Source organism: Chaetodon trifascialis, chromosome 13, assembly GCF_039877785.1.
Source record: "Chaetodon trifascialis isolate fChaTrf1 chromosome 13, fChaTrf1.hap1, whole genome shotgun sequence".
Taxonomy (NCBI): Eukaryota; Metazoa; Chordata; class Actinopteri; order Chaetodontiformes; family Chaetodontidae; genus Chaetodon; species Chaetodon trifascialis.
In genome coordinates this window covers 8,944,643-9,016,731 of record NC_092068.1, presented here as the reverse complement: position 1 = coordinate 9,016,731, position 72,089 = coordinate 8,944,643, and the positions used below count along the sequence as shown (strand labels likewise).

At 43.6% G+C, this 72,089-nt stretch overlaps 1 protein-coding gene across 1 annotated transcript; it reads right to left on the bottom strand.

The window, feature by feature from the left end:
• Positions 1–20,674: 20,674 nt before the first annotated feature.
• On the bottom strand, positions 20,675–71,545 carry wdr11 (WD repeat domain 11). Its single transcript, XM_070977531.1, has 29 exons — positions 71,342–71,545; positions 69,958–70,069; positions 67,289–67,442; positions 66,856–67,029; positions 66,450–66,651; positions 62,952–63,117; positions 60,504–60,606; positions 59,651–59,849; positions 58,445–58,545; positions 55,747–55,923; positions 46,568–46,652; positions 43,279–43,385; positions 40,447–40,522; positions 37,874–37,982; positions 37,007–37,128; positions 35,843–35,990; positions 33,724–33,830; positions 33,356–33,470; positions 31,876–32,047; positions 31,549–31,657; positions 30,150–30,212; positions 29,737–29,802; positions 28,300–28,489; positions 26,252–26,347; positions 25,394–25,559; positions 24,898–24,995; positions 24,419–24,564; positions 23,809–23,888; positions 20,675–22,700 (listed from the first exon to the last, which is right to left on the bottom strand). Exons 1-29 carry the CDS (start codon positions 71,425–71,427, stop codon positions 22,498–22,500), a joined length of 3,732 nt encoding a protein of 1,243 aa, XP_070833632.1. The 5' UTR covers positions 71,428–71,545; the 3' UTR covers positions 20,675–22,497.
• Between the last annotated feature and the right edge of the window lie 544 nt (positions 71,546–72,089).

The following is a 72,089-nucleotide window of genomic DNA, read 5'->3' as shown; positions in this document are numbered from 1 at the left end:
CTAGAAATCAATCATTAATACGCACAGCATTAAAATGACGAACAGCAAACGCATTGACTTATGGAAAAGATTTCACATGCTTAAGCAAACATAAAAATAAAGCCGAAAAGGAAAACCAGAGAAGAATTGTTTGTTTTGATATTACTGCTTATTCTTTTTCCTATTTCTCTTCCTTTGTTTACAATACTAAATGTGAATTTGTTAACATTCCTTCATTGGTCCGCTGCCGTCTGGAAGCCATTAATGTCAGGAGGTTGCTCAGCCAAGAGGGTTATAGGCATATTTATACACTTATGGCTCCTAATCAAAACAAAGACTGGCCATATGAGCCAAACATTTACAGTATATATTGTTTGTGAAATAGAAATACTTTGTATTTGTAATTAGTATTCAGAGCAGTCACAGGAAAGAAGAAAATACTATTCACCAGCTGGCGCTTCGCAATCCATAAAAAAATGAAGCAGTAATAGATTACACTGCGCTCGGTTCAACCCGCCAACACCCGTCTAACCAGGCCCCTATCACTAAATACAAAATCTCAGTACAGCTCGATTAGGCGTGAAGGAAGCAGGTTAAGAATGCCTTTGTTCAGATATTTCTGAAAACATTTCTCCAGACTGTAAAGATGGATTTTCTCCTAAAAGCATATAGTGTAGAGCAATCCAAGCGTTCAGTGTGTTTGCTCAGGGTGTGTGAAGCCCGCTGTAGCGGAGCTCGTTCAGAGTTGCTGGGAAGGCCACCTGAATGGCAGAGAGCTTGCACACCTGTTCTCTGTTTGGTCAACAGCGCAATCGTAGCCCGGTCACACAGCACAATGCTATCGCTGCTGATCTGGAGAGCAATCCACCGCTTATCTCTTATTGGCTCTGATTGCAGCCATTCAGGCCAATTAGGAGCTCTCCCTCCTGTTCAGTGGGTTCCTGCCCTCCAGCGGCGTGGCCCCGCTGCACGGCTGCTGCAGTTCCTGGACCGCGCCAGGCCAGCCGGGGCACTGAGGGAATTAAGATTTAGACAAACATCACGGGACGTCAGTTCCCACATATGGATGTGTTTGCAGAAAGGGAAAAGAAGGCGGAGCAGTGGCTGTTGTGACAGTGCAAACCCTGTCACAGCAATTACCTAAAACTGTTTTCACAAAAATAAAGCTCCTGCTGAGTGGTTTGGACTTTTTCATGCATGGTTGGTTGCAGTTCACTGTAGGGCTCAGAGGCCAAAAAAAAAAAAAAAAAAAAAAGGATTCTGGGTTTTGTTTGGACTGAACTTGCAACCTTTCAGTCACAAAATCATGCAGCAGGCCAACAACATTACACTGTCTGTGAAACCTGTGCTGTGCTGTACCCACACAGCACCAGTCACACAATGATTAAATTAAGATCTCCCTTTGCCCTGGTGAGGATCAGCCTTGCTAAATGTGGAGATTCTGCCAGTCAGATTGAGAGAAGGCAGGGCACTGCATCTACAAGAGCTGGAAGATGCCAAAGCTTACCGCACCAAAGCCCTCCGGTGTGGATGAAGAAAGCTGAATCTGGCATTGACCCTCTGTTCACACTGCTGCCCGCTCCTCAGGAACCAGAAAGAAGGGAGTGGAGAGCGGACTTTGAACACACCTCAAAATACACGCACATACACTTGCTATTTCTCTTGGATGGACTCACCAGCGTACGTCACCCACCTGGCGACGTTTGACAATTGCCATGGAGACGATTCACAGTCCAGCCATTAACACCACGGGGGCACTGGAAATCTTAACACAAGCCTGGCAACATATACATATTGTCCACGCACATATCCTGCATAAAAACCCTAAATTAGACGTAGAAGATAGAATCGATCTTTTCATGCCTGAGAGCTGAGACTGCGCCAGTGTGTGACACCAGCATCGTGGCTGCTCACTGTGAGCGTGTGTGAGTACAGGTGAGAATGTGCGAATTACACAAAAATAGCCAAGTGGGCATGGTTCGTGGAATCTGGTTAATGATTATTTTCTTTAAAGGTGCAGTGTATATGTATGTAATAATTTTAGTTAAAAACATTCAACAATTTCAAAACAAAACTTACCAATAGAATGTGATAAAATAACAGTTTTAACATGTCAAACATGTCTATGCATTGTGTTGCAGATATCTACTAAGGTTAGCATGCTAACCAGTGTAGTACTACTTTGTACCTCAAGAGGCGATAGTCCTGTAGTTTTAACTGGGAGATGTAAGCACCAACTTTACTGCATTTCACGAGCTGTATCAGCTTTTTTAGTCTAATAAATAAACAAAATATTTTCACAAAATGTCAAGAAAGGAAATATTTTTACACACTCTTTTCCTTATTATGGCTGCACAAACCAAAAGGACTGAAGAGAAAAATACAGGCTTACACCTTCTGAATTCAGGTTTCTCTTTGAGATGAGCTTAAATGCCAGGCCAACTCATCGTAAAACATAGCTCATTCAAACTCGGCAGAAACAAGCAAAACTCACCAAGCCATCTTGGTTTGTCTTTCAACTGTTCCAACAATCACCAACTCTGGTTTGACTGAGATAAACCCTCCTTGAACGAGTTCGATGTGAAAATTTTTTGTCTCTACACACCACTGATGCCCAACCTTCCTGTCAGTCGTCTCCCAATTCACGCCTCTCCTATCCCTGCCGTGTCTTTGTCATCTCCGGAATCAGACTCCTGGGTGGAAAATTGTAAATCAACTCAGTACTGTATTCCCTGTCATCAAACACCAGCATCCGAGCTCTCAGTTGGGGCAGACCCCAGTCAGCCAATAGGGCCACTAGTTGCATGGCTAACTGAGCTAACTGGCTAATGGCGGCCAGTAGCTACAGCTGCTACTATGCTGCCCACTGTTTGTGTGGAGGTGGCCAAGTCTTACACCTTAAACCTCGACACTCGCAATACTCTGCCAGCACATCCAGCCACAGGATACTGTACATGAATGGCCGATACACAAGGTGGAGATGGAGAACCACTTATATCACAGAGGTGTTGACGAAGAGGAAGAAGATTCATCTCACCTCTTGATCTTCACCTCTGCTTGGCAGAGCTGTGCAGCATCATTCCCTGACAGCACAGAGTGCTAACGGAGAGCTCTGGAAAAACACGACACTAGCCAGAGACAGAGATGACACTGGATATAAAGAGGGGATTTAGAGAGAGCGGAGACAGAACTCTGTCCAACTCCTCAACTCTTAATAATGACTGTGTGTGCGAAGGGTATGTGTATACGAGAAGACGCTCAGTGGACAGAAATCCTGCCTAATACTGGGTGCTTTCAGAGCATTTGTGTCATATCATTTTCAACATGCAACAGCCCTAAAACAGTAAATTCCCTTGCCATGATTGTTCCACTTTCCAGGAGGCGATTAGCATAGCTTAGCATAAAGACTGGAGGCAGGGGGAAACTAGCCTGGCTCTGTTCAAAGTTCCAAAATATGCTACCAGCTTCTCTAATTAACATGTTAAACAGTGTTATACAGTGGTTTTCAAAGTGGGGGCCAGGGCCCCCTGGGGGGCTAGGGGGGCTCAGAAAATTGGAGGGATGTTAAGAAAAAAAAGTAAAAAAGCAAAACATGTTAGTTAATAATATTCTTATGCTAAACAAATGTAATAATTATTGAATAGTGAATAAAAGTAAGGAAATCATTCTAAAAGTTGATGTTTCTTGACATATTTTGTAGCAATGTCGTGGGTTTGCAAAGGGGGTCCCCAACTACAAGCTAATGCTATTTGGGGGGCCATGGCATGGAAAGGTTTGGGAACCCCTGTTATACTTTCTTTCAGCACATAACTCCCCAAAGAACACAACTTGTAATGACTTGTAGATTAAACAAACAAGATTCATATAAGGACAAAGATAAAGTGAGTGAGACTGACAAAAAAAAGCTAAAAGCTTGTGACATTTGATTTTATTGGCAATAACAGATATCTTGATCAACAGTTTGTTTCAGCTGATGCCAATGCTGTCTTCATATATTTAACCAATCATGACAGGTTGACCTTATCGGCACACCTGCCTGTAATAAAGCACTAATTAAAAGCCCCATTAGGACCTGAGAGTTTGCCAATTAACAGGTCATTAAAGACAGAGATTAATGGCTTTGTTGGACCACATTATGGCACTATGTAATTATCACGGTGGTAAATGTCATCACAGAGAAAAGAAAAGCTATTATCTCTGTGAGGAATCAAATATTGCCCTGGAGAGAAATTGTGAAAAAAAAGAGGAAAGTGTCAGCTTACAGGATCAAAAGGCAGCTAGACGGTAGAAGTGTGCAGAGCAAGAACTTTGAGTGAAAAAGATCTGACAGACCTGTTTGTATGTTAAAATCATGGATTTAAGCAATGGTAAGACAAAAAACATTGTACAGTATTTTGGCTGCTTCAGGCACCGAGTTAGGTGATCTACCAGAAAAATCTAAGATGGTTTAACATCATTGAAAAGCTTAAATGACAGGGTAGAAAAATCTGAATCAATGAGACACATATGACTAACAGAGTGTTACGATCTGTACAGTCATAGATCTACTCATGGAAATTATTCTTGGATTGCCTTGAGAGGCAGCCAAGCCATTCCACAGTCACTGAAAGTCAAACATGCAGGGCACGGTACATATGAAAGTCTTTATGGGACCCTATAGTGTGCCTCAATCTTTGTTTCACTCACCCCTTCCCTTCCTTCTCCCTGTCTTGTCATCCTCGGGGGTTGTGTAAGCTCTGTGGTTTTGGCAAGCTGGTGCAGAGATCCCAGTAGTTCCTGTTGTGGGGAGAGCCATTATTACAACCCCACTCTGCTATAGGTCACAGAACAATTATCATAATTATCATTTCAGCAAATAGAGTTATGATATCCTGTGATGCAGCGGCCATGGTTTTGAATGTCAGCTTGATATGCCTGATTCTGTTTTGCAGTCTGTCTTTAATTTAGTCTCTTTTGTGCGTTCAGTTGCTCACAGAAAGAAAACTGTGTGTCACTGGACGAGTGGGGGCTGTGAGAAATTTATGAACCGACCGCTTTCTGAAGTGATATACAGAAAGATATCATGAGAAACACTTTATAAAAATAACGAATGCTTTTGAGCTGCCAATTCTTTTTTCTTCCCTTTCCCTCTACACATGTGGCACGTGCACAGGCGGACCGAAGCCAGGCCATGCAAAGAGAAAATAAAGAACAGGAGAGTAACAAGCGGGAGAGGAGAGCAGGAAGAGATGAGGCGTCAACTTGTCTCCCAGGCAGAGGAAGGACGGGCGAAATGTGAAGTCAATAATGGTTTATATTGGGTCGAGACAATGCGTGCGTCCGTCCTCCATCTCCGTCCAACCAGACCCTCTTTTCATTCAGCCACAGCGACTGACGGATATGACCATGACTTAACCGATATGTGGAGCGCTGAGCATTAGACACCAGCATGTCTGCCATCAAGAGTCAGTATGCCGCCAGGGGTGAAAGGTGACATCTGAGCATGGTGATGGGAAACCGCTACAGCCAAAGGATGGGGGATAAAGGAAGGACCAATGCAGGGTGGTTATGTGTTCACTGGCAAAATGAAACGAGAAGCAGTGGTTAGAGAGAGAAAAGAGGGATGAGATTATAAGTAGAGGTTTAGACTGTGTGTATGTTCATATTTCCTCTATGATCTTTGGCCTGCCACCCGAGCTAGATCACACTTTGGAGGGATCGGCCTTCCTGTTTAGATATCAGTTCAAAAACCTCAAAGTGACTTTTTATGGGATTTCTCCATGATGGTGAGTGTCACAGGGTGACATGATATCTGCGTCAAGCAGGAAAAATGACTCAACAAGAAAAAATAAACTTGTAAGCTACAGTCAGTCATGTAATCAGTTATCATCTAATTATTGTATGAAACAACAGATTTGCATTCTCTGATCTTTTAGTGGCTTTCACATGCTTTCTTTTTTTTTTCACTGCTCAGCCTGTTGTGATGTGGGGGTGGGCTTCTTGCCCAAGGGCCATTGACAAGTGATTGACAGCTGATTGACCCTTCTCTATATAGGCTAAATGAGTTTTATAATGAGCCAAACATGATGACATGTTGCTGTGCTGTTATATGGCTCTTCAAACAAACAGGACTTACTGTCGTTTTCACAACATCCCACCTGGTGAGGGGCTGCCAGCTCTGTAAAACTGGCAACATCGGAAGGAATGTTTTAAGTGAGCTGAAATGCTAACACAAGCTAGCATGAGCTAACAGATGGAGCAGCATTGCCTAGTGTTACTTCAACAGTAAGTAATCACTGATCCACTAAATAGTCTGTGTGTTACTAACATTATCACAGTATATCCTCATCTTCTGTATTTTATTGTTAGGAGTTAGCATTAGGGCTGCACGGTGGTACAGCAGGTAGTGCGCGTGCCTCACAGCAACAAGGTTGCCAGTTCGATTCCCGGGTCAGGCCTTTCTGTGCGAAGTTTGCATGTTCTTCCCGTGCATGCATGGGTTCTCTCCAGGCACTCCGGCTTCCTCCCACAGACCAAAAACATGCTCATTAGGTTAATTGGTGACTGTAAAATTGCCCCTAGGTATGAGTGTGAATGGTTGTGTGTTTGTGCCCTGCGATCGACTGGCGACCGGTCCAGGGTGTAGCCTGCCTCTTGCCCGCTCCAGCACCCCCTGCAACTCTGAAAGGGATACACGGTATAGAAAATGGATGGATGGAGTTAGCATTAGCCTCTAGCCGGTTTCTGGAAACAGATGTGTTTCAATATTAGAGCCTGCGTGAAACAATCACACTATTATTAACAGACTGCGCAGGTTTTTATATTCGGGACAGCCTCATCCTCACTGACTGCATGCTGTGACAGTATAACTTTAAAGTGAACACATCAGCTGTATGATGCTGGGAAAAGAACACCAGAGTGTGCCTTCTGTGGGAACAGATGTCTTGACCTGCTGCAGTGAGCCCCAGAAAAATTCGTTTATAATGTGTAATAATTACAGGACCTTAGTGTTATTTTAAGATCAGCCAGGTGTTCATCAGGCGGTCACTACTTAACACAGCATAAAGCATGTTCATGTTCAGAGTTTGGATATCATCTGTATTGTTGTCATGTATGAAATGTTTTCTTTTTTTTTTACATTTACATTCCTGTGACGCCACAGCATACTCTTTAGGAAAGTTAAAAAGCACAGGAGCATACCACAGCCAAGGAAGTTTTCTACATAGACACACCCACACACACTCCTTATTTAACATTAACACAAATCTAACGTTACGCTCGCGACCCTCTCCAAACTCCTCCACTCACTCACACTACATTTAACAGTGTACTCTCGCATACTTGTGGCAGCTGTAAGTCCCAGTGAAGCCACATTTCCTTCATTAAGATATATTTCACTGGCTCAGAGTTCTGGGTGCAGCCTGTTTCAGTAAGACCCCAACAGACTCAGCATGGCTCATTTATCACCATTAAGGAAGTGCAAGGAGCCTAGGACAGGTGCTGTAACATGCTCACAGAAAATCCCCCTTATTTTGTCACAAAACACCATCACTCTCTGTATTTTTGCTCTATGGCTAAAGTATTTACAGTGTTTGAAGGAACTAATAATGAAATGGACAGCAGCACCACAGAGCAGGCCAGTTTCACTCTGTTACAGATCTCTAAACTGCAATTGTGCCCACCAAAAAAACAGTGGAAAATATTTTAATATCAGCCTAAAGTAGCCTACATAACTACTGCAATTATGCTGCTGAATTTAATTCCGCAAATCTAATACTCTAAACATTATGAATTATGTGTAAACATTATTTGACCGAGGTCTTCACTCGCGCTGTTACCCGATCCTGCCCTCAAATCTTAAACAACCTGGTTTCCATTTAAACACTTAATTTAACTACATAATGGGCCCTCAATGCCTTAATCACTGCAGCTCAAGATACGTTTCTCAGAAAACAAACCTCTGACATTGTTGCCAGGCGTTAAACTCAAACCCAACTGCAGAACAATCGGCCCCGGCTTTTCAAGCATCAGCGACTGACAGGATTCAGAGGTGTGGTACAGTTCAAGGAGGAGCAGCCTGAAGCCTCTAATGTGAAGAGCTCATGTCACAACTTGTGTCTTGTCCTAATTCTCATTATTCAAGCTTGGAGAAGTAATTTCACTGTTTGCTCTGTATTCCTTTAGCTGAGCAGACCTGGTGAAAAGTCTAAACTTGCTGTAATACCCTTGGCAGACAGTGTGTGTGTGTGTGTGTGTATGTGTGAATATGTATGTGCATGTCAGGGTCTTGTGTGTGTGTGTATGAAGTGCCTTGGGGTTACCTCCAAGGGTGAATGTGAGGAATCCACCCCCACTTTCTCAGTAAATGTGCACCCAGTGCCCTTCCTCATGGCAAACCTCACCTGGCCCAGGTGTGCTGTCTCCCCCAGGGGCCACCAGTGAAGCTGAAGCAGTGGGCCTGCTGGGGTCGCCCAGCCGGCCAGGCCTGCTTCGTAGCTCATCTCGTGGGCCTCTCTCCTCCTCCTGTCCAAGCAGCCATGTAATGAAGCTCTAATGAGCCTGTCACTCCAACTGTCACTTAATCTCACCTGAGAGACACGGTGATAGATGGGGAGAATCAGGGTGAGGAGGCGAGACATGCTGAAAGGGGCAGGAAATTAAAGAAAGAGAAATTCATCAGGGAAATGTAAGGATTAAAGTCAGCACACACAGAAAGTTAAATTGAAGAGCAAGTCAAGTTAGTTAAAGATGAAATTTGTAATATCACATAAAGGATTATTACAAATGGATCACTTTTTTCACACATTATTTTTTCAGGTGATGTAGGAAGTCATCCATTAAATGTGGTGGAGGAAATACCTTTTACTTAAGTAAAAGTACCCATACCATAATGCATTCCATTTCACTCCATTACAAGTAAAGATGCTGTGTAATATCACGACCTTAAAGGTACATATATATGATCAGATAATTATACTAAAAGTGTTAAAAGTAATGTACAAAAAGTATTACTTGTGCTGAAAAATGGCCATTTTATCATGTATGACATTATTAGGTTGTTGATTCTTATGAATAAGCAGCATTTTATTAGTGTAGCTGGTTAATGGCTAGCTAGTTTTAACTACTTTATATAGTAGTTAATTATAGTGTAGTGGTGCCCAACCAGTCACAATGTGAATATGGAGAGGTCATGAGGTGACTGATTGAGTTGGAAAGGTGAAAAGTCCAGGGCACAAATGTGAATTCATTCATTTGAATGTTGTCAAATGTTGGCTTTTAATGTAAAATATTAGTTATAGAGCCTCAAAAATAAAACATTTAAATAAAACAAAAAGTTTGGGAACCACTGGTTTAATCTGCATTCATCTGAAAAGTAATGAGTAACTCCACCTGCCAAATAAATGTTTTGCAGTAAAAAGTTCCCCATGTATTGTAGTGTAGCAGAAATATTAAGTAGCATGAAACAGAAATAGTCAAGCAAAATAAAATTACCTCAAACTTGAGTAAATGTACTTACTTTCCAGTGATGTGTATGACAATACAGTAAGTTCTAAGACTCGTGTGAGCTTCATCTCGACCACTACGTGGAGCCAGTGAGTCATTTCTCCTGCAGCAGGGAGAGAGAACGCTACAGAGAAGGGGAGGGAAAGAACGAGGAGGAGAGAGAGGAAGGGGAGCAGTGTACAGTCGTCTGGCAAAGCCAGAGATTGCCTGATTAAAAGCATGTGCTGATCCCCCGATTCCCAAACTACGACAGACAGACAGACAGACAGACAGACAGACAGACAGACAGACAGACAGACAGACAGACAGACAGACAGACAGACTGCAGCAGATACAGATACACAGACATGAACAAAGGAGTAAAGACCTCCAGGTATGAACATGCTATGGATGCACATGTTTGGCAGCACACATATTCACATGCTTGCAGAGGCATGTTTGGAAGTGATGTAGGTGGTGCTGGGGTGCATTCACAGGTGAGATATGAAAAGTGACTGTAAAAAGTTCACACCTCCATCTTTTTCTTTTCCATACAAGTTACACATGAACTGCACGTCTTCCTTTTTGGAGGGTTCCTTAACGACGACAAACACACTCTTGAGAATCAAGAGAGGAACTAAAAAGACGAAAGGTGGGTGTGTGTCTCATGTACGGGCATCACTGGCCCGTGACGCGAGGAAGTGAAGCGAGCTCGGGGAAAGCAAACAGAAGCAGAGAGCTGAAGAGGGGCTCAAGATCCAGAATGAACAGCACGGTTCAAACTCGGAGAGAAAATATACACTACACAGGCCTTCAAATAAAACATCTCTGAAAAAAACAGAGCTGGGCAGCAAATGCAGCTCAAAATGACAACATGCAGAGACTCTTTTGTTCTCCAAGTGGTTGGCTGAGATGCCAAGGCTTTGAAGCAGACAACTGACGAATCCATACAGAAGAAACAAATTGGGTTGAAAGAAATCATGACCTTAATAAAAAAATTCTCTTTTTTTTTTCTTTATTTAGACTTTGCGTGCATTTTCTGTCTCATTGTGATCTTTCACCATGCGTTTGGTGTGGCCTGGCTTTGGAATATTAAATATTTATCCAATCCTTGGAACACATCGCTCAGTCTTTTCTCACTAGTGTGGGTTTCAAAAACACACATGCTGACTAGTTTACCTCTAACAAAACATTTTCAGGGGAGGTTGGGGGGGGTGGTATACGAGTGTAAAAATACATCAATCTTTGTATGTCAGCACTGCTTTGGCACAATGGGGATTTCAAATGGCATGCAGCAAAAGCAAGAGCAGTGCTCATATACGAGATGGTGGATGGTCTGCATCCAGGAGAAGTGGCCACGTCTGGGGCTGCCTTGTCTGGTCCCCCCCTCTCCTTATCTTGTGTTTATCTGGCTCTCAGAAGCTGCTGCCAGCAGGACGGAGGCCATTACACTTCCCCCATCACAACTTATTTATGTTAGCTTTGATTAATGGCCTGTGCATTTGCAATGAGACACACATTGATTGAGATGTGGAAAAGGATGACTTGTTTCATTTGAAAAGGAGCTTAATCCATTCCCACTCCTCTCGTGACACGTCAGTCGTGTACCACATGAGCGGGAGAGGAGGCCAAGGAGTGCAGCCTGCATGCTTCATCTGTAAACAAGCACAACCAGCTGCGTAGCGTATAGATCCTTCAAACCGTACATCTCTGCTCATTTGTCAAAATTTACATGGAGACAGATCAGACGTGCATTTCTGAGAGCTGCTTTCAAAGATAAGGGAGGATGTTTTTCTTCCTCCAGATCTTAATTTTTCTGCGAGTGGAGCAAAATGCTACAGGTTATTTTGGGCAGACTGTAATTTTGGAAAAGTTTCTCAGAAATTAATTTGATGCATTAAGACGAATCAGTTTTCATTGCAAGGGAAATGCAGCATCTGTTTTAAGCACATAAAACATACTAAGTGTATTTATATCCATTTATTTTTTTCCTTTTTCCTGTCCAGTAAAGACTTAAAAACAAACCAGAAAGACATCTGTTAAAAGTGATTTTATTGGCATTGTGAAGCAAAGTGTGAAATCACAACAGCCCATTTCAACAACAGCCTCTCCTGTTCAGAAGCCTTGCTCAATCCTGCATGGAAAGCCAAAATTCCCACAATTATGTTGCACCGTGATGGCTGAGCTCACCTGTGCCAGCATGAATCGTGCTGACAACAGCGTGAGCTGGTAAACAATTGGCCGCTTTCATCTTGCTTTTGCGTCGCTATGAATATTTCACCAATACACTGTGTTACTATGCCTGTGAGCTAGTAAGTACTGGGAGCGTACAGTAAAATTAATTGCCAGGTAGAGATGATACTGTAGGGCGTAACGTGCTTCAGCATGCCAGGTAGAAGAGTAAAAGCTTCCAGCACACTGTTGCATAAGATAACTCTCAGAGTCAGAGCAGCAGTGGCTGTGTGTGTAACGCTGGGGCTGAACTGGTCAGTGCAGCTGCACACATATACCCCCCACCCCCCACCCCGACACACACACACACAAGGCTGCTTCACATTATGGTATTCCCTCATTCCCCGTTGTGAAATTTGTTATCTATCATGTGACTGCCTGGATTCCATTAAAGCTCACACTTCCACCCTCCATCCGTCCTTCTTTCCCTTCCTCTCCACCTCCTTCTCTGATGGGGGTGATGGTGACAGATGGTGTTTCTCTCCACATTTACAGATCTGGGCTGATGTTTATTTGTGCAGCAGTGGGCTCGGCGGGAGTCTACCCCTTTCCATGCAAGTGCCCCCCATGCATAAGAGTAGCCGCATGCATGTAAGCTATCTATAACTAAGTGACCCAAATTCCTGATATTTTCCCGTGTTTGCACTGCGTGTCATATCTATCAGCAGTGAGTGAAAAGCTGATCAAATACATTAAAAAGACATAGCCCAGACTTATCTGTGGAGCTCAGTGCAGTCATACAGTAGGTATGTAGTAATGCACATTCATGATAACCCAAATGTGCACAAACCTATTGGCCTCTGTGGACGTGATAACAAGTTGGCGCCATAGCAGAACTGATACCACACGACAGGGTGAGTGATTGTGAGACAGAGAGAGTCTGTCAAACATACGACCAAGTAGATAACTCTCAGCTATACCTCCATCATTCACTCTCTTTATCAACCGCCATCCCATCCCCGCTCTGCCCCCATTTTCCTGCCCTCGCTTCCTGTCTCTTTCCTCCTCCAAGTCCAAGCCAGGGCAGACCACTGCTGCTGGGCCACAGCTCTTTCCCGGGTTCCACAGTGTTCCCAGAGTCAGGGTGATGGAGAGGAGTTATCAACCCAAACACCTCCCTTTTCTTGACCTCCTCCAGAGAAAAGGCCTGGGAAAGGAGTGAGCCTGGAGGGATTGAGCTGTTACCCTGGTTTGAATAAAGTGGAGCTGTTAGCTTGATGGAGAACGGGCTGTTTCGCTGTGAATACGGCTGTCAAAATGTCAGACTGAGACAGGGTCAAACGTTGGTATCAGTCAGGCGAATACTGCGTGAGAGGCTCTTTCACAGTGACGTATTGTGCTTGTTCAATATGGTATTAGAAGACTTTAACAGTAGCTTTAAAGCACACGCATCCATCTGTTACAGCTCTCACAACTGCTTTGACAAATGTTGGGATTATAGCATTTCGAGATAAAATACGTATTCACACAGATTCTGATGCAAGACTCTCCCTTGGAGCATAAAAGAAGACAAATGGCTCGCTATGGAATGCTAGAGACCTCAGAGACAAAGTGAAACACTACATCACCGATACTTTAAAATGACAGCATATATGTCCTTTTCTGTTGCGGAAAAGATGAGAGGAACAGTGTTTCAGTGTTTCTGAACTTTAATGTCTGAGTAATTTGCTTTTTTTGTCAGATCGTTCAACACTTACTGGTCAGGGCTGTATCCTGGAAAAGCAAAAGCGAAGTCCAAAAACAACCACCTCTTCTTGTTCACACGCACACACACGCACGCACACAAAGGTCGCCCAGCTGTGAAAAGAAGCCAAAATACACTTAACTAATCTGCTTGATCTAGCAATTTATTGACGATGAAAATTTCAAAAGGGTTGAAACTTGAGCCGCATGCGTCTCCTAAACCATGGCCAATGCAATTTCCACTGGCAGGCGGGGGGTGAGGGGGGTTGGTGGTGGTGGGAAGGGCCTGAGCAGTGTATGGAGCTTTATTGGTTGCATTCGCCCTGACATAAAACTAATTCACCCTCGATGACAACCCACGGCGAAGGGCCGAAAGACGAGATGCATTCTTTTTACCCCCCTCAACTACCTACTTTATTAGCTGGCCTCTCTCTAACAGAGCTATTCATTCTCTGCCCTGCTCTACCCTTTCTCTCTGACACAATACGCAAATGTTCTCCTTCCACCTTTGCACACACACCAACCAACCAAAAAACATTATTTTACCGCCTGGGAATTCACTGTTAGAATGAAAAAGCAAGTTTGCCTCAGTCTGGGCGCAGGGCTCCATCGCTCATGTGCTCAAGCTGCCCTTTAAGGCTGCACAGTAGTGAGGCCCTTCATACAAACTGGGCTCAGAATTCACTCTAAGCTGTGACACACACAGGGAATTGCAACAGGGGACACATGAGAAAGAGGCCTCTTTGTTTGTTTTTCCTCTATATTAATGAACGAACAGACAGGAGAATGTGGATTCTGAGTTTGAAGACAGTCAGACATCTGTCTTGGTTAAGTAACTTATTCATCCCATCTGGAGCAATAACTTACCAGAGTTCAAAGTTAAACGGCCTGTCATTAGTTAGCTTTACCTCTACTTGCCATCACTTACACGCCTGATAGCACCATAAGTCTCGGTGGATGTCTGAAGAATGAAAATAAAGAGATAGCAGGAGCCACACCAAGAATTTCTCTCAGTAACACCTTGTCTAGTCCTGCCACTTAAGCTCCATCTCTTCCAGGGTCGCTCTGAAGGCCAGGAATGTGACCCACCTCACATCTCCCAGGGCTCCAATGAGCTCCACATTGTGTTGAGGTTAGGTACCCGCAGGTCCAGCTGGACTTTACTAGCTCGCCTGCCTCCAGCAGCTCTGCAGGCCTATCGAGTTACTCTGATTTTGGGTCAGCGAAGCCCTCCTGGTTCCACTTACAGCCCTGTTTCATTATTTCAGATTTATCACTGCCATGTTTGCCAGTTGCCATGTTTTCCCTCCATACGTCCCTAAGTGTAATTCATAGCATCTAATAATGCACAAAGCAAGACATTTTAAGGGACTGCAAGTTGGAGTTGTTCCCAGGCTGGAGGGATTAGGGGCTCTCTAGGGGCTGCTGGGTAAAGCGGTGAAGTGTTGCCCTAAGGAGAGACAGGCCAATCCCAGTGGAGTGAACATTACTGGATATGTACCGAGTCATTGCGTGGCCTGAGGGTCTGGCCTGACAGCCACCCACACCCTCTGTCCAGCATGGCATTGTGCAAGGGAGACCCAGACGTCCCAGAGGAAGGCACAACAGCAGAGTAGAGTCATGGATGATTTCCGAGTCTTTGCAAATCTCTCATGGTTTTCTTACTGAGGCAGAACTTTATTATTGTATCATTAGCTCATCTGATGTTGACTTGTAAACAACGGCCAAGTGATAAATGTGAGGAATGAGGCTGTCATGATAAACTGTTCGGGACACATTTATCAGCGACCACTTCCACCATTCACTATATCTATGCAACAGAAGGACTTTGCATCTACTCTCTCTGGGGGCTCTAGGGGCCATTTAACTGTTGTGTTCTTGTGCCGGAAGCTTTCTGGCGGGGGTGTGGGGACAGGAGACTTGGATGGAGCAAGAAGGGGGAGAAAGCTTCAATTCATCCCCCATTACCATAATAGAATTACCGTGGTGGACAAAGCAGGCATTAGTGCGCCCACGGTGGCATTTGGAGAAGATCCATCTCTCTTTCCTCTGCGGGCCGGCCCTCGCTGTTTAAAGGAAATCTACCCTTTGTTCTCCCTTTCATGAGCCCGGCCAGACTGCAACAAGGGGCTCAACGGACACACATGCGCACAGACCTGCACAAACACACGCGGCATGCTTGTCACACATACGTGTGTGTGTGTGTAACACGCACCTGCATGTGCGCACTCATGGCTGGCCGGTGCCTCAGCGTTCAGCAGGCAGCTTGACCTGCCCATCAGAAGGGATTACATCTACATAACTTCAACAAAACACTGTCAGCACCCTGCCCCTCCCTCACCCACCCTTCCTTCCACTTCTTCTGTCATCCTGCTTTTCTCCCCACTCCGTCTCCTCATCACTTTAACCTTTCAGTCCTTCCTCCCGCCTCTCTTTCTTCTGTCTGTCAGACTGTCTGGTCTGATGTAATACAGTTCCAGTATGCCAGCATTTCTCCCAGCTGCGTTGCATCAAATATCGCTCATGAAGTCCCCTCAGCAAGATCATGCAGGAAGAAAGAACGGTGACCTCCAAGTATTTACCATCAAGTGTCAGCTTGGCATACCTGAGCGGACGTTTCCCTGCACAGAGAGCTACAGTACGTGAGCAGCCGCTATAAGGAATAGCTGCTGATTCCGAGATTAGGCAACATGCTTAACAGCTGGTGTCAGATTGTCTCGGTGATAGGGGGAACATGGCGCCGTCATGCACAAACACAGTGAGCTGTTATGAAATGGACATGCAACTTCTGCTTGGCTCTGTCACTGCATGACCCACTAACACACACCTCGGCCAACGAGAGGCACGCAGCAGACGCACTGGAATGTGACTCTTTTCAAAAGGGATTCAGACAAAGATTCTGCGGCCTAGTTAGCATCCAGAAGGAAAAAACATGAACACGTTGAACTGAGTGAATTAAGGGGATGAATTACAGAGAGCTCACTGAAATGAATGCAGTATTTTTCATTAATGAGAATGATCCTGTGAAATAACTCGTTGCCACTGAGCTGCAGAACGGATAACAAGTAGTTTGAGTGGGATCATTATGTAGATACATTTCGCCATCTTAATTAGCTGCATCGACAGTACAAATTATTCTATTTTCTAATCCATATGCAGTACTGGTCCGGGGAATCTTGACTCCCCAAACCTTGAATTAGGAGTTGTGCTTTAGGAGGAAGCTACTCTCTACGGTCTGTTCTCCAGACCTCTGCTGCCCCCTAGTGGGGTCATGATAAAGATATCTGTCTTATACACTGGGTACTAACATTGATACTGCTCCACTTTGGCAGTTAAGTGGAGACAAATGCACTGCCAGTGTCAAATTTGCCAAAGAATTAGCTAGTAAATGTGTTTTCATGAGCATTTTCTACTTCATTTGTTTGTATCCTGTGCTGTCACTGAAACTGTGACACCTCTGTCCACATTTTTACTTACAGTCGCTGTAAACAACCCTCTATTTTTGTGGTATGCTGCACTGTGGGACATCAGAGTCCATCAACGCTACACTCAAAAATCCTTTTGTTATTCCTTCAGTCTGAACGTGCTACTCAAGACATGGTTAGAATTTGTAGAATGCAGCTGGGACACAGTGCTTGTCTCAGCTGAACGCAGTCAGGACTTGGAGCCATAAAACAAAGCTCATAGCTTTGTATCCTGAACTGTAGATGTGACTTTTTTGTGATTGACTGCCATCTCAACTCAACAGTGCAGCGGATGTTTTCCTTTGAAAGCCACGGGAGAAAGACTGAGCCTGGATCTGTCTCTCCCTTGGCAGCGTAGCACGTGCTTATCCCCAGGAGTGAGGGCCTGCACGGGCCACAGCAAAAACAGCCCACCGCTCCTGGGCCTCCAGCATCCCCCACAGCCCGGCTCTCACACACAGGCCCAGTGTGTCCGGTCGGACTCCACAGAGAGGAAACACACGTACTTCGCTTGACTAGAAACGAAAACACTCAGCTCCGCAGGAGACCAAAACACAGCAGGATAGCCTCTGCGCACTCACAGGAAAGAGGCCGGGGCAGTTAAACTGGGATCACTCTGTACATTCAGACGCTGAGCACATATTCGTGGAGGCACACATACATGGACATATACACAACCAACAATGCAGGAAATGGGTCAGCTGCAGCACAGGTATCCTTTACATCCTCTACTGGCTCCCACTGTCCACCGATGAAAGGGAATACTGCCGTCTCTTCAGCCCTGGGTCCGGCTGGCCGAGCATGCAGCGGTTTATAAGAGGCCATTTCCTTCAAAATCATCCCTGCCTTCCCCTGCTCTAATCTCCCAAAGGAGAGTGGGAATTAGCCCGCGGAGGGCCTCACTGTAGCAAGGGCATCTGTGGCATCTATATTACATCATGACCTGCCATTGAAACACACACACACACACACACACACACACACACACACACACACACACACACACACACACACACACACACACACACACACACACACACACACACACACACTAGGGTAGTTAAGTATTTGTTCTTTGTCTTTTCTTTCTTCATCTCTTATCATCTTATTGTTTAGCTGCTATTAATTTGCCACACAGTCATTAATAGGATCTCTCTGTGGTGTCTACTTCTTAATCATTAAATGACATAATTTGCATGAAAAACACACAGTGTCTGGATGTGGTTTAAGCTTTGTCAACATCAGTTGGGGGAAAAGATCTTTCTGTGGTGTGTCTTTCCAGCTTGTTGACATAGCACTGAGGATTTCCTATTACACATGCCATTAGTAGCAACAGATAAACCTCAGACTCCCACTTTGGAAATTTGCAGTAGGTTTGTCAATCTAATGAAGTCTTCACATCCCACTGTCTGTGCAAGTCTTAACCCTTGTTAGCAAATCATTACTGACACACCAAACCGTGATCGTTCTCAGAGGATTAGTCGCGGAGAATCCTGTAAAAGCCTGTGCAGGAGCTGCAGACCACACTGCAGTAACTGACAGAGGCAGCACCACGCTTCTGACACAATGCACTCATTGATTCCTCTATGCTTTTGTAAACAACAGCCCAGGCCACAACGTGCACGCGTGGAAACCACAAAAGAGTTGTTTTAGAGACAGCAGGAGCTTTTTAAAAAGATTATTCTGTCCGCAAAGTAATTACAGTGGCTCGATAAGAATTTGTCATCATGTGGTAATGTTCCAGGAGTTCCCCCATGCTGCCCCTGGTCCCTCACCTCAGTCTCTCGCGCTCATGGCTTTTTTGAAATGGGAGCAGTGTAGTGTTGTGGCGAGGTGAGGCCACGCTCGGCTGAACACTGTCGACATTCATCGAAATGCAATCAGATAAAGCTGGGGGCCTGAATACCTTCAACGTAAACATTATCTGGAGCCCCCAGCAGGGGCCCCGGCACCGCCGGGCAGCCAACCAGAGCCTGCAAACATCAGGGGGAACAGGGTGCTCAACCAATAGCAGAGGCTGAACGGAGGGAGGGAAATCATTTCTAACCAATCAGGAGTGGCCGGCTGCAGATATCAGATGAGATCAGGCCTGTGGGTTCCTTCCACGCCAGGTGATACCCCCAGATGTGGGCAAGGGGTGGTGATGAGGGATGTGAGAGTGATTGTGTGACAGGAACGGATATAACCTTTACACGTGTAGATCAGGTTCCCTGCGGAGCGGATGGAGAGTAAGACACAGTTGATGACAATGTGGAGAAAGGTGAGAAGTACAGTGGAGAACACAGGCCGTTTGGCTGTAGAGATGGAGGTAAACACAAAGGAAAGCATGTATATTTAATGCTTTTCTACCTAATTTTCAACACAGGTCAAGAGAACAAGAGTGAAACAGCAATCAACATACTTAGACAAATAATTATCCACATAAATGCAGCAGCCACTCAACCCAAATATAATTCCACTACTTGGGGTGTGAGTTGCCTAAAGAATGCTCCAAAATGTCTGCGGAGGGTGTTTGAGAAAACAATGGAAGGTGGGATAATTACAGAGAAAATGAGGGATGAACTCAGTGGTAACCCTCAGAGAGGAGGGGAAAAACAGACTGGAAGACATTTCAAACAAACGCAGAGTGAGACACAGTGGGTTTTCAGTGAGTTGTACGAGCAGGCATGGACCTGCCCGGCCTGGATAAAGCTATCTGTCAGCACCAGAGCAGAACATGCTCATGGGAACTGGATGACCTGCTGTACTCTGCCGTTTTAATACCACACAGCCTGCGCAGCATTGGCCCTGCCTCTGCTCTCTGCATGTAGAGGTCTAGTTCGATGGCTACTTATACAGATGATTGAGAATGCGTAACAGAGAGACTACCGTACAGGATTGATTTGGAGCTGGCTGTTAAACTCTCCCCGTGTGTAGCATGAAACACTGAATTCCAGCGATTTCCATCTGTTAAATGAACAGTGCTCCTCACAGCTCTGGATCCAAGCACACTTAATCTTGTGTTTCTGACACTACTTTGAATCTGATTTCAGTGGCGGGGGGTGGGGGGGGGGTGAAAGCCAAGCAGCAGATGGAAACAAGGCTTCCAGGAAATTAGTGGAGGTGGGGTGCAACAAGAACATGAGTTGGCATGGCGTCTGCCTGTTTTCTTTAGGTGGAAGAAAAGCAGGGGCAGATAGAGAAAAGATGGATGAAGTACATATAAGGTAGAAAGGGAAGTGACAAGTGAGGATGGCTGGATGGGAGTTGTGATCAGAGCCATTTGGCTCGCTGGGTGGTAGCCTGAAGTATAAGGAGCGGGACAGAATAGAAGTCCAGCAGCGAGGCCCTGCATACTGATGACCTGGCTGTAACGGCTGGCTCGGCTCTCCGGCAGTTATTCATTAAGCCATTAAAGGAATACAATCAAGTCATTTGTGTGGCCTTCTGTTTCAGACTGTTTTTCTTCCCTCTTGTGCTCTGCTTTTTGCTGGAGAGAGAGAAGAAACAGAATACATGTCAATGAATAAATCTGAGGCGAAGAAAGGAGTGAAAACGGTTAGACCTGGCCGTCGAGCTGAAGCCAGCTGTTGGCCCTCCTTCTGAGCAGACAAGTAATTAATAGCGGAAGCGACTCATGCAGGAACTAATTCGCTTTTAAGACAGTTTGATAAATGAAAGAACATTCAAATTCAATCTACCTGGGTTGGAATTAAAGTTGGATAATTGCAAAGACCACTTGATATAACAGGTCTTTTCGCCAAAGTGGCTGCCATTAAACAGAAAAAGTCCACAATTTGCCTCCTCATGAGGAGTGAGAGCGCCCTCTTGTGTCAACATCTTTAGGCTGGAAACAACACACTGACACTACGAAGTTAATAATAGTGATTTTATTGCCATCCATATATACACATATCTTTTTTTCTCTTGTAATATTTATATAGCTTAAAGCATTAGGATCACTGTGTAAACAATGAACAGAGAACAATGAGAAAAGTCTGAACGTTTGTTTAGTTCATCTAAGTACAAAGAAAGCAGCAAGTGAACAAGTGCCTAATCATAAAGAGGCAGTACAGTACACATGGCTCCCACAACGCTGCATGACATGACTGGAGGAGGATACATCAGATCAGGTAAACTACAGCTGATTATCTGCTGGGCTGCGTGACTCTATGCTGGCTTTCTGTGAGATCCTACAGTATGTCAGTGGAGCTCTGTCACACGGATCTACAGGAACAACATGCCGTCCCCTAAAATAGGCCTGGGTTGCCATAGTGACAATGTCTGGGGTTAACTGTAACACAGGACAGCACTGACATGTTTATGAAACACACTGACACACTGATTAAAAGTCCTGTGGACCAACTGTCTCTACTGAACACAGTACAAGGCAATTCAACACACAATCACTGAAGTCTTGGCATTGTCACACGATTTTGATGATCAGCAGATACTGACTACGTGAAAGAAGAGGCAAAAGCAGAGCAGAGCCCAAACCTTTCCTAAACCGCGTCAGGCTGTGCGATTGTGAAGTGAAGAGTGGTAGCAGCACAGATTATTGTTGGTGTGTAAATGTTCCATCAGAGGTCTGATTAAAATGAGTTACAGCACATTTTGACAGCTCTTCTCGTAACACACACACACACACACACACACACACCAGAGAACAAGCTCATTACACAAACATCAAAGAATACAGAGAGCAACGCATCCTCTCGGGTCTTCACATAAGTAGAAAATTGAAAATTCCAAATTGGATTAATGGGATGGATTAATGCACAACCAGGATCTATTTCAATGAAGTGAACTCTACACAGGCTAATTAAATGGTCTCACTCAGGTGGGTAGCGGTCAGATTCTTCTCCTCTTTGTGTGCAGGGAGATAATACACTAACAAGTGTCTAATAAGTGCAGGGTGGCCTGACTCGCTAATTATACTGCCGTCCAATGGCTACAGCTGCAGAGGCTTGTGCAGTAACAGGCTTTGGTCAGTCACTTTTACAGCACCACGTGTTGTGGATAAAACGTGCAGTCTGTCTGGAGCTGTACTGTGTTACAGGGAGGCTGGAGGAATCAACGTTAGCGTTCAAATAATGTGCTGTTTTTGGTTAAATTAGGAGTGCATAACTCGTAACGCGGGTCCTCTTTAATGGCAGCGCATTTTCAAACTGAAATAGGAACGTATCGTGTTAAACTCATTCTGCCACATTTAATCTCAGCAGTAAAAAAGGCAAATTAAATCTGTAACGCTACAACAGTACTCTGACGTTATTAATGCAGGCACACAGAATAAAGCTTGACAAGCAACGACCGTTAAGAAATCAAATGAGTTAAATTCATAAACCGACAGAAAACACAGACTGATATCAACACTGTGTAATACTTCACTTGTTGGGAGAATCGGGACAGAAGTGTGTTTCTCTCAGGGCTGTTACATGCACACACAGATGCACACAAACACTCACTGGTCATACTGAACGTTAAGAGATGTCATGACAGTCACAGACACAGGCAGACTCCAGTGACGGACTGAAATCTTTACATGGAGGAAACCTCTCTTCTCATGATGCAGAAACGATGCTCATAATTCTCCTGCCGACACAGAGTTACAGTTACTGAAGCTGGACTGAATGGATGACCCACGATTTGCACCGATGGCGGTGGCTGCCCTTCTCTCACAAACCTCCCATCTTCGAGGTCACTCGGTGCTCTCCTGGCCCAGCTCCACTTCCTCTTTGCCAAAAATGGCTTCTGGCGTGCCTCCCTCTCCCTGGAACAGCTCCTCCATCAGCTGCTCCCCAGCGCTGCCGGCCCGTGATGCCCACAGAGCAGCGCCCTCCCTCAGGCCCAGAGTGCGTAGCAGCCGTGCGTAGTCCAGAAATGCAGCCTCGATGAGTTTATGTGCAAACGCAGGTCAAGGAGAACACGTAATGTTTCATAAACACACATTGAGCCAATGAAAGCTGTGATCACTCAAAAATATGACTTTCATTAAAGGTCACATTCTTCAACTGTCAGTGCGAAGTGACTTCAAGCTAGACTAGACTGTTACATCCTAAACATTCAATGGTGCACATATTCCCTTTAAAAAGTGCTAAACAAGTTAATCTAATGAAACTGATTGGAGGTGGATTACAGCATGATTAAAATAAAAAAACTGTACACAAACATGTGAATGCAGATGCAGCCATATAGGACAAAAGGGGTCTTTAAACAAAATCATGATCAGTGAGGGCAGGCTGAATTCTAGAAACACTTGTAAGCAATAGGATGAGATAAAATACAAACTACAGCCTATAAAATGACTATAATGTTGAATCGACACCTCTCTAAAACAGCTTCAACGTGAAGTGGACACTGCAACATTCATGAGGGGAGAATTTATTGCAGGACTGCATTCGTTTAAACCGGTGCAGCCAAATGTATTCAGCCTCCAGCTCATCACATGTGCTGGTCCTCCCTGGGGATCACACCTGGGTGGGTGTTTGAGCCCAGTTCATTTAAAAACAAAAGCACAAAGCACAAACAGATATTACTGCGAGTCAGTGTGAAAATGAGATTTTTGTACTCTCTTTAAAGACAGCTTGGCCTTGCCTAGTCTAGTCTCCATAATTCATGAATGACTAAGTGGTCACTTCTGACCAATAAAGAGGCCAAAGGGGATTTCTTCAATTCAGCATGTGCACAACAATGTAGGCACTTACATCTGCTGTCTATTCTATATAATCTGTGGTCTAGGTGTGATGCAAAGTGTTTTCAAAGTCTAGGCTGTAAAAGTTATTTTCTGAGCTTACAGTATAAGTGAGCTCTGTGACCATGGTGTGATATTGGAGAACATGTGAAATATAGCACGATGTGCTCGGTGGAGCGTCTAAATTGACCTTGATTGAGAAAAAGCTCTCCACTATCGAGTGCACGTCTGTAGTAGAGATGGACAGAGTTAGCGGCGGAGCTAACTCTGGTTATAAATGGCCCTCAGAGTGCAGTAATGGGTTTTCAAAAAGGATATTGGAAGAATCGTTGGCCTCCATCACCCCATACTTCAGACAGGCTTCGATAAAGAGGGCGGCGCGATCAAAGTGCCTCATACTGCCGTGGAGATAGGAGGAGGAAGAGAAAGACACAGACAGAAGGAGGGGGTGAGAGCTATTGTCAGAAACCAGCACCATCCCCGCCTCGATGTCTGCGATGCTAAAGCATACATCAAGCCTGTCGTCCTGATGCCACTCTTATTCTCTGCGAGAGCATTTGTCGCCCGAGGTGTCTCATACCATGAGCTGTCAAGGAGAAGGAGAGGGAGACCAACAGCCGATCGATGCTGTGGTTAAAAATACGGGGTCACACCACACCATCCGCTGTGAAGTGTCCTTTGGTGTACTCAGGGGGAAAAGGAGAAGAGGGGACTGAGACTCAAGTGTTGATGGATGTGGGTTAAACAACACGGGAATAAAGGAGACGAAGGTCGAGCAGCAAAAAGTCACAGCGTGAAAAAAAGAATTTGAAAGAGCTGAAGTTAAAAAGGGAATCTGTGTGTTTGTGTTTCTCATTCTGAGATTCAGTGCTTTTACAGACCTCAGTCTAACTCATTTTTAATGTCTGGCATCAGTCCTGCTTCTTACCTGTGGAGCATCTCTCCCACTTTGTAAAAGCAGCCCAGGGAAAGCAGCACCAGGATGGCTTTGGACTTGTGGTTGACCTGCGGGGAGCACAGGTGCTCTGCCCAGCGCTTCAGCACATCTGAGCTCTCCGCTGGGCTCAGCCGCACCTGGAAACACACACGGCATGCGAGGCACTGGAAATCAGTACACTGTAAGTACTGGATGTCTGAATGTTGTTGACCTGACTGTGTTCCCCAGATGATAAAGCTAATAAGAATACTCATTAAAACAAAAATCAATAAATTAATAATCACTACGTGGGTCACAGATGTAATTAATCCATGAAATCGTTTTTTTATCTCACAATTACCGATAGAAAATACAAAAAGTCAAGCATATGTCTATCCACTACATTCACGTTGCCTACACACTCACAAACTAACCAAACATTACACAGTATCTGATGTTTCCCGTTGATGGATGGCATCATGCTGGGTTACCTTAGCCAGCCAGGCGGCGCGGTTCCACTCCCCGTAGGTCTGCAAGTAGCGGCAAGCATCTGCTGCCTTGTCAATCAAACACAACAGCTGCACTCCCTCTGACAGATAGCAAAAGGGGAGAATTTGTACAAAGATGTGAGACCAAGAAACTACAGCAATCACTATGCAAGGTGGCAAACCCACCAGGTGATGGTTTCATAACACAGCAGCAGCAGTCGCCACAATACGTGGATCAAGTCCAGTCCAAAATCTTAATCGTACATAATTTTTAAAAACGCAGTTCCAAAAAAAAATGGCTACAAACTTTTTAAAAGCATTATTAGACATATTTGAAGCCGCTGAGTTCATTTAAAGGCCTAAAGAATAAATAAATTATTCAAAGATATTTTAAGGCGCTTTCAAGGCTGCAGACACCCACATGATGAATGCTGCTTGCACTCATTAAAAGAAGTGCAGAGCATGTTGCTAGCTGCTCTCAGACATACAGTAGCACTACCTGCTAGCTTGCCGTTGGCAATCATGTTGGTGGCCACTAGTTTGATGGTGGATTGTGAGGGTCCTGAAGAGGTGATGGTGGTCACGAGGCAGGCCTTGAGTGAATCACAATAGTAGCTGGGGTTGTCTGCGCTGGTCTCCAACAGCAACTGCACTGCCCGGTCCGTCTGAGAGCAACAACAAAGGGAGGAGAATGTAATTACTGAGGTAGCACACAGAGAGACATGGCTTTAACAGCTCATGCAGGTAACCACTGTGTGTGCTGAACGACACAGAATAACTGGGGAAATTATATTTATTATCATGCTTTTTATCTGGTGGAGATGAAGGCTCGCGCTGGGGTTGGCTCAGACTGTTTCGTGGAGGTCTGCACCTGTAACTAACAGCCCGCTGATTGCAGCCTGTGATTAGAAGGAGAGTGGTGACATTGGGAAGGGAGAGGTGACTCCAATTCCCACAGGCTGAGACGCTAGGGAGGACAGAGACAGCACTTATCGTCCATCTTGCTTCATTGGGCTCCACAGCACCAATATGACCCATTTACCATTATGACAATTTGCCCACATGCACAGCTAAGGAGGATGAAGGTGTTAGTGTGCATTTGTGAGAGACAGGACGGTTGTACATTCTGAGAGATGTAAGTCAGAAATATGGAGAGGTCTGCGTCACATTTAAGGTAAGAGTCAATCCATTCATGTGTGAGGTAAGATTGTTAGAGCGTGCTGACCACCGAGATGTCGACCACAAAGACAGTGTGTTTGTCTGAAAACTGGAACATCTGAGCAGGAGCTCTTATCTCATTTCACCCCCATATGACGTGAATGCAAACATGTGTCTACTGTGAAAGTGTAATACTTACTTGACCCAGCAGGAGGAGCTGGTCTGCACATTTCTTAGTGTGTTCATAACTGGAGCGCTTCACCTCCTGCAGGTGAACCCGGTCCAACTGGAACTTCTGTGGAGCGGCAAAGGTGGAGTCACATGTTAGCTTACGTATTGCTTCCAAAGATGCATGGTTCAACCTCGTATGTGTGTGTGGGAGAGAGAGTGAGATGGAATAAGCTGGCACATGATTCTACACTCAGGACGTTCAAAGAATAGTGATGAGCAAAAAGGATACAGAGGACAATTATAGAAATACAGAGTCCAGAGATGGAGAGTGTAATTATAACATCTTTAAAATATTCAGGAGATTTCAGTGTTTCTGGTGCCGGAGCCTCCCGCACTGCCTCCCATTACTGGTGGCTTTTTCCACATTAATTTATTACACGATCCCAGATGGGAGATCGGATTTCTTTACAGCGAGCAAATCATAGGCAAGAAACATGAAAACAGCGATAGATATTTCAAAGTGTGAGAGCTCATCAGCTTTATAAGAGGACTAGAGGGGGAAACGACACAACGAGGGGAGAGATAACAGCATAGCAGAAAATTAGCGACATAGGCTGCATGTGTGTCAGTGTGTGTGCACACCTGCGTGTCTATGTATAAAACAGAAACTTTACTTTTTTCTGGCACTTTATTATGATGAATTCTTTTGTGAGTCACAGCCGTGGGCATAAATCCTTGCAGAGATACCAAACGAGTTTAGCTACTGTGTGCTCCGTAGTGGAGCGCTGGATATTAGTAATTACATTCAGACTTCTGCTGCTGAAGCCGTTTTATGACAACAGGAGCCCACTGTAGCTGCAGACTGTCTGGGTAGTTCTTTGAAAGCCTTAACTTTGTGATCACTGCACGGCCCCTCATTAACAGGGAGTAGTACTTTCTCAGAACAGAATGGTGCATAATCTGCTAAAAAGCCCTGACCGATGCTCAAAGGAAAAAAAATGACGGGCTTATTACAGACAGGACCTCTATCGGCTGAACTTAGACAGTCCATTTCTGCTACTTCAGGCTTCAATGCTAGCTAAAAGCTACTTGACATTTTTAATCATCTTTCATCAAGAAAGGTGAATGTTCCCTCCGTCTCTTCTCCTCTGCTTTCTTGGGTACATTGATGTAGCCTTGAGGGGAAAATGACCGAGCCTGCTAAAAAAAAATAAACAAAAAAATGCCTGTATTCACTTGCACAGTGTGGCAACTTTTTAATTACTCTCCACACCACTCCTCCAAACTAAAGCCCTCAGATGTACTTTCTAAAGCCCGAGCACAAAAACGACGTGTGGCACATCACAACTACAGAACGAAAAACATAAAGCTTTAATGAAAAACCTTTGCATTCACAACGGCAACATGCGGACGTCTTTGCTCGACGGGCTTTATGGTTGCCATGCCGACGAGCAGAGTGATGCGGCAGACACAGCAGACCAATCAATGAGCATCTTCTGAAGAAACTTTTCCAACACAAACTAGGTCGATAATTAAAGTTGAAAAAAAAGAAGAGATTATTGAGGGCATTGTTTTAAAGGCCTTGTGCGCTGGTTCAGCTATGTGCCGAGCGGCATTGAGCCGAGCAGTGACACGGAGCAAACAGGAGAGGGATCTTTTTTTTTAATTGAGCGCATCCTGGCTGTGGGCGAGAATCGCTGAGAGGAAATGTTGGGGGAATTAAATGTAGCGAGGGCGAAGTGAAAGATAGGTCTGACCTCAAAGACTTGAAAGTGTGAGCTGTGAGCCAGGGACTTAGTGAGATAACAGAGGAGATACAAAATGTCATTAATAATGGAATGAACTGTGTGACCGGGGCGATGCTGTTGACACTGTGGATGACAAGGGACAGGATGCTGTTTGTTTGTGCGTGGTCTGACTTGAAGATCGCAGCTGTCTCTGGATGAGTCCTAAAGGAATTCTTAAATGTTGACTGCTGGGATCAGGCATTTATCTCTATTGTCTCTGTTTACCAAAGAGAGAAAAAAAGCAAGAGAAACAGGCCAACACTTTGTCCTCTTCTCTTGTTTCACTGACCTGGAAGTAGGAACTCTCACACAGGACATCATTGCAGATGTCTAGGTGGTTCTGAGGTGATGGCTGGGTCCCTTCACTTTGGGCCTGTCCCTCTGCGGTGGACACGCTCAGCTGACGAGCCTGCGCAAACGACTGGAGGTAGTGGGATGCGACTGTCCAGAAGTGAAGATCCGACTCATCCCCGAACAGCCTGCGGTTTAACACAACAACAGATCAGCTGGCCCCCAGTGGAAACTGCTCTCTCTAGAGTATTTGGTCAAATTCTTCAGTCCGAACCAAAGTGCTTGCTAGTTCTTCTAGAAGTTTCCTCACTAATGCACTAATGAACCATAGTTCCTGCATCTTCCAGCCCACGCCTCGCTCTTTCACCAAGTTACCCCCCCCACCTCCTCTCAAAATCCTTCTGCCTTTTCTTTCCAGCTTCCTTTTAACACATCTGCACAAGCACACAGCTGTTGCTAGGTTACACTGCCACATTATCAGTGGCATGAAAACTTGGACAGACAGATGCGGAGGCATAATCACGAGCTCTCTGTGAGGGCACGGTCGCAGCGTTCGCCGTACAAAAATGGTCCTCAGGACTTTCCAGGTAAATCATGACTTTAATAACAGGATGTAAAAGGGGGGTTGAGATATTGCATTTCCGCTCAGGCAGGCTGTTCTAGATTTGTCAGATGCTCGAGGGAAATGAGAACTGGAGCAGAGACGAGATCAGAGTTGCTGACACCAGCTCTCATGTCATTCTTTTTTATGGAGATACAGAATCATGGCTGTACAGTTACAGCCAATGTAAATCCAGTCATCTTGGCAGATTTGACAGCTTTAAAACCAAAAATGATTCAACTCCCAACATCACATCATCCTGTTTATCTTTTTCAGTTAAATCACATATGCAGAACTAAGTGAAATGTATAACGGCTGTGAAAACTTAAATGATACTATTAAAGAAAACCTTTTCCGGATTTCTGGAGCAAGATCACTCATGATCACCTAATCATATCCTGCTCGGCTGAATTATATCCTGAGCAATCAGCGAACAACAAGGTTAACAAGTAGCTTGATTGCAAACCTACTTCAGCTTAATCATTGTAACAAACAGACCCAATCTACTGTCTAAATTTAACATTCGTCCTGACAGGAAGAAAGTAGCAGAAGTTAACATGCTGAGTCAAAGACAGGTTTAACCCGTGTTCAGTTATATGCCAAGTTTTTGTGCTTAGCACTACATTCTTAGCAGAGCTAGCAGCTTCTTAAAGATTCTTTTACAGCTTATACAAAGTATGCTTTTGTCAGAAAAGTAGCTACAGAGTTGGACGTACTGTAGGTGCACTGTATGAATGTTAACAAAACAACTCTGCTGTGCTCTGTGCACCATCATTAACCTGGTACAGTCTGTGCAGACAAACAGCGCTAACTTCATGCTGAGTTTTAACTCACCGTGAGACCAGGAGGCAGCGCTGAAGCAGGCTGAGCTCCGGGTCCTGTAACACACTCTTCATGTCACTGGGGAGCCAATCAGACACAGACAATCAGAACACAGCGAGAGCCAATTACACTTCTCAAACACAGCGGGCCCAGTATGGCTGTTACGGGAGATTCCTCTTATCTGTCAGCCCACAGACTACATGCTCTTTGGGCCTGCTGTCTAAACACAAAGGAACCTGGGACTCGACTGCAAGCCAAAAGTACATAAACAAAAACTGATACTTGGCACAAACACGCACGTACCAACACGCACATGTACCAACATCTGATTGTTGCGTTTGCATCATGATATTGTATTGAATATTTTCATAATCTGAGCTACAGTAAAATGTGTAATCATTACAGTTTGAAAGTGTAGAACTCACTTCGACAAGGAGTTGAGCTGCTCCTGGATCAGGCCTTTTATCTCATCTTTCTCATTGTAGTCTCTGAAAGAGAGGGATCAAACTCAGTCAAATGGCTCTGCTCACGTCTCCCTAAAATAAAACCTTAACTGATATTAAATGGGAAACTGAGAACCTGCGGAAGTTGATCTGAGGTGTCAGGCAATAACAGATAAGCCTCTTCTAACATTTATGCTGGGGCCAGGTAGCACCCTGCGAGCGCTATTAACACAGCTGCCCGACTTACGAAAAGGCAGCTGTGTGCGTTTAATGGGAGAAAGAAGTGTTGCACTGAGGGCTCATCAGGCTATAGTTAAACACAGATGTAGCTGTCTGAAAAAAACAAAACTTAAACTCTTCTCTAAGGACGGCCTCTGTTGGCTCCCACCATGTTGACTTGTTTACAAAGGTGACTTGCTCACACTGGCAAATTGGGTAGTTGTTTTTATGAAGGCAATAAAGAGAAAGTTTGGGTGGCTGGCAGATGGTATAGTGGTATAAGACAGCACATCAAGTCTTATACCTCGATGGTTGGTAATTCATTCAATATTTTATCGATTCTGATGCTGGAGGACAATTCAGAATTTCAAATCTGATTTAATTACAAACAAGTTTCAGTTTTATTTATAGGAATAAACATAACTATCATTCCTGCTCACAACACATTCTGGTTTGTAACTCAAGACTGCGCTAAAACCAGCCTCAAATCCAAAGTGAAACTGTATTAAACAGGGACGACACTATCACATTTTGACCAAGATTCAATTGGATCATGTTTCTGCTGAAACTGTATCTGTACTGCATCAGAGTGTTGAATGACACACTGTCTGTAACTTCCTGTCTTCATCCCAGAGTTAAAATGCAGTTTAACTTGAAGCCGCTCTGCTCATCCACTGATGCACGCTGTGTGATATCAATAATTGAAACTCCAGGCCACTATCAATGTGCTGCTCTGCTCGCTTGCTTACAGCAGCTTGCTTTAAGGATACAGGCAGGTACCACAATATGCTCTTTATTTTACAGCTGGTGTACCCAATTACTAATTATTTGCTACAGTAAACACAGGAACTGGTTTAGTCTTTACAGAGCCAATACAAATAATTTTTAAAAAGTCAGCTCTGATACTGATTTTGCAGACCGGCTCAGGGCAACTATTCTTCTACAAGTGTCACTGATCAAGTTGCTTACAAACCTGTACACAAACAGGAAAAAGGGGCTTATAAAAGAGCTTTGCAAGGTCATGGCTTGCATTTTCCACTTTGGCACTTTCAGCATGGTGTTAATGTGAGATATTCTGTCTGTGTCAGCTCTGCTAACATGATAAGGGGGGTGATTTTAGAGCGGACACATCCACAGCGATGTCGTCAGAGCTGAGACTTACACTTGAGTGATGTCCATGGTGAAGGTTCCTGACCAGGGCTGCAGCAGGAGGAAAGCCTTGAGCGTGAGGGCAGCTCGGGGCAGCAGCAGGTAAGGACACCACACTGGATCTGAACATACGCCCCACGGATCAGAGAGAATTTGACGTTAGGCCATGGCTGTTAACAGCATCTTGAGTCGGACTGCATCTCGTGCCATTACGTAATGTGTAATCGGAGAAATCTAAGAAGCATTCATTTTTTAAGAACGAATCCTTCATCCAATCCATTTCTCTCCTCAAACCTCTATGCAATATTTCTTTCATCATACTCTTGGTTCCCCGGCTCACCGGTCAGGTCTTGCTCATCCATGCGGTAGCTGGCGGACTTCATGGCCATCTCCAGCACTCGGATGCAGCCGTCGTCTGAGGCCAGCACGACCTTGTCGGAGGTGCACCAGTCAATGTCTAGGATGCGGTAGTTCACGTTGCGGCCGATCCGCATGCTGCTGACCATCTGAACCTGAGAGGAGATAAATAAACCTTGGTAGTTCATCTCAGCGTACCACCTAAAAACTTCTTTTGAAGCATCTGTAACAACTCTGCTGGGACGGTGGGAAAAAAAAATTCTCTGCAAGCTTCAAGGGGGAGAAAATACACAGGATGGGATGATTTTTTTGATTCTCCAAAAGCCTGCTGTATCAACAAAGGCTGGCCAATGAGGCGGCAACTGTAAACTAATTTATGTTGAGTATAGCAGGATACAGAGTGGAAAGCTCAGTGGACAAACATCCTTTTCAAAAGGTGTTCTCCTCTCTCCCTCTGGCTTTTCATGTGGCTGTGAGGGAGTCAGTGCAACGGAGCTGTCAGGAGAGCACTGAAGCATTTCGGCGATCCTCTCCTCTCTCATTCTCTCTTGCTCCTCCCGCTCTCTCTCTCTAGCCCTGTTTTCCCCAAACCTATAGCTGTTGCTTGTTTCCCTCTGCAGCTTCATCCATCTGTTGTCTGGCTTTTACAATTGGGGACTGAAACTGTGTCTTATCTCGTTTCCCCCCTAAAGAAAACACATTCAGACAATAGTGCCCCGGTGGGAGCCTCTTCCTCCCCAGACACTGCTTAATACACCAGAGCATCTATCTGTGTCCCCATTTATCCGCTGTTCAATTTTTTAACACATTGCTGCTGGGTAAGCTAACAAATATTGTGGCATGGGTACAGACAACCGTATAAACCCCCCCAAGAAAAAACAGTCCAGTCTGTGACATTAGATCAAACGATGAACTGGAGCGTAAACTAGCTGCAAGGTTCCTTAAATGAGGTAAAATGAAGACGGTGCAGTGAGAAAACTTTCTGGATGATCACGACTTCGGTAAATAAAGTTAAAAAGGAAGCGAGGATACACGCTGCTTACAGGAGTCAGAGTCATCCATCCTGCTACGGCTGAGCTTATATATGTCAGCGGAAAGCTTTTAAAGCTTGTGTATGTGTACTTGTGCAGTGCACTGTAATGATTCTTTAATAAAACAGGACAATTACAGCAGATATGCTATTACCGCAGCGTTAGCTTCAGAGAGGACATTAGTTAAATACACCCCACCGCAATATTGTGGTGCTCCAGCTCTACAGTGCAAGAGAAACACATTAATTCTGCCACAGTAAATCTGTTAGAATGCAAACCACCACTACAGCAGGAACCTGCAGACCATTGCCTTTTATTTGAATTATGCAGAGCGGTCAGGTGATGCATGCTGGGAATTTAGAATGTGTAACAACAAACCAATGAGTGAATCATTTGTCACAGTGACAAATGACACGGCGTGCGGAGGCTCACCTCTTTGGTGTCCCAGACCTCTGCTCCGTCCGTGTACATGACCAGCAGCTTTTGGTTGCCCTTCCCCGGGGCGAAGCGAATCTTCTTCACCCAGCCACGGTGTGTCGGTATTCCCCTGGAAACATCAACAGCACACATTTCTTTCCCATTTATCTCAAAACATCAGCATATAAAGACGGATATTCTTTTTATCATGCATACGTGAAGCTCCAAGCATGGATCTTTGCCTGCACAGCACAAAATCTTAAGGCTTAGCTCATGAAATTTTAAAGAAAAATCTAAATGAAATGAACATATAAAGCACAAACAGATGCTTTGGAGAACTGGAGGTAGGAACACAGTAGCTGTCTAAAACTTTTAGCTGTTACCTGGACAATCGAGCCTTGAGGTCCCAGAAGTTGAGATTGCCATCCACGTCCCCAAGCACCAGGGTGTCACCTTTCCAGGCAATGCAGGCGATGCTGCCCATACTGCCCTGCAACACAGGAGGAACGCATCATTCAGTGACGAGCCTGCTCAAAAATGACTAATTAAGTCGTATATTTGTATTTTTTTTGCATGTATGGATTAACAGCATCTGGTCTGTGTGGATTATTTTTCTTTACAGACACAGAAGTGTAGGAATTACACCACTTTCTACTCATGTCACTAATGAGTTCCTGTAGCTGAATCCTTCAAGTACTGAGATAACCTCCATGATCATCCTCCATATAATTACAGGACAGACATAACAACAATGATGTTAATAAATCACGTCTTTAATACAGCAAACTGATGGGTAGTTAAAAAGTGCCATCCCAGCATACTACTTCCTACTCTCTGGCACTTAAATGTGTGAGACTGAATCCAAACAAGAAAATAAATTAAAAATACATACTTGGCGTCTGAGTGGTGAGCGAGCGCAACATCGGAGTTTAAATAAGGCTGCGCCACAAGACAGAGCACTGATGTGAAGACATTTGGTGTCAGCTCACCTTCGCTGGTGTGTACGCAGCAGATAATAGGACAAAAGTTTTTAGGAGACTTTCTGTCAGTTTCCTGACAAAGATATGAAGATCCTCTATCATCCTGAAAGGACTGTAAAACCTTTTGGGGTATGCAAATCTGTGAGCAATGAATCTGCAGCCGTCACGAAGATAAGGCTTTAGAATCCCCCGGTAAACCTCTAGTGAATAGATGCAGGTAGTGAGCGAGCAAAACACAGACTGTCTAACAATCCAATCTGCGGCTCAGAATAGACTCGAGAATCTGATAAACTATAGTGGTTTTCCTTTAGAAACACTGTATGGAACAAGATGAGTTTTGCCATCACGCGTGAAAAAAAATGAAATACAAATAGACACATGTTCGTGATAACGTATGAAATTGTGTTTGTTGACCGAAGACATGGGCAGTCAACTACAATCAACAGAAAGCGCTACACTGCAACATGATTCAGTCTGACACCATTAGAAGTAACATTGAGATGATAAGAAGGAGAAAGTTCCTAAAGCCAGAGTCTTCAAAAGCACTTCTCCAACAATAGCTTCGAATTTATGGTACTTATGGGGGAAATAGATGCTTGGGTTGCTAAACACATGACTTTATACAGACTTAAATACAGTAACACCCCTTTTGTCACACCCTAACCAGACAGAGAGAGAGAGAGAACATGTACAAAACATTATCGGGCACAAACTCATGATACACCCACAATTGAGTGAATGCAACAGTAGGCTGTTTTTTCTTTGGCAAACAAATAATGTTAAATCTGGCAAAAAAACACCCATAAAGCTGTAGAAGCTGAAAAACCTTCACCTAACAAGCTTTAGTAATAAACATTAGGTTGGCATCTTTCTGTTGCAGAGCCAACATCTGTATCATCCCCCCACACAAGGGCCACAAAAAAAGGACAGAGGACATAAAGGGGGAGTGATGACATTGTGCAGATGCTGCCTAACAACCAGGCAGCAGTGTTTCTTTTGAGCTCCAAATGTTGTAAAATGTTGACACAATGCAGATCTTTGATGACAGAAAGAGGGAAGTAATGGATGCCAGAGCAAGAAGAAAAACATGAAAAAAACTTACCAGTGTTTTATCTAAAAAAGAGACTAAGTGATGTATGTGTAAAGCACTCTATAAGAGACAGTGTAGGTCACAATAATGAGAGAAAGCATTGATTGATAGATTTGACAGATGACAGATATAGGCATATATATATATATACATATATATACACGTACACATTTACAGACAGAGGAAAGGAGAAAGTTAGAGGTAGAAGTAGTGATAGGAGAAATAGTGATGTCTGCAGAAAGCAAACGAGGAAAAGATTTAGATCTCTGTGTACAGACAGGATTAAGACAACATGAAATCGAATGGAGAGGGAGAGATGTGAAACAGGTAGGAATAACTATGTGGAAGGAGCAGTGCGGATGACCTTGAAGTACTTCAGGAGGATATGAAGTGAAGAGAGACATAAAAAAGACACACAGTCTCTGGACTCACATCAGGGGGAATTCGTGCACCATCTTTGACTGTGTTGCCCTCCACGGTGATGTGGTAGACCTGCCCGTCTGTGTCAGTGAATACAAAATGCTCCCTGGCTGAGATGGCCTGGCTCGTCTCAGACTTGCTCTCCGCATCTTGCAGGAGGCTGCAGTGGAGAAACATGTCAGGTTTTTTGCACTCTTCGCAGTGTGAAATATTTTGGCTGGACTTCTTGGTATTCTGCTGCTGACAGTGGTCAGGCCAGCCCGGGGTAGTTGTACCCCAGGGAGACTGAAAGTGAAATGGAAATGGTTAACTAAAAGTAAGGGATAAAAGTTTGAAATGGTTTGCTAAAAGTATCCTTGTGGAAACATTAGTCAAATAGATAGCTAAAAGTAATGAGAAGATAGTTAAAATGGCTAAAAGTTATGAATAAATGGAGCTTCTGCCACTCCAAGTGGTCACCCAGTGGTACAAAAGCAAGTTTGAGAAACCTGATCTCAACACTGACAAATCAATTGTATGATGTATGATTGTATGATTAGTGTTGTTAAATGACATCCAGTTTACCCTGACATTCAGCTGCCACGTTTCTCTGTGGCTGGATTTCATTTTCACAAGTTCACAATATCAGAGACCCATGCTGATAAACACACACACAAACGCACACATGTTTTTGCAATGTGGTTATTAAACGCTTTTTCATAGGATTTTACAAAATAACTTATGAATCTACAATTGGGCCAACGAAATCAGCCACAAGTTAGGAGGACATTACTGGACTGTTGACGTTCGCAATCAGATAATGAATCAATTAAACGCAATATGAGGCGAAGAATAATTTTGGAATAGGTTTTTAAATCCGATTTCAATTCCTCAAAAAGTAGCTTTAATTCATAAAAGCCACAGGTTTGAGCCAGTTATTCACCGAGTCTACGATAAAGGACCTCTACTGGGCTGCCAACATGTGGACAAACCAGTATATCAGGTATGATACCATTTCTACTGCTAGTTTACTTTACTACATGATTTTATTTGAAAACATACAGATGTTCTTAGTCGTTGTCTTCGGTGTTGGAGGACTTTACTGAAAGTCTGTCTGAAAGACTTCGCTCTCTGCCTTCAGGCTTTCCATCCTGGCAAAAAACTTCCAAGAGCAGCACTTTTATCTTTCTAACTGACCTGATGACTGAGGACTCAACGCTACTCTGCTCAGCGTCTGACACCGTCTGCCGAGCAATGGCCTCCCTCGCCGCCAACTGCTTCTTCTTTAGGCTCTTCAGGTTGTGGGACGGCGACCACTCCTGTTTACACACACACACACACACATAGGGCTGGTGTTACAGTGACAGACTGAGACAAAGACCCAGACACAAACACATTAGCTGACATAACGGCAAACCATTACAACAAGCAGACACATAGAGACAGAGTGGACGGGGAAGTGATTTGCATGTACAGTGGAAGCTCACATAAATGAAACTCGGGCTCACAGGAGAGCTGTTTTCCCCTGCCTTCCCGTCTAACTGCGCGAGCACCGTGGCTGTAGTCTGGCTGACTCGAGGTTGTAATCAATATGGAAATGAGACAGCAATATGGGGCTGGGGGAGGCCAGCATGTATTATTAAGGTTACTGGCATTTTTATTCGCACTGTGGAGGATTTTACAGCCCTACTGTAAAGTTTGTCCAGCATAACTCTTCTTTTATGAGCATTTCTCTAGTCTAATGAAGCCACTGTTCTTTGCTGAGCTTGGGGAAAATTTCCAGACTAATCTTTCAAATGGCCCGCACAAACACAAGAAGGGAATGGGGTCAGAAAGTGTAAGAGACTATTAACAAAGGGAAGAGTCAACAAAGGGTGCTGCTACAGCACTATGTGTTTTGTTAGAGTAAATATGGAAACTGGAGGTGCTCAGATATGCAGCTGTGAATTGATATGAGCATATCTAAACACCTGCTGTTACATTTCAATTTCCACAGTATTTTTTTCGCTGGCTTTCACGAGCACCTCAGACCCAGCTTTTATTAGTGTGGAGATTTGTGAGTACCAGTGCAGTGACAGTGGGGAAGTTTTTGGCCATCTCCCGGAGAAGCGTCCCCGTCCTGATGTCCCACAGCTCCAGAGGTTTGTCTCTGAACACCACCACCAGGTACTGTCTGAAGACCAACATCACAGACACACATTCAATCTCAAAACATGCCCACAGTTAGCAGGCAAGGTGTCAGACTACCAGTTTATCTCGTCATGTTTATATTGATAAATGTTTAAGAGCCTAAAAGCATCAAGGGTGAGTTTTCAGGATGAGCTTTGTGTTTAATGCTTTCATCATATTTGCATTAGTGTGCTGTTTACAGCAAGGAACAAATGAGTGGCATGAACAAGAATTTTCTCGCACAGACTGTATGAATTATTAAATATTGAAACTTGCGGCCTGAAGTTAGCCAGTCTGAATACCCCGATGGATTAAATCTGGCCAAGTAAGAGGCTCTCCTTCTTAAAAACTACCATGCAATAGCTCAAGAGCAAATATCTAAACTTCAGCTGCTGTAGAGGAGCAAACACAGAATTCAACCATGCAAAAGCACTTCAGCACTGGGCAGCAGCTCCTCAGCGAGCAGCAGCAGCGTATGAAAGCATGCTACACTCTCTCTCCTGGGAACTACATCCCCCAGGCATCTGTTATTATAAGACTGGGACCTGTGGCAGTCTAGATAATGCAGATAAAAAAGATTGATATGATGCACTGCCCAGAAATTACACATTTTTTCACCCCATGGTGTGAGGTGCAGAGTGGAGCTGCACATCTTACATTCTACTGTTTATCTTACAAGTCCGCCTTGCTTTAAGACTATGCAACTGTTGCTGAATAGCAGTCAATGTGAGTTATGGAATAATATTAAATGTTAAACTGCTAAAACAACTATTTAACACTGAGTCGCTCAACCGGAGAAGAGTCGTAAAGTCAGCAAATTAAGACGTTAATGTCCGTTACTCAGCTGTGTTTCCCTAATGTTTGCTAACATCAGCCACAGTGGATTAGGCTCGAGCAGCAAAACCCCTGACTGTGCTCAACTGAGCAACAGTGCTTTCTATCACTTCTGAACCGCAGTGGAAGAAGTACTCACATCTTTTTCTTAAGTAAAAGGAGCAATACCACAGTGTAAAAATACTATGTTATAATACATCAATTTAATAGTTGACTTACAGATTATATTAACACATAATTACTAGTCATAACTTAAGTTATCACGTAAAAGTAGTAGAGTAAGACATCCAATATTTGCCTCCAAAATGTAATTTAGTAGAAGTATAAAGTCGCAGAAACTGGAAATAATCAAGTACTGTTACCACAAAATTGTACTTAAGTACAGACCTTGTATTTAGTTACATTCCACCGCTGCTTATGAATTCAACGTTTCATGTGTAATGGTTTACAGCTGTGCAGCCATCATGTGTCTGATGATCAGCGTAGACTGGGCCAAATGTGAAACTCTCAAAGCAGTTAAAGTAAAAGATCCAGAGGAGTTCTTATCTACAGTCTCTCTATGTGATATGGCAATGTCACTTTCATGGTCATGGCTTGTAGGCTAACCCTTTATTAGTGTGTTGCGCCTACATAGCCAACATTTTTCCCTCTAGAGAGGGGGACACTTGTTGCTATTAGCAATAAAGGGACAAAAGTACAGGCAGAATAATCAGAGGTGTCACTTTCCAGTAGAATACATTAAAGAGAAACTTTGGCGATTTTCAACCAGCTTTGTATCATTATAATGTGGGCAGTATATTTAAATGAACAGTGAGCATCCTGCTCATTTGACACTCGCCGGCTGTAGGGCTGTTTTCATACAACAGATTGTCCACATTTTTGTATGCCTGCCTCCACGGACACAAAGAGTACAGAAGTGGGATTCAGAGAGAGAGAGCCATCCCTCTCTCCAGAAACATATTTAATGTACTGGTAAGCTGTAACACACAGCCCAGTTTTATGAAAAGAACATCTTTCCAGTAGTGAAATACCCCTTAAACCACCAAATCACATTGTAAATGTATATACAAGAGTTGGGCTCTACAAGAGAGCTTAGCAAAATATGTAGCTTTCAACATGTCAAACACTGGGAGTACACAACAGACAGCTGCTGTCTGATAACCTTCTGTGTCGACTAATTCATCAAAGAAATGTGTGATGACTGTAAATAAATGCTCTTTCATGTTCTGAATATCACAGTCCCATTAAAAGATGCAGCAGTGATAAATACTTCAATAGAAATCCGTTGATCCAAAGCTGCACAGCATGAATATGTGAAGGTTGTTGGGCACAATAATAAATACACAACACAATTAATGGCAGATCGGTGTTTTACAGGATTTCACGAAGACGTTCACTGGAACTTGTTTGGTTAGCAAGCAACAGCAATCAGCCCTTGAAAACAATATGTTTAAAGTTAAAAGTTTGGAGACAGACAGAGATAGAGAGAGACAAGGGTGCGATGGCTCCAGGCAGGTAAGCTGAAGAGAAGTGTGTGGGTGTAAACGGTAAATGCAAATGTACAGTTTGTGCTGCAGTGTGTGTGTCTGTGTGACGTTAATGGTGTTTGGTTTTGTTGGTGGCAGAAAACTCACTTGAGATGAGACACTTTAATCATCTCAATGGGTGGCTCATCGTTTCCTCGCTCGCCTCTAAATGCAAAGCATCTGCCTGCAAAACACAACAGACACGGAGAGAGGGAGAAGGTGAGAGTGTGAGGGAGAGAAGGCGACGATGGAAGGCAGAAGACGCCGTCTTTCCTTACACCTGCGGGGAGAGCGATTCATCTTATTTCACTTCAGTGCCAGGGCGTCCTGTTTCATCCGTTTCGCCGGAGAGGGGCGAGCAAACTGCAGACAACTTGTTCCCACCACCTGCTCGAATCCCTGCTTTTAGTTCAACTTTCCAACTACCCCAAGTCGACATTATGCAGAGCATCAAGATGCCCCTTTCAACACAACAACAATGCCCTTCAGGTGTATGCGATCACATTTGCCTAAGGAAGTGATCTGATTTTGAGGAGGACACGTGGGGAAGGTGGCCTGTTTAAATCTACGAGTGACAGAGCTGCCTGTGGTGGTCTGGAGGAATGACGGGGGGGGTGACCTCCAACAGTTGTGTTGAGGGGACATGATAGCAAAGCATATGGTGCAGAGAAACCTGTGGTGCACTAGAGGTTAACGCAGCCCTCTTCACCATTCCCTCTTTTGTTTCCTCAGTCAAACACAGCCAGAGGAGCTGTGAGATTGCAGAGCGTCAATTATGGTGCCTCACTGCACAGATCATCAACCTACGTCTCTAATGATGTGTGGCATGTGCGCCTTCACAAAAACACAGAGATGATGTTGATTACTGGGAAGATGCTCTAAGTGTTCAGGAGACGACACCTGCCATGATCATGCATGGATAAATAATAATGTTGTTCTAAGGTGGAGTTATCATCTGCACACATGATAAATATTTATGCTGTGTGTGAAGCAATGGAAACCGAGTTCACTATAAATTCTCAGCACTAGCGTCCCACAGTCACTGCAGCACATAACAAATCTTTTCATAGATAAAGAATATATTCATTCACAGCAGCTGCTATCATTGCTGCAGGTATCACCACCACAATTCTCCACATCCTATTCTCCAACTGTGAAGGCCACAAGGTGTCTGCCTTAGAGGATTAGTCTTACAAGTGAAATACAGAATCCTTAAGTACAGAACTTACTTTTCTGCGATTCTATTGGAGGACTAGTTCAGGCAAAAAAAATATGCTCGCTTTCCCAGACTAAATGAGACAAACTCACAAATGCTCAAGTAACACAAAGACAAAATTGTGCAAATCTGCCTGCTGTCTCATTGAATCTGGTCCAGGATGTCTAGGTGGAACAGCAATTGAAATGCTGGATGTATAACTATCTTTTAAACATCTAAGCAGGAAGAAAAACCAGGGAAGCTATATCCCACAAGTGTAAAAAAGCCTCATCATGTCTTGTTTTTATTCCTATACGTGTAGTATACACATGTAGTATAAGTAACCTGTAAATAAGACATCTTGAGAGTTGCTGAAAGCTGTATTTTTCTGTTTCGGTGGAGCTTAGTGAGTTGTTTCCCCCTGCCTGCCTTGTCATCTCGGTGCTATGCTAGGCTAAACACGTCCCAGACCTATTGTATCTTTGTAGGGAATACACGCAGATTAAATTGATATTGATCTTTCCATCTAGCTCTTTGTTAGACAGCCAAAAAAATGTATTTCCCCAAAATGCCGTGACTGTAGCAAACACACAAACACACACACACACACATACATCGGTGCATCAGAGATGTAAGGCATGACACTGAGACACCCGCAGCCTTTGTGACACTGCCGGCAGCTACATTTGCAGTCGGGAGGATCTCAGTCACTTGAAGTCACAAGATAAAACAATTAAGTATATGTGTGTTGGAGAGTGTGTGCGCCTGTAACCAAAGCTGATGCTGTGGACTGTTAACTTTGACGACTCCGGTGCTTCAGAGAGGGTCATCACACAAGTGCCTTAACCTCGCCATTGTCCTCAAGGAACTGATGGATAGGTGACCCAGACATCATAGTGACTATATTTCTTAGTGTGCCCACGCAGATCTCTCAATCCAGACACATTAAGCTTATAATTTAAGTAGCAGACATAACAAAAGATATTTTTTTCCACTGACACCTTTAACTACCTCCACCTGACCTCTTATTACTGCACCCTCAGGTTGCTTCCCAATTCTGCCCTCTCTTGAAAATGTAGCACTGTATAGTTTTCACCCCCTGGAAGAGGCCAAAACACACAATGGCCACTGCTGGTGCAGTAATTCTATAGAGCAACGGGTCGATGGGTTCAGGCAGGGATATAAGTCGCTCCGCAGGAAGTCATGATAGGATCTCATTTTCTGAGGCAGGCATCCCTTGGTGGTGCCCTAACACTGTTTAGTCTGGACCTAATTTGGAGGAGAATGTAAGTATCCCTTGGAGGAGAACAAGAAGAGTCTCTTCGAGAACCACATAGACACAAGAAGACAAATAAAAAGAGAAAGTCAGAGAGACTGAAGTGTCTGTTTTCTTTGTTGTTAAGGCTGCAGGAACCCAGACTAAAACAGACGCCCCAAGAACAAAGGCCAGTGTAAAAATACTGGTTGGCACCCTCAGGTACATGGGATAATATGTGCGTGTGTGTGTGTGTGTGTGTGTGTGTGTGTCTACTTGTATATGTATCTTTGTGAGAACCAAATGGAATTTTAGACCTTTTGAGGACATTTCTGGAAATTGAGGACATGTCTGCTGGTCCTCACTTTGAGACAGACCTTCAAAGGGCTGTTTGAGGGTTCAGACTTGGCTTTAATGGTTAGGTTAGAATTAAGATTAGGTTAAGGTCTGTGTGTGTGTGTGTGTGTGTGTGTGTGTGTAAGTCTCTTACCAGTCGGAAGATCAACATGCTGCAGCTCATTCCGCACCAGGCCCATGTTGTTGGGAGCAGAAGTAGCAAAAGATAGGAAACTGCTCAGACTCACCCATTCAATCCCCCTGTGGAATAAGCACGTATGCATACACACACACACACGCACGCACGCGCACGCGCACGCGCACACGCACACACGCACACACACACACACACACACACACACACACACACACACACACACACACACACACACACACACACCCAAGTTGTAGTTGTATTAATCTAATATTTGCAGTGTAGCTGTCAAATATTCCTCCAACTGACATACCTAAGACTTGGAAAAAGTGTAAAAAAGGCACAGTGAATCAAGACAGCAAGTGTCAGAAATGAATATTTTTGAGGAGTAGGCCCAGCGTAGGGAGCACAAACTCCATCATAATGAGATGGTAAATAGCCACATGATTAATTAGTCAATTTCCCCACTAAATGTAAATGAGATTCTCGGCAGCCAGGCCTCCTTTGGCTTGGCTTGTGCTGGGGCAAGGGCTGGTGGGCTCATTTCCATAAAGCACCTCTGCTCTCACCACCACAGAGAACACACAGCTTTGAACTTAATATTGTACATCACAGCAGTGCTCCGCATGCGTCTAAGCAGGAGGACATAAAATCCAGCAAACCAGTTTCCAAGAGAGAGCCCTGATCTGAAGGCACGACTTTAATGCGAACATCTGGTCAGATGGGCTCATATACGAGTGTCTTACTCACTTATGTTTGTCCTTTTCATGCTCTGCTTTTGATGTGGCCATTTAAAAAACACCAAGGCAGTGTGCAACATCAAGCAACTAAACACTGTGTAAGCACTTACATATGCTAAATATTACATGCAATGTGTCAGGATAAGGTAGAGCAGAGAAGAGAAGAGACGGCTGCTGAGTGTCATGACAGAAGAGTGAATTCACAGCGACACCAGAAAGGAGGGAGAGAAAACCACTGGCCAATCATATGCATACACACAGGCAGAGGTGGCTCCAGACCTTTCAAGTAACTTGTGCTTGTGTTGCATTGCTCATTAAAGTTTGTTGGAGTTCAGCATTTGTGGATACCAACTTCTCTCATTAAAGAAAGCCTGGCTGTGCTTGAACGGATGGTGTTTGCTCCCAATCAATCTCTTAACAGCGTTAATTGATTCAATCTCGTGCTTAATTAATCCTGGTGAAATAGTTTTGCCGCTCATTAGAGAATGCTAACAAATGAAGCACAGCCTGCTCTCGGCTGATGTTTTGGCTGTTGCATTGTGGGACGCTCAGAAGGTGGTGCGGCGTTCTCAAATCAGCCCTTCTCAGCGTGGTCCGCCTCAGACCATAATTGACCAATTCATCATGGGGAGGCGCAGCAGGACAACACAGTTTTATGTGCAAAAGAAATGAAAAGGTAGATTTAAGGCAAGCACATTACCAGAATTGATCTTGAATGGACGCATTTTGTCCTAATTAGAGTAAACAACCTATACACTCAAAAATCAATTTTGTGTGCTGAACGGTTTTTTAGAAATATGAATCTCGACATGTGAGGTCTGATTAAGGCTGAGTGTTGTGAGTAATGTGGAAACAATCACAAAGGTCTGAACCTCCTGGCTTTATAAAATCTCTTCTGGAGCTATAAAGGTAAAGATTTGTTTTTCATTTTTAATTCCGGGTTCAATGCTTGGTTAAAACAAGGAAGCTTCCTAATATAGACCATGGCTCTCCCCTGAACGGCCTCTTTGAAGTGTTATTGACAGGTTCATTAATTAGCTACTTAGACCTGAGGGAATTATGCAGCGTTCAGAGGTTAAAAGAACATTACAGGAACAGCCTGAGCATTTGGCTTGATTTCCACTATAAGGAGAGGAGGTAATTTATTCCAAGTGACGAGTGAAAATGATATTTACATGTAGCATGAATTTCACCGGGAAATCAATAGTCCTTTCTACAAGCAGATATTCTGACTCGCCATAGCAGGAAAACTACATTTGAAACTGATAACATTAACGATGGCTCTGTTGTCTACTTAGTCCATCCAGGGAGCCAGCATGCTCAGCAGAGCTCTGCACTAATGTTATTAGTTTCACCTGTATTGTTCCTGCTGAGAGAAGTCCAAACGTCTACTGAGAGAGGGGGGACAATCCCCTTTATTTGTCACACATACACGCGAACATGCCATGCAACTGGTGAAATTTGTCCTCCTCGTTTAACCCATCCTGGTCGTCCTTCCTCTGCGGCGGACCAGGAACGGTGGGCTGCCATCCGACTGGCGCCTGGGACCCAGTTTCCTTTGTCACCACTGGTCAGGTGGTGATCTTCTTGCATGTTTTTAGTGGGTTTTTTTTAAGGAGGAGGAGGTGAGCACAGGGAGAACATGCAAACTCCACACAGAAAGGCACCAAAGGCATGGTGGGGGACACGCCACCAGCGCCCGCAGCGGGATTCAAACCGGGGACCTTCTAGCTGTGAGGTGACTGTGTTTCCACTGTGCCACCTATGGCACCACCTACGGCACCACCTACCTATCTTCTGTGTTCATGCCAAGGCTGGTAACAAGTGATTTCTTACATAGTCTCCCATATTCTTCACCTTTCACAGCCTACATGTATCTGTAATTTTGCCATCAGAACACAAACTTGCTTTTGCTGAGTCGAGTGGAGTTGAGCATTAAGACGCTGTGGAAAAGACCGATAAGAAACAGGAAGTATTTCTTTTTGTGACCTATATGACTCTCACAACGCTACTACCGTCTTGATGTTTGGCCTTAAGCTTAACTAAAACATGGCGATTGGGATGTTTTTGTTAAGCGTTTTGCAGACTGCATCATACAGCAGGAAAATCTTGTAAAAATCTAGATCACGTACACTATACCTTTAACCACTATCTTCATGTCCATTTGATTTGATTCTTTTTATTTTGCTTGTTGTGCTCTTTATTTGTTGGAGCCAAGAGTACCCAGCTCAGCTCTGAAAAGATATTCAGATAAAGCAAATAAAGCAAGCCAAGGAATTCTTTCTCTCACACACAAGAGCTGACATGGCACTTGAAATCTCTGATTGCCAATCGCCTCTGCAAACTCTAATGGGCCTGAAAACAATCAACAGAAAATCAATCCGCCTCGAGCTGACTACCGGCAACAGGGGTTCATCTAACGAGCCATTTTACAGATATTTCATCCAAAGGGTACCATGAGTGCATACTCTTGTTTACCAGTGGGAACTGAACTGCTGACCCTGGAAATGCATTGTTGCACAAACGTAAGTATGAAGCAAAGATCTTACCTGACTTCACAAGAGTGGACACTGAGCTCTTTGTGGAGAAGACCACTGGTCAGGTTATAGACCAGTACAGAGCCATTACTGGTGCCTGAGAAGAGGAGACAGGGATGGAAGAAGTATGAGACAGGCTGCTGCAGAAAGACAAGAGGTCACAAGGCATACAGTTACTTATCTTAGCAGCATCTCCCCTCCAGCGGGATCAGAGAGACGGTGTGTCAGTGTGACAGCCCTGTCTGTTTCCTGTCAGCGCAGTAGGTGTGGATAGAGGCAGCACATCAAACCCTGTGTCACTCAGCTCACAGCCTGAAAACGCTGCACTGTTTCATCTGCTGCTGGGGAAACAGCACAATAGCTCCATGCCTCCCCAAACTCCCCCTGATTAAATACTGCAGGTGACATGTGACACTGTGATCAGAACCTCTGAGGCACTTTGACAAAGCGGTGTGTTTTCCACATTTGCTCACACTGAACTCTGACTTCTTTCTGATGTTTTCCATTCAGGTGAAAAGTTTCTCAATATTAAAAGTTAAAATCCACTTTTTTTAGCCTATGCAGAGAACATTGATGTTTTGGAGCGACGGCCACCTGGCAGTGATGATTTCAAATAATTTTGCATTTTCTGGGGATTTGAGCAAGTCATGTCGCATTTCAGCTCAAGAGCACGTTTCACTGATTAAGCTGAATATTTTGTGTGTGTTTGTATCATGAGTATTGCTCACTGATTTGTTTTGGTGATTACTTCAAATTTATACTTTTACATTTTAACAAAGCAAGTAAAAAAAGGCCTAATTTTCACTTTCAGCTTTGAACCATAAGCCAATATCCTCCTCACCATGTGAAAATTTCCATTAAATGATTAGAAAAGCCTTTTCATGGTTTTAAACAATGCCTTGTGCTAATTTTACATTAGTGGGAAAACAATTGAGGTTATGACCCAAGCAAATACGTTAAAAATTAGAACAACTAAAATAATTACTCAGTTCTAGAACATAAAAACAAAACTTTGTAGCAGATGTGAAAGCAAATCAAAAATCCATTCTTGTGATGTTTGGAAAGTGTTTGGATTTTGGGATTTATTTTATTTCTGTTGTGAATGAGGACGGGTGCAGGGGCACATTTACTTCTGGTAAATTATTCTGAGCGTGATGGAATTGGGCGGATGTGTCCAATCCCTCTGCAAAGGACTGCTCAGTCTGCACTGGGCCTCTGAGAGACGACCACATACTGACACAACATCTGGAGGTGGTGATAGGCAGCGCTGCATAGGCATCTGTGTGTGTGTCATCCCCTCCTGCTCCCTCTGTAGCTGATAGATGGCATGTAGTGCTAGAATGTAGGATGTTCAGCAGGAAGTCGGGCGATCAGGAAGTGGGTGGATGCAGATAAACATACACACTCCTATCCCCGAGCTGCCTCCCAGCCAAGGTTTGCTTACTTTGATCAAGATGATCAAAAAGATGCTGCCCCTCCAAATGGCCTGATGAGGCAGGAGACAAAAATGGTTGAAAAGACTTAATTTTCATTGAGGGGCAGATATTTTAATTATATGACGAGAAATAGACAATGGCCTCTTTACCCACAACGCAGAACATAGAAGCAAAAGCAACGTATTCAGGTCAGCCACTCTTCAGTTAGATCAATCAAAAATATGCAATTTGCGAGTTGCATTGTGGATGCTGCCAGTGTTTGGCTGTGGTTCAGTTGATGCTCCATAGTTTACTCCAAGACGAATGCAAAATAGCACTTTGATGCCACTTTGATGCTTTAAATGATATTAAAGCATTTTTGCTGTTTTGAGTCAGTAAAACAGGTTTGATAATAAATCAGGTTCTAAAATACTGCATTTACTACTCACTTACTATACTCAGTCTTTCTTGCTAAAAGTTAGATGAGAAGAATGACATCACTCTCATGTCTGCACACCAGAAGTCTATTAGCTTAGCTTAGCATCTAGACTGGAAACAGAGGGAAAAGCTAGCCTGGCTCTGAGAAATGTTACAAATTTCCTACCAGCATGTCTTAGGGAATGTGAACAATGCTTTTCCCAGCTGAAAACACCTTGAGAGAGCTTTTGGGTTGCTATGATATGGAGTATCAGAAGTGACAATTTGTGCTGCAAATACCTAATTCTGCAGACAGTTTGAGTTTCTAGCAAAGGTGAAATGGGAGTAAGTGCATGTTCTAAGCGTCTCAAACTAGCCCTTTAATTTTGGTCACTGTTAAAATCACGCTCAGTGTCATCAGAATACACTGAGGGGATGATTCTCAATTAATCTTCTAATACATTCAACAACTTACTAAAGGTGCTGCACACCTAGCGGGGCACCATGGATCTGTCCTGTATCTGTGGTATGTTTTCAATCATAATAAAGCCCATACAAGTCTGAAACTGATTACATCATTTTTATTTATTCCCTGTACTTGCAGTCTGACTTCATCCAATATTCTCAGTTAAAGCACTGACTTGATGGATTCCTCTAGAGTAGCAAATGATAGGAATGTTTTTCTTGCATCATTTGGTTAATTAAAATTAAACCTGGCATCAATCCAAAAACTAACATGTTCTGACACCAGGCGCAGCTGATGACAGCGCTGGACTATCCTCAGCTGAACCCAGCTCTACACGAAAGTGTGAGGTGGAAGAAGATAATGTGTCCTCTGAACTGGAGGCTTTGAAAAGACTCTTAGGTGAACGGTAAACTGTAACTGATATTCCTGTTGACAGACCGCTGGAGCTGAGAATGAGAATCAGTTCGTCCGATAATTGTTTTGCTTTCTGAGGTGCATGCCTCAGAAGCTGCCTTCATATCAGTACGTGCATGTGCTTATTTCCCACATTTTGCAGTTGACGAGTAGAAATTTTTGCCATGTTGATACTTTATCCTACTCTTAATGCAGTTTCACTTTGCAGATCCAAACAATGCAGCAAAGAATAGCTGTCGGGCAAGCACGCATAAATAAATTAGGCATGCCACCATCAGATGATTAGGAATGGATGTCAGCTTGTCAGTGTTTGTGTACATGTCACTAAAAAGGAAGGCTGTGGGCCTTTTACCTATCTGTAATGGAGCTGTCAGTGCTCACACAGATTACAGCTTTTTAGACAGGAGACCAGGAAGCATTGCTTCTGGGTATCTGGGCTGGCTGCACAGCTTTCTTGTGGAGGCAAAGAGTGGCAGGAAGGAAAAGTGAGTGATGGAAATACAGAAACAGAGATGGAAATCCCTGCCTTCTGTCTAATTGTAATGAAACTGTGGCTGGTAATTTCAACCCCCAGTGCTTTCACGCCATCAGCAGTGAGCTCATGTCTTGCTGTATTTGCACCTAGTGGAAGGTGTAAAAATTTGGTTTCCCTTGGCCGTTCCTCTGACTAGTGTCGCATCACTGAGTCCTCCTTATGACTCAGCCACACATTAGGGGGAAGCCTACTGCAGACTGGAACACAGGCCAAGAAAGAGACTGAGCTGTATCCGCCGAGTGCTCGTGGATCGCTCTGGATTTAGTGATCAGGCATATTCTCTGGTAAACACCAGAGGTGACAGATGCCAGCACCTGCCAGAACACCTGTCACAGCCCCAACCTCGACATCATTACTGAGGAGGTGACGATTGCAATCGCAAGCCAGCAATGTTTTCAATTTCTAAAGCATGACAGTGAGGTCAAGGACCAGATTTCTAGGATCACTGTAACTTCTACTTAGTTACCGGATATCTTTTTATTTTTCCTTATTTTTTTTATTCTTCCTTTTTTTTATTTAGATTTTTTTATGCATTTTCTCTATTTTCCTGTGTAGCTTTGCACATTCAACTTTAATTTGTGGTGTGAGAGCTTATCTTATCTTAATTCTAATCCATTTTTTAAATTGTATTAAATTTATTTTATTTAGTACAGTAGTTTCTAAGCACATGTCCATATATTTTTAAAACTGTGTTTTTCTTACCTACCTCAGGTCAGCTTAGCTTAAGTTGTGTGTGTTTTGTGATATTTGAATTGCTGCTGTAACACTGTAATTTCCTTCAGGGGATCGATAAAATACTCGATCTATCTATCTAACTGCGCTAATATGAGAAACTAGCTAGAAATGAAATATGCCAGCCTCAAGATACCATTTTAATTAAACATAAATCGCCTGGACATCGCCTCCACCTTTCAGCAGAGACGTGTCCTCCATCTAAATCCCCAATGTAATTATCCAGTCCTCCAAACTTACTATTCACAAGCCAGCTCACAGGAAGTGGAACAAAAGGCACATTTCAATAATGCAGCTAAAGACTGTTTAACAACTTGACTCTGCAAGACGACTATGGGGACCAGACAAATGATGTGCATAGAAAACTCAATCGCCTTATTCTACTTTTAGATTCAGAATGCCACTGGGTCCCAGCTGTGCCGAGTCAACCCCACACCATCTGCGGTGTGATGTGGTCCGACTGCACCGGCTGCAGAATTCACAAACTGGTTGGAGTAATAAAAAAAAAAAAAAAAAGGAAAAAGACAGATCTCTGACAAAAAAGTGATTTTGAAATCAGTGCTTTTGAGAGAATGATGGGTGTTGTTCTTTCGGTACACCCGAGACAAACCTGTAAATAACAGATGGACACAGGCAGTGCTCGTCCCTTTAGGCCTTTTAGATCCATTGCAGTCATTAAGAAATAATGTCCGTCAACTTAAGAGATCTCTGTGTCCCACCATGGTGGACGTGATGCACATAGAGACAAAGAGACCCAGAGCAAACGGCTGTAAGATGTGTAGGTTAAATGTGTTATTATTCATCTGCTTGTCTGTGGGTCTGAGGGAGGCAATGTATCTTTGAGCTGTGATTAATTCATGTGGGCTACGTCAGGGGACTGAGCGTAGCCTATTTTTCAGCTTGACAACTAAACTGAAGGTTTGCCACGTTGGGGAGAGAACAGCAGTGCGCCTATGCCTTAAATGGAATTTGGTGCACAGGCAGGAGGGTGCACGCACGCATGCACGCACACACTAACATACACACACACACATAAAGAAACAGACAGACATATTAAAACAGGGACACGTTACATACACAAATCTGCTCTTAATTTCCCATCCAAATTGAGACTTTCATAATTTTATGCATCATTACTGTGGGGGAGATATGGGAACAGCTTTTGAAGAAAATTGCTATGCCGATCTAAAACAAATAAATCCAAACTTTCACCACCGCTCTCTGCCTCTCGCCTAGCAGCTGTCTCGGGGGAGTAATAACAGAGGCTGATATTTCAGATTAACTCTACGGCTTTTGCATCATTTGCTGAGACGGCACAGTCAGATTCGATGGACTGCTGCTCACTTTCTGCCTCAAAGAGTCAAATTCACGGCAATGACTTGTATATTCTGATGCACTGATGTGCGCGTTTCAGTTTTTAACCCAAAAGACGAGAATCTGCAATGCGTCCAGAGGGTTCAACGAGAGTGTAAGTGCGAAGTTGTTTTGCTGCAGCCTTAATAGTTCACCTTAATTGGATGAAGAAGAGAATAATAAAAGACAACATTTAAAGCCAAATTTAAATTAAACTACTTTGAGCAACACTGGGAATCGCTGACTGGGACATTGTTGAAAGATTCATTCACACTGACAGATCCCTTAGGCAGAGCATATGAATGAGTATATCTGATAATTGCATTGCTGTTCTGGGTAAAGACCTGCTTGAACTTAATACTCTCCTTCATATCAGTAGCTGTTAATTTCCTGTTTTGTGATGACATGGTGTTTAAGGGTCTTGCTCTGCTGCTATTCATTACCAGTGCTTATTATGTCTTATTTTTTACACTCCAACCACAAATGCACATTGATAAAGGACCTGGACGTGCAAGCAATAAAAATGTGTAGATGCAGCTGCATAATCATTCAGCCCTATGACCCTCAAAGCTCTCCTCTCTCACTGGATGTCATGTCATTACTCAAACCAGACAAGCTTCTCTCATTCAATGACCAAATCTGTGGTTGTTGCAGTGATGACATGATGAATGACAACAACTGATGTTTTCTAAAACCACAGTTTAGAAAACAGCCACTGTTGAACCACGACAGATGACAGAAACACACCACACACACGAAGAGCAGCTCTATGCAAAACATCCATACAGAAAAGCTATTTTTATGCTTCAGCTATTCAAATATTAAATATGTATGTATTTTATTTATGTCAGTGGGGGAAGCAAATAAGTTCAGGGATATGCACTTTACTTGGGTATTCCTATTTAATGCCACTTTATACATCTAACTCTAGTACAGTTCAGAGGGAAATATTGTACTTTGGACTACTATATGTAATGCTTTGAAACACCTTCCTTTTACTTTGTTACTTTAAACATATAAAACATATATACTCACATGTTTAATACTATTTGTACATAACCTTCTATAGTTATTTTTTAATACATTTTTATCCATTGTTGATTTTATTCTGGATTTCTTTAATTGCCTATTTGAAATACTTCTGTTTTCTACCCCTTAATAAAGTGTTATCTTATCTTAACCCACAGAGAAATGAAAAGCTCTCATTGGTCAGGTAGTAGACTAAATTTTCAGTCATGCTAGTAGGCGGGTTTAGGGATGGCAATATCTGTCTGTTGGTCAACCAATTTGGTCCAGTCTTAAATGTCTCAATAGATGGTAAATGGACTGCATGGTGTGAATTTACATAACTTGATCTAGTGCATCTGGCAAATTTCAATGTGTCCAATATTTTTGTTTGTGACCAAATACCTGCAAACTAATGACACTCCCATCAGCCTCATCTGAACTTTGTGTTCAGTGCTGATGTTAGCATGGTCCTTGCTTAAGATCTGCTGTTTAACATTATAACTGGGAGCATAATAGCATGCTGATGTTAGCATTTCACTGAAATCACCTCTGGTACTGAGTACAGCCTCATAGAGCTTCTAGTGTGCCTGTAGACTTTGTTTTAGTGTGCTTGTGTAATGCTTTATTAAGGTAGCGCCTTGTGTTTGCTGCTGCTTTGACAGTGGAAGTAAAACAACATTTGACAACTGAAGACACATGCATATGAATATTATTGAGACAGAATTGTTTCTTACTGGACAGTTCAAACGCATGTTCTAAACTGTGTTAGTGCTTTCCTCCAGTCCCAATACGCTTGAAATGCTGGTCACAGCGTGAAGACTTTTCTCTAGTACGGATGAGCTGATAAAGCTTTAGGTCATCTAAGTGACTGACACTCTTCCCACACTGGTCACAGAGTCTTCAAATGTGATTATTGATGAAAACTACACCCACACAGGTCACACACGTATGGATTTTTTCCAGTGTGGACATGCTGATGTTGATCCTCCATTTATACTCTACTCGACCTCATCGTGAGGTCTGTCTGAGCTTGTGCAGGTCTGTTTGTGTGAAGAAAAAAAAACACGAGTGTATGAGGGTATTAAATGGTAAATTCTTCCCAATAACACAGATAGAGCTGTACTGCTACTGGAAACATTGGACATGGCAGAAGTGAAAAATGGAGTGGGGACTCTTTTGTCAAGTCTACTTTTGTCTCTGTGAAACCTGGGAATGCATTCTGGCTCCTACACAATGGTGGCCTAATAACCACACTGAGGGATCTTCAAGATCAGTTTTATCAGCTGGAAATGAGATATTTTGAAATCGTGCACATAGTGGCTTTAAAGAACACACGATCATTTTAATGATGCTGGTATAAAGTGAGGAGTTAGGGATCATCCCTGAAGGAGGTAGGAGCTGGTAGTGAGAATAGCTAGTCAGGAAGCTGAAAGTAGTTTTTGGACCTGAAATCAGCCTGTCAGATTGTAGTTAGTGGCTCCAGGAGCTGGTTGCATCAACTGTTAAGAAGTTGAAAGTAGCCTAGATACAATATCATTCACTCATTTTATTTAGTAAGTGAAGATTTATGTTGCATTATTAACATGACTACTACCACTGAGCAACAAATACATTTTCAAATTCTACACATAGTGTGAGTAAAGCAACTCTCTGCCCATGATCTGGTAACTAGCATTAAGCAGACATAAGAGAAAGAGCATTGCTCTGGAGTAATGCTTTAGAAGTAATACACAGGCTTTGTGTGTGCATTTCTAAATATCTGCAGCTTAAAAATTAACTAATGCTTTAATTGGATAATACAAATGGAACAATAAAACAAGTGTAGCTATTATAGTTAGTCACTACTTTCATTGATGATTTCACCAAACACCAAAACTTACAGTTTAAAATCAGTAACTAAACTCCCAGTAAGCTAACAACGGTTGCTTCCAGGGCTTTCTATCTGACAGGCAAACAGTGTTCCTTTGTCTGGATTGAAATTTTCCTGATGATACACTTCACCTATAGACCATTAACTACAAAGTAAACATCCGAAGAAAGCTTGTTCTTTCTTACCGTTTAAGTGCGAATGTAGTTCTGCAGGTTAATGGAGGTCGTCATAGTCACAGAGGTTTGACAGATATGCTGAGGGTCTCCATGGTAACCAAGGTCCAATCCAATTCACAATTCCAAAATAAACACGCCGAAACCATGGAAGAGTCCATGCAGTAAATATGTGAGTCCTGACAGTTTCGCAACATCGCACCCGGAGCAAAGCTTTGAGCCACAATAACACATTTAACGACAAAGGGTCATTATGGGTATTTGTCACTTCATGCAGCTGTGTAAGTAAACTACAGCCCACTGACTGTAAAATGTGAGTCAAACATTCAGAGAGCCTTTTCACTCCTCACATGGACCAACAACAACTTCATATCTACCAGAGCTGGATGAAATGCATGAACTGTCTGGAATCGCAGAGCATTTCTCTCACACTTAACTCAGCACTATATTAAATGATAGATAGAGTGCACAATCCATTGAGCAGTTCTAGATGTAACAGCCATTAATCTTGATGAGAAGGACGCAGCATTCACGCAACATTTAGTATGTTCAGTAAAACTATTTGCTGGCAAGGCTGTGACAAAGTCACGAAAACACAAAAGCAGTTCATTTATTATTGATTTTCTCCATGAACTGCAGCACTGATGCAACTGCTTTTAATCTGAAAGAGTGACACATCATGAAGAAACAAAACAACACATTGGACACGAGTGCAAAAATTCGTTTTTCTTTTGTAGTGGTGTCTTGCTCATTTTGTTTGTCCATGTGTGTGTGTGTGAGCGTGTGTCAGTGGTGCACTGTCACCTACCTACAGCCAGCAGGGGTTGGTAGTGGTTGATGTTTTTGGTGGTAAGAGGTGGACACATGCGGATGGAAAATGGCGGCAGCGGCAGACCAGACAGCAGGCCAGTCAGCAGGAACTTCAGCTGGACCTCTTGCTGATTGGATGATATAGGAGGAGCCTCACCAGCTATCAAGGTCTGACCTGGAGATAAATACAGCATGATTTGCACTGCTGCAGCAACACCAGAGGCGTCTATGAAATGTCATTTTTCTTTAAAGTTTTTGGAATTTCTTTCATCTTAACCCAGGGCAAAAAATCTGCAACAAATCAGTGTAACAGCTTGACATCTGTTCACTAAATGACATCAGAACAGTTTATGTAACTGAAGTTGCAATTGGGAATGTGTGACGAGGCTGTTTGCCCCTGATCCTTTAACACTGTGCTCGTGTAATATTTCAACAAATGTTAAAATTAGTCAAGCTGATCCAGTTAAGATTCTTGGCAGCTGAAAAAGTCTACATTAAGAAAATATGGCCTGAATCATGACTTTACTTCAATTGTTCTCTGTACATTTTATACTGTGTTTTATGGTATTTTGTATAATGTGTGTAGAGGGAGTATTTTCAGGCTGTGAATGTTTGGGAAGGACGGTCTGGACAGGATTTAACAGCTACTCTGGAGCAACCATCCGTATGCATATGTCATGAAAACTGCTGGCAGCAGTTTATTTGTCTGTGCCAGTCCTTCACTCGCTTGCAAAAATGTGCATTAGGAATCGGTTACACTATTTCAATGAAGCAGAGACATTTTTGAGTGTCAGCCCACCTGCAGCACTGTGCCTTACCATAAACAAAGACATCAGATACATTTCAATAAGGAAATAAAGCACAAACTACTAACTACCAGCTGAAGCTTCCTGATGTACCCACAGTGACAACATCAGCTAATGAACAGCATCTCTCTCCACAACTCCAGATGAGGCTGCATATACATGAGACAGACACGGTGTCCTAATTTTGTGCAGGTGTGACTCGTCCTACATTCGTCCTGTGCCACTGTATCATCAGCACCCTGATGAAGGCATAAGCTGAACCATGTTGGAACAGAGCACAGAGAGAAGTGTGTGATCACCGTTCCCTCTTCTTTTCAGAATTCTAGACACCTATTTGTAACTGAGCTCATTAACAAAAAAAAACTTTCAACTTGGCCTTACTGATCTGAGGTAGAAAAGCTCGCACAATTTTAGAGTGCGACTGGAGCCGGCAGAAAACAACATACTGCTGCTTTCTTCAAGCTGTGGCCAGGTGGGCAGCTTTAATCATCCGAAGGATTGACTTCAGACAATTAAGCCACAGACCCATTCGGGACTTCATTTCAGTACGCTTCTAATACCAGACCATACATATGAGATCCAGCACACACACACCCTGTTTTTACTGAGGCATGCATTTTGATGGCAATGCCACAATCAGACGGTTAATGGCTACATTTTATACGTCCTAAATGAGCAATCCTCTCCTTTTGTGCATTTGCTGCAGGGCTTTAGGACATCCTCTGAGGGTGCAACAACCTTGAAGTTATAATTGCCACTGGTTGAAAAATCCATTTAGTTTTCATTTCATGCACTACAATAACCTTCTTTGCATTGGAACATTGGACATTTAATGTCTCTAAATGAGCGTCACTGCAGTGCACTGAAGACACAATAAAATGAGATGAGGACATAATTCTGCGCAAACCAATGCATCGCTAAAAAACAAACCATATATACAAATAAGTCTTTCTAGGCCTACGGCGATGATGAGGTTTGCGTTTGCCTGACTGATGCCCTTCTTGTGTCAGAAAATCAGATTTTAACAGCAAGTTAACTTCTCACAGAATTTAGCAACCTGCAGGCCAGTGACATTCCCTCATAACAAGAGCTTTCGTAAGCAACTGTCAGATAGAGCTTTTGCTGCAGGCAGCAGCTTGCTCGAATCTGTGTGTGTGTGTGTGTGTGTGTGTGTGTGTGTGTGTGTGTGTGTGTGTGTGTGGGGAGTGACAGCAAAATCCCCCCCTCTTATGCCAGCATAACTACTACTGCTCCAACTCCCCAAGGCCCTCCGCTCACTGGCAGTTCAACTCTCGCTGAATACGACTGAAAAAATGCAAAAAAAAAAAAAAAAAAATAGGAACAAACAAAAAACGTCCTGAGTCTCATTACTATTCTGTACCCACGTTCATCTTTTGATAGGCAGCTCTGCTCTAAATCACCAGGGAGGAGAGAGAGGGTGAGTGGACTAGAGAGAGAGAGACAGAGATGGAAACACATCATAAGCAAAAGGATGAGACAAAAGTGAAAGAGAGGAAGGGCCAAGCACCCATGGGACTCTTTGTGCAGAGCTGCTCAGACTGGGGAATAACGGCGGGCTGTGCGGTGTGCAGAGGAGTCACACATGAAAGCAGAAAGTGAAGGGGTGCCCCGAGGCGCACACAACTAACCGAGGTACAACAAAAGAGAACGAAGGCCTGCGCACAAAAACACATATGTACATGTAACCACACTCACACACATACACGAGCCTCCTTCGTTCTTTTTAGCTTTCACGTCCTCGTTCAAAAATGAAAGTCATCCTGTGGAGAGAGAGTCACTTTGCCTTGGAAACGCTAACATGACGGTGCTGCAGACACCCACACGTCCAGTGCTTGCTATACGGCGCCGATAGAGTGTGTAAGGTCGTACCGATCATGCTGTTGAGAGAGAGATCCTGAATCCTTTTCTGGTTTGGACCCAGTGGAGCTCCACAAAACGACACGGGGGAGTAGAGCGGCGAAAGGCCCGAACTGACAAGAGGGAGAGAGAGGGAAATCTCATTACATACAGCCTGAAAGCATGACACACCTCTGTTATTCAAAGGGATGAATGAATTTTGCTTGTGCATTGGCGCAATGATGTGATGTGCTTTTTAAGAAATTACCACACCAGAGGAAGACAGCAGGGTTCACAGGGGATGACATGTGTACTGATTGCTTGTATTGATTAGATGCCGCTCCATAAAAAACAGAGATGATTACTGGAAACATTATTCATGACTGCTGCAAACGGTGCTGGAGCGCACACGGTCGGGGCCTGACCTCTGATCGAACAGGTACAGCAGAGCGAAACATCGCGCTCTGACTAACTCATCTTAATTCATCTCTGCACGCTCAGCGCGCCGTGACAACACCATCTCACAGAGAGAGTGTGATGATTCATGTCGGTGTATCAAACCATCTTTTCAGGATTTGTTTTGGCTTTCAAATCGAAACAGCGTGCGCCAGAATGTTACGGCAATCACAAGGAAGCATCTGATTATTAATTTAGTGGAGCGTGAAAGACAATTGCCATCATCTGCGCAGTCCTGAAATAGAAAGCCCACCTGTCTGCAACTTCAAGCAAATAAATCAGACAAGTCTATAATAAGACGATTCATCACAACGTGGCTGAAAGCACGAGCATGTCACCGCTCTTTAAGTCAGTGCTGTAGATTTCTCTCGTTTGCCCAAAATAAATCCTAGTTTTGGTTCGCTCACGGGCAGAAACCTCTCTCTGCCTCACGCAGGAATCTAACTTGAGAGAGAAATACAAAACTGTCTCCTCGACAGCAGCAAGGGAGCGCTCCATCAAAGGGAAGCAGGGCTCATCAACGATAGCTAAACTCCGTGCAACCCCCACCTGCACTACTCACTAAGAAGACTAAATATAGCTCAAAGGATTATGCAGTTTAAAGTCAGTTTAAGTCACCTCAGAAAATATTAAAACTTTTAACCATTACCTCTCCCTGCCATTTCAGCCACCATCTAATAAACTGTAATGCAGCTTTGCAGAATTATTTGTGTGTGTGTGTGTGTGTGTGTGTGTGTGTGTGTGTGTGTGTGTGTGTGTGTGTGTGTGTGTGTGTGTGTATACCTAGGATTGGCAGCAGCCCTGCCAGTGTGTGCTTTGAGCTCCCACAGCATGACTCTGCCGTCGCTGACCATTAGCGAAGCGTTGTTTTCATTGACAGGGCAGATAACCATGCGGTACGGCCGGACCGTCTTGGTGACTCGGATGGCATCGCACTGAGAACGCAGGTCGTACACAAGCTCGTGGACGCTCTGCTCAGGATCTGAGGGAGAGGAGGAGGCAGAGATCAGAGAAACAGAAGGAGATAAGGGTGGTTAAAAAGGTAGAGGGAGACAGTATGAGAGTGTGGGGGAGTGGAAAAGAAAGAAGAATGGCAGGCCGATAAACAAACGAATGAGATGGAATCAGAGCAAATTCGTGAAGGCAGGAATGGAAGGGGACACAAACAAGGAGGAAAGAAAAGAGAAAACGTGGGAGAGGACATTCAGTCAAAAGTAAAGGGAATAGAGATAGAAACCGATTGGGAGACTGGTGAAGACAAGTGTGAGAGGAGGAGGAGGAGCAGAGGAGAGAGATACAGAGAAGGATTTAAAGAGATAAGAAAGAAATAAGCAAATAAATAAGTGCATGAGAGTCTCACAAAGGGAAATGGCAAGAAATAGAAAAATGAGTAGCATGGAAGAGATAGCAAGGAGAGTAAGTGAGGGAGATTCAGAGAGACAGTGGACTCCCATTGGCCTATAAGACACTGAGCCAAAGATGAATGAGAAAGTAAGAGGCTAAATGTCCACTGGAGCAGAGACAGGCTGCAGGCTCTGACCGCAGTGCCGGTCGGCACAGGGCTGAGAGCGCTTTGTGAGTGAGTAATGTGCCGTGTGTGCGTGTGTGTGCCTGTCTCTACAAAGGGGAGTCATACCTGCTGCTTCCTCTGGAGCGGTAGTGGAGCGACACACTCGGAGGGTGATACACCCGTTCTCATGGAGACAGTAGAGGGCGTCCCGCTGAGCGCAGGGAATCACCTAAATGCAGGGAGTCAGGGAAACGGGTGATGATGCGTTCATGATCACGTTTACCAACGGTCTCCTGAAGGCGAAGCGTTTAACAGGTGGTGTAAAGTTTGCTCTTAGCACACACTGAGGAATCTGTAGCATATTCACCAACACGTGTCATTCTGCTGATTTACTGCAAACACGAATGTAAACGAACGCCACCCGCCCTTATGTTGATCTGAAAAGGATGGGTTTTTAACTTGTTAGTCAGCACAGACAGGCAGAATCAGGCCTGTAAATAACAAATTTACCTTGTGTTCAATTCATTAATTATTCATTTAGTCTAACAATGTCAGAAAATAGTAAAGAATCCCCATCACAATTTACCCAAGGTGACGTCTTCGCCTCGCTTCCTTTGTCCAACCAACAGTCCAAAACCAGAAGAGAGTCGATTTACAATAAGAAAATAACAGAACAGTCAAATTGGAGAGTTTTCAAGACTTTTCAACGGACTGTCAAAATAGCCGCAGATAGAGTTTCTGTCGATTATCGATTAAAGTGTTTCTACATAGAACAAAAACATAATTTGTTGTTAGGTTAGCAGCTGAGCAGATGTGATGGTGATAGCTTTTGCTTTCAAGATAACTGGCTCAATGCGCCCTCAATGGATGAAACAAGCAGAGGCGATCCGCTCTGAGACGCTTGTGTGCAGAGGATCGATCGTGCCAAACAACACCAGAGATACGACGCTCAGCACAGTTTCAACTTTCCAGCAGAGGAACGGAGTTTGAGTGGAACTGGGGGTACTGCCTGCAGTTCCAGTAATTAAATGGCGTTTTCCATTTATCATTTTTCAATTTTGAGCATCTTTTTGAGCAATCGCTTTTGCTGTTCTTTCTCCATCAATCACTTTCAACCCAGATCCCCACCACATGCATTACAGTGATAGATTTCAGCTTGGATTGCATTCGATGTACAGCTGTCGTGTACCTGATGAACTAGCAACTCTGTGTACATTGTTCATGTGCCAAATCTGACAGTGTGCCGTATACATGCACTTGTTACCCTGTTTTTCTTTGGCCCTTCTACACTCCAGCCTGGACTTTTGCTGAAGCTGTGTCATCAGTCATGCAAATTGGCTGCGTGACAAGCACTTTATAACACTTAGAGAAAGGGAGGCGCCAGCCGGGCAGAGCTGGACGGCTGAGTAATACCCCTCTACACCCGTTCCGTGATTTCAGACTTATTCTGCGACTACAAAGGCTTGTTCTCCACCTTTGTTCTGTTGAACCATGGATGCATTTATTGAAACAGGATCGCTGACAACCCCTGAAAAAACGCACACTTTATAAAAGTAAAATAAAATGACTGAACGCAGTTTCACACAGAGAAAATGTCAATTGGCCATAGCGATGAAGTGATGCACAGAAAACGGAGTCCTCCCGTGGTTTTGCATTTGAAAAGGCATATTGTGCCTTAAATAGAGTAGAACCACCGCAGTGAAAAGCGTGAGTTGGACTCAGAGAAATGATAAGCCACCACAACGGTCATTCCCTCACAGACAGACCCAGAGTTGGGAGCGAGAGCGGAGTGAATAGAGCGACATTAGGGGACAGTTTCTGTTCCATTACTGGCTCTGCAGCTGTGACAAATCCTTTATCTAACACCCCCCACAGCATTCATCAATTTTCAATTAGAAATCCAGACTCCAAAAGATGGGAATTGGCACCTAAAGGTCACTGGTGCTGCTGAATACGACCACAGAGAGGAAGCAAGAAGTCAGGCGGTGCGTAGCGCCGGTGAGACTTTTTTTTTTTGTTGCTGTGGCTCAGCACTGCGTGGCCCTGCTGTGCAGCCGTCAGACCTTGATGAGGTGAGCGGTGAGAGGGAGGGAGGAAAAGTAGAGAACTTTATCATTCATGGCAGGGGAATTGGCTTCCTGGAAGAATCATCCATAAAAAAAAGGACAGATTTTGGTAAAGCCCTTCGAGTAATGCAATAAAGCAGAAACTCTGCACTGGGTTCATTTGAGGGGAGGAGAAAGATGGTGAAGTGGGAAGTGTGAAGAATGAAGAAGCACAGCCTTCCTTTCATTTATCTCACTTACACCAACCGACACATCAGTGCAAACATTGTGCATGTTGTCTTTGCTTGGAACTTTCGAATGCGCAGCAGGAACGTTGAAACGCATTAGAAAACGCGCTGAGAGCTGACAGATTTCTGACCTTGAAAAATTCCCGCAATTAACAAATGAATCACCTCATTTCAACTGACAGTGAACGTGGAAAATAATTAGTGCATCCTCCTTCTGATTCGTGAGCTTTATAGGGATCCTAATTACACAGAATTTGCTGTCTGTGTATGCGGCGCCTCACCTGAATGAAGGGCACACCCGAGCGCTCAATGGCCACCACGCCCACTGTCTGGCTGAGCTCCAGGTCCAGGATGAGGATCTCTCGGGGATAAAGCAGCAGCATGTGGTTCCTCTTGGACGGCAGGTAGGACAGCTGGAGGCAGTCGTTCAGCGTCACCGCCTCCGCACTGAGAGCGCCACAAAGCAGAGGGAGGATGGGAATTCATTTAGGTTATTATTATTAATCTTAAGTGGGAAATATCTAGAATGCACTTGGAAGAGCATGAAATGCATTTATTAATTTGTTGATATATTAGCTGATTCCTACAGTGGCCAGTGTTGTTGATGCTTGTTATAAACTCAATCTACAGCACACAAGACATTTTCAAAGAGGTGAACATTTTAATGAGTGGAAATGAAGGTCGGGATGCATTGCCAGTCTTACTCTGCAGACACATCGCCAAAGATATAATGAGTCTCTGCTGTAACAACAAATGCGCATGAAATATGCAAATATGATGTTGGCCAACGTGACGATGGATAAGACAGTAAAAACAAGTTTAATAAGAACTGTCTCATTTCTAACATCAACGTGATCTTTATTCATGTTTTCTATACAAAAGGCTGAATAAATTAGTTACTACTGCTGTGATCTCCGTGAGTCACAGACAAATGAGGGAGAACTTAAAAGTGAATTTGGTCTAATGATGGAAGGCTGATGAATTAAGCAGCGTCAGACAAAAACCCTCCTGTTACTTTCAGTCCTAAGAATGTTAAACTAAGCCTGTGTGCTGTGACTTCTTTCATGTGTGTTTAATTTAAAATAAAATGCTATTTTCCACGGCAGCAGCCAGGTGAGATCTCTCCATATGACCAGAAAGCAGTCACAAATGTTTAGCGGTTCAGTCAAGAAAGATCAGAGGGGCTGATTTTCACAGAATCTACAAGCGGGGCCGTGGCCATAACTCATTCCCACAGCTTCATTTCTCCAGGTCACCATGAGATCAAATAAAGGCGAGACAAACTTTATAGCACAATGGAGATCATTATCACCCAGGGAAAGCGTGACAGATAAAATGGACTCAATAGGGCACCCTTTAAGAGATGCTGAGCTAAATCACACTGTTACCAGCTTACTGAAGTCAGGAGACGCAGAGATAGAGGCTGAAATGACTGAGCCACCAAAGGCAAAACATCAGAGGGAAACAGCAAGAATTCTGTATCTTAGATGCAAAAGAAAGCAACAGATCTTCAGAGAGGAAAAACAGAAAAGAGAAGAAAAGTAACCCCAAACCCTCCCAAAATATTCAGCTGTCCAATTTCCAAAACATCACACAGTCCTCACATCTCCCTCTCTCGCCCTCTCTGCTGTGAACAAGAATGAAGGCTGCAGCAGTCAGTGGATCATACATAGTGATACACATGTATTCATGTGTGCACTCACACACACACGCACACACACACACACACACACAGAGTGTGAGTTGTAAAAGGTGGGTGTGCTAGCACTGTAGGCTACCTCAGACGACTGAACTTTCAAAGAACTCTCGGCTCCTCCTGTTATATACTCTTCTCAAACCAACAGAAATGACCCAAAGGACATTAAATAAGGTGTCTCTGCATTATGATGTCAGCTTGAGCTCCTGATGTTTAGACAATCCAGAAAAAAATCACACAAATTGATACTGGCAGGCAGTGGTGTGCGAATCAGAATTTGGCTTGGATTTGCACATGAGCACTGAATATGTGCATAATTCTGTTTTCTAACTGGGGCCCTGTGGTCTTGGTGAAGAGAAGATGAGCTGGTCTCCATTGGACGTGGGTAAGAAAAAAACAACAACAACAACTTGCCCACTTCGTGTCCTTCTTGAACTTTAGGTTACTGATCTTTTGTTCTTTTCACCTCCGACGCAGAGGTTATTTCTCGGTTTGGTTTGCTTGTCAGCAGGATTACAGAAAAACTACTGGCCTGATTTTCATGAAACTTGTAGGAGAATACGCTAATTATTTTACATTTTGTTTAACATTGTGAAAAGCCATTAAGGGTATTTGGTCCTGATGGAACAAATACCACAAAGTTCAATCGGGACAAAAACTGTAGGAAATACAGTGAGTCCACATTCACAGGCACCAGTAATCCTGTAGGCTAGAATACACACACAGAAAGCAGTGGTTATGGAGCACTGAGAAACAACAGAAATCTTCCTTTGTTTTCAAATCCCACTGTTGTCAGGTACAGCGTGAAGCCCATTTGTGCTATCTTGATAAAGGGACTGGCCTGATGAGGCACTAATGTGCATGATGTAGTACTGTATTCAACGAGTTTCTGATAACAGCCTGGGTGAGCAGAGTCCTGTTTAAACTCCCATCTATCAACACAGGCAGACATAGCCAGAGAGGAGAGATAGTGTAACACCCAAAATGACAAATACCCAAAATCGACACACAGACAAAGGTAGACTGACGGAATACAGCAATTACACACAGCGTGAAAGGTGAGGGAGGAACGTGTCAATTACCAATGGACGACACAAAGACTGAAATGGGAGGTGAGATACAAAATAAAGACAAGTAAGATTAATGGAGTGTTTGCTATTACAGCTGGTTGGGTGGGTGGACAGAGAGGCCGGGGTGCTGCGGCTATAAATAAGCTTGTTTGACAGTCACAACCGCTCAGGCAGGAAGCTGCCAGCACATCAAACAAGCCTTTGGTTCCTGATCTGTCGAAACTTTTGGAAAGTAACGCCTTACACAATTTTACAAGTTTGTCACTTAATGGCATGAAAATCAGGTTAGCTGCTGCCTCATACGTGTTTCAGCGTTAAAAAGCAATGTAGTGAATCTGCCAAATGATCAAGTCTTTCCTGCTCTTCAGGGAAATGTAGACTCCTGACACTTAACTTGATTCACCACCAGATCTAAGCTTAACCGAAATGACACTTCATCCCAAAAAAAAGCTTCAATTTGAACAGGGTCAAATCGATCAGTGTCAAACCATGATGGGGACAAAAACACTGCAGCGTTCCAACAAACCACAACACAAACAGGCTGACTCAACCTATTGAGAGCTCATCCAAACGATGGCGCAGCATTAATGTGCTCCCTTGACTGCGTCTTTTTACTTTGCATTGCACACTCATATCTTATGGGACGAAAACTTTGACTAATCAAACAAGACATATTCAGTGCCTGAATATGTTGCCCGGCAGCAGAGGACACACTGTAAGGTAATTAACACATGCTGACAGGTGCAGAATCACTGCAGGTCAAGGGCGCATACATACCCTTTGTAGCTGAAGATGTCCTGAGCCTGATAAATTGTCTGTCTGAGAAAATTATCTCTCAGAACTTTGAATATAAAACTCCAATGAGTTGACCCTGAAAAACGCCTTTCAGTCCCAGTTGCACTTGAAATGCAGAGCAGGTTATGAGAGATCTATGAGCAAGACTGTTTAAATATGCAATAAATGTATTCACGTTTAAAATACAGATCTGGAAGCAAAAAGTCAGAGGCTCTTACGTGGGCTTTTCATTGGTGATGAGCACTTTGACCTTGTTGAGGGCCTTCTTGGCGCCGGTAGGGGCCGGGGCAGCAGCGGGCGCAGGCTTGCTGTGGGCAGGGCTTGCATGGGGGCTGGCGATGTAGACTTTTTTGCCGGCGCTGCCCGGTGGCTTGGAGTAGCTGAAGTCTGTGATAAAGACTATTCCTTCACTGGTCAACACTGCCAAGTAAAATAAAAAAAATAAAAAACATTATGAAGATGCATATACTCTCACAGGTGTGTTAGCAACTCTATATCTGATACATGTTAAGATATATTTGAGCTTCAGCTGCAATATAGAGACAAGACATGTATATGTGGGCGAGAAAGTGAAGAAGTGAAACGGTGGAGAAACTAAGGCTGAGTCAGATGTTGTTCACCTACACGCCATGTTGGAGGGGTCAAAGGGGTCAAAGGAAAAGGAGAGGATGTTCTCAGCGTAGCTCTTCTTCCACAGCTTGGTGCCTGTGTCTCCGTTCCACAGAACGATGTAGTTGGGAGGGTGGATGGCTAACAGCAAATCGCGAGATGCATCCTGATTCCACAACCACTCCAAATCTGGCAGAGAAAGAAAGCAAGGCAGAGAGGAGAAAGCGGGGATGAAGAGGATGGAGGCGTAGTGTGCGCCGGGAGGACAGGCAGAATGACGGTGAGAGCATCTTAATGAAAACAAATGGCCAACAGCAGCTCATTGTTTCTCCTTGGCAGCACTGGCAGGGAAATGTCCCCCTTCTGTACAGAGCTGGGGGACAGAGAATCAATCCAAGGCTACATGACGGTAAAGGTATCGTGGGGTGCTTCCTGGAAGATCTCTTACCCTGGATGGGCTTGGAGTGCTCCTGGATCTCACAGTGGGCAGTGCCGCTGACCACATCCCACACTATGATCTTCCCCGAGGCGTCTCCCGAAGCCAGTCGCAGACAGTAGGGAGAGCTCAAGTTGTGGTAGTAGTTTTCCCTGGACCATTTCACCTACCAAACACAAAACATATGCTGAGTATCTGGAGGTCACTACAAAAACACTGCAAGATTTTCCCATTTGTGTAAAGAAAGTAAACAACAGAAGCTGACGGTGCTAACGTTTTTCAGACAGGAAAGGTCATGAATTTCACTAATTACACAACCAAAACAAACAGCAAACCTAACCCGCACAGGTCTTGTTCTGCATTAGCGCTTCACAGATTTTAACTAATAACCAGCGCACAGAAAATTGAGGCTTCAGGCAGCCAAACGCAGAAAATTGACGAATAAGGACACAAACCATATAGGAGGCGCAAAACATTGAAATGCAGCCAATGCAATCTCTACACTTAAGAAGACAAATGACTCTATGAACAAGTTGCTGTTTAAATAATTGATTCTGTCTGTGTATTTGTTCTGAATGAGCATGCTCTTTACCGTGGCTGCTGCTTCTTTTTTTTTTTCTTATGGCAGGCTAGGTGGTGAGGAATGGCCCAGTGCTGTGGCTGTGGTGCTTTACAAGATTAAAGTGTGCTTTGGAGTGAGGAATGAGAGCCTTGGATTGAGCCCATGCACTGATAATCACTGTAGAATTTATTGCCCATTATATACCTTTCTACAAAACACACAAACATTTATACACACATACCCACACACACGCGCACACACACACACAATAGGAGACTCCATCAGTTCAGAAGCTCTGTGTTGGCTTAAACAGTGAAGCAGAGCTGAACCTGTCTGCCAGAGAGGGACGAAAACAACTTAGCTCAAGGTCACACAATCCTGACATTAATACTCAGTGAAAAAATATCACTCCATCAGCAGGAATATGATTATGTTTCATCTGGAAAGCACACAACCAGCAAAGAACAAACATATATGTGAAGGACATGCAGTATGACATGCAGTAAGTGCACTGAAGACATTAAAACACTTCATATACACATGTGCTAACTTAAAGTGGAACAAGTGTCCCATGACAGAATTTATCCATTCAGTGAATTCTTTTCACACTACTCAGACTAAATTGTCACATTAATTCTTCAACGCAAACTTAAAGTTGTCAGTTATTTCTTCCTTCTTATGTTTGCTTAGCTTAGCTTAACTTATCGGCATATATCAATTTCTATTGTGCAGCTATTACTCAGTTACCTGATTAATCAATTGAAAAAAAGTTAACTGGCAACAATCCTATAATCAATAAATTGGTCCATTCATTTCTCCCAGAATAAATGTCAAATATTTGTCATTTCCACCCTCTCAAACTGGAGGGTTATCTGCTGTCCTTTGATTGGCCACGACATTCCTGTGGGTTCTGGGAAATTGCGACGGGCATTCTTCACAATTATTCCACATTTTATCATCAAATCAAATCAAACTTTATCTATGTGGCAGTTTTCATACTTAAAAGCAACACAAAAATGCCTCACAGAGGCTAAAAACAACAAAGAAGAGAACCCAGCCCTCCCACCCCCATAAATACATTCAGAGACACGCACGCATGCACGCACGCAGACACACACCCGCGCACACACCCATACAAGGCAAGGAATAAGCCACCTTTGGGGGCCATCCACACTGAGAGGGCCCCTGGCCCATGACTAGGGAGCACCATCCGAAACCACCCCGACCCAGGCAGACAGGAGGTCCCACACCGAGGTGCAGAGGCCCCCAGCCATCCAGGCCAGAGCTGTCCCCTCGGCAGCGCCCCCATCAGTAGACCAAAAGCAGCTCCCAGTGTGGGGGGCCCCCATGAGGAAACGCTGCAACTAAAGACCAAGGGACTAAGACATAAACATAAAATAAAATGAAATGAATAAATGAAATGAATAGTAATCAAACATGTCATTAAAACATGCAACTAAAATAAGATACAAATAAAGATTAAATATGATAGGAAGTGTGATTAAAGGAATAAGATAAAACAAACAAATCAATTGAAAGCCTGATTAAAAAGGTGGAGTTTGAGCCTCTTTTTAAAAACATCAATAGTCTCTGTGGCCCTAAGGTTCTCCGGCAGGCTGTTCCACAATCGGGGGCCATAATAACTAAAAGCCGCCTCCCCGTGTGTTTTAGTTCGTACTTTTGGTATGGTTAAGAGGCCAGTGCCGGATGAACCTCAGGGTCCGCGAGGGTTGATAGGGTAAAAGTAGGTCAGATAAATAAGAAGGCCAGAGACCGTTAAGACATTTAAAAACTAATAAAAGAAGCTTAAAATCTATCCTGAAACGCACGGGGAGCCAATGCAGTGATTTTAAAACTGGTGTAATGTGCTCCCACCCTCTGGTCCTCGTCAGCACTCGTGCGGCTGAATTCTGTAGTAACTGAAGATTGGAGATACTCTTTTAGGGAAGAACAGAGAGCAGGGCATTACAGTAATCTAAACGATTTTATAGACTAAACAATTCATCTTTTAATTGACAAAAATAACCAGGAGAGTGACTGAAATGAAAATAATCATTAGCTGCAACCATACAAGGGAGGAAACAATGCAACTGATGAAAAAACGTTTATTTAAACTCACCTTGACCACGTTAGCTTTGTGCCTCTCCAACACCTGGATGGTCTGGGATGTCTTTGGATCGATGATGAGAATACTGGAGTGACATCCCTGAGCTATTAGCCCCTGCCAACCCCTGCAGTAAATGAAATCCAAGGAGAATGACAGGAAGGGGAGAGTAACACATAAAGAAGAAGATGAACGATGAGGCCGGTGTGTGAACTGAAAGTTCTTCCCACCACAGATTAAATGAGGAAGCTAGAGCCAAGTGCACGAGACCACGTAAAGCAAATTTCAAGGTGTGAATTTAAACATTTGTCTTTTTGACCGAACACTGGTTTGCATAACTCATGCCATGAATTCAGGAGAGATTATACAAACCAGTGTAATCTCTCCTATGAATACAGTATTTCTTGAAAGCTGTGTCTGCATGGCTGCTTTGGACTCAATGCCTATACCTTCCTCTTTCAGTGCGCAACGGTGCATACTGTACAACATCTGCATGCACATGTGGCTGGACCTCGAGCAGACTGCAGAAGAATCAGAGCTACACTACAACTACTACAACTACACATCGAGTTATGAAACTCAAATATAAGAGATTTTCAAGTCCTGGTGCAGTAAGCTGAATATAATTCACATGACTAGAAATCAAAACAGGGAGATAATAACAGAAAAACGACAACCACACATATCTACCATAAATTCACATGCTGTCCACCTGCATGAGACAAACAGTATCGACAACATTTAGACTTCGGGCTGGACGATAAGCAAAAAAATAAAACAAAATAAAAATCAGATCGCCATAATCTTATTGTGATTGCTATATGAGCCACAATTTTAGTGGGATGGTAATATTAGCATGCTGCTCCTGCTATTGCACTTGACCATACTGCAAATTTGTCAATATTTCGTCATGTGTTCAGTTCTATTGACAAAAAGTATTTCATTAAAGTTGGTTAATGTTAACTGAGACCTCTCAGTTGTAAATATTGCAAAATTGAATGTATGACATGTCAGCTCCCTGTATGATGAATAAAACTTGCAACCCTTATCTAAAATCTTAATACTTAAGCACTGCGGTACCTTCAGCGAGTTCACACTGCAGTCACACTCTGCTCAGTCACTACGGGAGGATGTGGCTTAAATACACAAGGCCCAGCAAAATGTCACATCACATCACATGACACAAGACACCCTACATGCTTTTCTGTTTGGATATGAAAAATCTACATCATCAGCATCAATGTTCACTGTAATCTCTATAAGCAGCAATGAAAGGAAACAATACAATGAAACGCATACAGTGTAATTAGCAGGGTCGTAAACATTACCTGTCAGTCGCACATACTGACTAAATGGACCAGCTACAAAATAATGCTAACGGAAGAGGAGCAGTGCTCACCAATCAACGGCGGTTTTATTCTGCAAGTTGAGAGTGCCAGTCAACGTCCGAGCCGCGAGTTTGATGTTGACAGTGTACGGAATCATTATTGTTGATCAGTATTTAGGATACATTAACTGTTTTTGACCATGAGCGGCTACAGTTCATTAGCTCATACGGAGCGGTTCTGTTGAGAATTCTAACAGGAAGTGATACGGTGCATCTAAATAGGAGACCGTGTGGAAACAAATCCCAGCGCCCAGAGTTTCCGGACATCTCACGTTTGTCAATGCGGACGCCAAATGCTGGTGCTTGTTTTTTGACTATAAATTTTGTAAGGGGTACAGATGTGTCCTTATCTAATAATTTGAGAACATCTTTAACAAGTGTTTGATCTGAAAACCTAAATCTTCAGTGAAAACATTCTGTTCCATAGATGCCATTGGTGGAGTGAAAATTTAATTATGATCAAGTAGACAAGCTGGCAGCACTTGACAATGTAAATCAAATATTCAAAATCGCCTTCTGTCTACACAGAAGTTGTATTTTCATCTTAACTGGATATCACAAGTTAAATCCAAAGTATGATTACATAAAATATGTCAAATATGCCCATTTCTCTTTTCAAGGACCTGTTCAATGTGCCAAAATCTAGGACCTCAATAATTAATCAGCCTCCATTAAGGACTTCATTAGTGTGGCTTATTTCATCATTTGTAATTGTATAATGGCTTATTAAATGTTAAACAACATCCAATGACAAACAATT

Coding starts and splice junctions, on each gene's coding strand:
- wdr11 (XM_070977531.1), bottom strand. CDS start 71,427: ATGATTCCGTACACTGTCAACATCAAACTCGCGGCTCGGACGTTGACT. Junction 32,048..33,355: donor AGGTCTGGGACACCAAAGAG/GTGAGCCTCCGC, acceptor ATCTCCTCTCAG/GTTCAGATGGTCAGCAGCAT. Junction 23,889..24,418: donor GTGGGAGAGATGCTCCACAG/GTAAGAAGCAGG, acceptor TCTCCACGGCAG/TATGAGGCACTTTGATCGCG.